We start from the raw sequence: 72,089 nt of genomic DNA, 5'->3' as shown, positions 1-72,089 counted from the left end.
CATTGTAGCTACAAGAGGGAGCCTTCACATGCATCCCATCAGTCCTAGAGTTGTGCTATCCAGGATTTTTATCAACTGTTTTCTTAGCAGAGATCATAAGACTCCCCTGGGGTATGCTGGGCAGGTTTCCCTTGCTTGAGATTTGACTGGTCCTGTTATGTTTAAAAGCTACTTTTATTTCTGTGTCTGCACTGCAGTTCACTGTTGCTAAATTACCAAGGTAACAGGATTCTTTAATATTCACAATTTGTTTCCACCAGTTGTTACAGAGTCTGTTATTCATTCCTGTTGACAGTCTCTGGCCTTCTCACTACGACTCTTATTTCCAGCTTCTCTCCTATACCAACTAATTTTGCTATTTTTTAAATAGATACCAGGAGGAAAAAACAAACAACAAAAAAACCTGAGCAGTATTAGATTAGCCACCTAGCCCAAAGTCTCTAAAGTTTTACACTGTTAATCTGAGAAACCCAGAGCTGTACCCCCAGGGTGTTTTCACATATACTAGTCCCTGTCCAGCTCCAAAAAGAGGCAGGGACATCCACGTTGCTTGGTGGCTGAAGGACCAGACACCAGTAAACACGTTGCAGTAACACACTGTCATCCTCCAGCCTCCTAAGAACAGGTCTCACAAGTGACTACCACCAAACCAAATCTCTCCCTGCCCCACAGGGAACAAGGGTGTGCTCTAACAGCAGCAGGACAGGACTACGCATGCAGGACCAAGCTGGCACCAGACCTCCACGCAGCTGCAGCGTCAGAGCTGGCTTGCTGCTGCTGGGATCAGGCTGGGACTCCTGATGCTTCATTGAACTTCACAAGAAAAGCTTGCAAGGGTCTCTCCAGATGGGAGAGAGGAAAGGAAACACCCCCCAAGCCTCTAGACTTGATGCAGGGAAAATCCATGCCCTTTAGTAAGTCATCTTCGAAATAACTGTTTCCCTGTTAGGCACACAGGACAAGAGGGCTTTGCCTGCCACCCTCTGGCTCTGGGCATCCCTGCCTTACTGTTGAGCCTGAGCAGAGGGAAAGGGAGCTTTCCTCCGGAGAGGGAACTGCAGGCACGGGAGGGCAACAGCCCTGCAGACTGGGAGGATCAGCCCAGCTTCGGCTGGAGTGATCACTGCAGCTGCAAGAGAAGGGCCGGGCGATTCCCGACCAGCCTTGCTCTCAGAGCAGAGCTTTCCATGGAAAAGTGTGCTTCCTTCTCTGAAACCAGGCACCCGCCTCTGATCCTTTGATCAAAGACCTTGCACTCTTTATTTGAGGCCACCAGTAAAATAACATTAAATACTGAGAAAAGAAAAGTGTGTATTTAGAGCTTTTCATTAAAAACAAATGTTAAAAATAAATCATCCTGGACCCCTTTCCTTCCTTGCCAACAGCATTTCTAATGCTAATGTGCCCCCATTTCCTGACTGGCTTCTTTAAGGGGGGAAAAAACAAGGAATGCACACATTCAAGTAATAAGCTGCCTTTGTCAGTTCATTGAAAATGTGCGTTTCTGTTAGTCAGCCAGGCCTTTTCCTTCACGCCACTGGAATGCCTGATTTTACCCAAACTGCTACTTTCTACACACACAAATAAGTGATAATTCTCCTTCCTTTTGAGAACTGTGCCTACCCACTGCCTTACAAGAGGCTTGGCTGCAACAACATAACGTACGCCAGGTCATTACTGAAAACGTTGCAGATAATTTCTCCGTCGTTTCCATGTTCCTATGGCAGCATGCTACAACCTTTCTCCTCCTGCATAAGACCGCAAAACAAGATTAGTGTAATCTTTTTCTTCCTGTGTCACACAAACACTGTAATCTCCTTGCTATGTCAGAAGCAAATTTCTATCTGTAAATGTCAAGTCCAACTTAACAAAAGTCACAGCAGCTTTCACTGAGTTGGTAAATAATTATGCAAGCTACATATAGAGAGAGTCATTTATTTAAGCACAAACACACTGATGGAAGACTGAGGTTCTAGGCTGTAATTCAGTCTGGCTTCTTGCATGTATTAACCACTCAGAAGCATACTCCCCTTTTAGTGAAGTTTAGGGATTAATTATAGCCTGGTATACTGCAGCCTGACACGCACAGGTCTGTGAATGACTTGAGGGGCATCTCTGCATTTGAACACTTTCAGAGCCCCTTGAGAAGAAATAAAGACCTGAACTGACACAAGTAAACAGCCAAGCGAGTGAGGCTGTCCAGCACCTCAGCAGCACCACAGCTCACAGCCAGATGGAAACCAGGCTGGCTGCAGGCACAGAGACAAGACACGGGGCTAGGACAGAGCTCCTGTAAGCCAACAGCATGGCCCTTACCTGCACGACAGCCCTGACTGTGGTCTTGCAGAAGGCTGAACCTTCAGCCTTCAACATTTTCTCCCTCTGTTATTTGTGTTGTATTATTAATAATATCTGCTTGTACAAATAGCTATCACAGCCACAGAGATGCTGGGAATTAGGGTGAGGAGAACACAAGCTCTGCAGTTTTGTGCGTTGCTTGACCCAACCCATGATGGGAGATATCTGTAATTCTACTCTTAAACACACTTGTGGGACAACTGCATCTGCAAACTCCTCATGGTGTACCAAGGATTATCAGGTGGTGTAATTCTGCAGAGATCCTTCATCTTTATCTAGACTTCCACTTCATCAAAACTAATCTTGAAGAAATATTAAAAATACATGTCTTAATGGTTTATCCTCTTTCTGGATAAATCCAGTAAATAACCATCTGGCATGTGGAATCTGATTTCTATTAGCAAAATAGGCATGGAAGTGGGGAACCACATTTTTCCTGAAGGCCCCACAGAGAAAAAAATCGTAGACATTGAACGCGTTTCCAGCAAAACAAAATCTTAAATGCCATCTAGTGTTTGTAAGATGCAGAATAAGCTGGTGGCAGGTCATGATCCAAGGTAGTCAGAAGGTGTTCTGCTGTTAGCATCAGCAAGGCAAAGACTGTTGGAATCACACATCTGATAGGACCACACCAAAAGACATACATGTTTTCTGAAAACTGAACATGTTAGTGAGCAGTCAGCAAAAGCACCCTGCAGGCACTACACGTTCAGGTTTGGATTCTACCTCAAAGGCAGCTTTACGTCACATAAACTTCTCCCTCAGGAATGACCATACTCCATATAAAGACCAGATCTGAACGTGCACCAGCTTTCTCCTTTCCCATCAAAATCACAGGGTGTTTCTGCTGGGTCCCCTATGTCACAACGTGCACAGTCAAGCCAGTTAAGTGCAGCAATTAGATTACTCCTTGCTCACCAGGAAAAGACTTCTTAAAACCTGATCCAGTGGTACTACTTGGAGAAAAAAGGTACTGGAACTCTGTTTTAGGGGATGTTCCTACCACAATTTCTGTAGGTGTTCTGTAAGTTGAGGTCTCAGTTTCTCTCGAGCAACCCTTGCAGTGTATGCACTTCACAGGGAAAATACGTGGGAGCACAAGCAGCAGATGAGGGTGGTTACAGCTCTGCTGGAGGCTCTCAGATGACAAGCTCAATGCGAGGATCTGCAATCAGTGAACTAAAACACAGCGTGGTGAAGAACAGCAAGCTGATCTTCTGTCCCCAAGTTATTTGTTGTTAAGGAAGATTGTCTATTTTTTGCTGGTTTGTTTTCAGGAACCTACTCTTTAATTTATTAATACCTTCAGCAGCTTATCTTCAAATACTTAAAACTGAAAAGATATCCTTTATGCAATTCATCATCCTTACTCTGAGCCCAAGGGCAAACTTATTTAGAAAGACTGCTGTTTACTGGGTTTGAGACAACTGATAAAGAAAACAAGAGGAACACTCATTATTCAAATATGCTTTTCAGACAGCAAGCCTTTCCTGTGCTCTCTTTGTGTACAGCCATTTGCTCCTGTGCAGGAACGCGTGCTACAGGAGGTGCAGGACGAGGAAAGATTAGACCTGGCCTGCTGCTCTTGGAAAAGGGAATAGAATTACATTTTATTGAAGAGATTCTTCTTACATAATAATCAGAATATAAGCCTTCTGTATTAAACAACATCTTAGCTAGCTAATTCCAATGACTTCAGTAACGCGAAACAGCAAGAAGTTTGGCAATGTGGGGAGTGCAAGTTTTGTTTGAAGTAACTTCTGACAGAGCAAAGTGACCAGCAGTTGTGCTATGCAAGGAAGGACGTATTGCTCTTTCCCCCTAAAGGTGCTCAGTTTTACTTTGAGAACCACATTGTTATTTGACACGTATCATGTGTTACAAGGAAAAGGCAAACCTTAACTGAAAACAAAAATAAACCTACTGGCAAACTGCATTTCTGTACAAGTTCCCAGGGAAAGAGAGGGCTGCAGAAAAACTGAAACAACAGGTTAGCCAGCATCCCAACAGCATCCAGTTCTTTCATCTGTTTGTTAACATAAAGGGAAAAGGGCTGTTCTGTGGTGGATCGGGATGTGACAGGTTGGGAAGAATGACAAAGCACAAAGCTCTTAAAATCCCTCTGCTTGTTCTCCTCGTCTTCATCTGAAGCAGAAAGGAAAAGCACGTTAACAAGTGCTGCACCGTACGGCTGTCTCATCTTGTAGGCACCGAGGCTATTAGAAATGGCACTTGCTTCTGTCACCTCACCTTCTGTTCCTTCCTCTAGGGCTATGACTGTGGCAGCTACAGACTTGCTCCAAGTGTGATTCTAATTTCACCTATTCACACCATTTTTTCAGCTGGAGATTACACCCTCTTTGGATTACGCCCAGCACCTCACAAGGGGATGCAGCCTTCTTCCCTCCCGAGCAAATCCTACTTAGCCACAAGCAGAGCTTAGATCCCCTGACAGACAGGGAAGATACCCTAACAATTCAAAGCCTGAGATAGTTGCTCCAAACTACAGAAATAGCAAAGAACAAGCTAATTAACTGAAAAAATCTGTTTGCTACAAACAGAACTGCTCCCCAAACTTTGAGAGGGAGATTTTCCCTGTAGCAATGAAGAGTCAGCAAAAGGATGTGACATCCTGACTCTCCTTTGGATGACTCCTGGCTCTCAAGTCAGTGATATCTTTGAAGTACTTGAGAAACCAGCTGTGAGAGAGACGGATGTGAAGATCTGGTCTGTGGGAGGTCTGCACAATTTCTTATCCACTGCAATGCAACGAGCTTACAGAAGCAACACACTGTACAGTGTGTGAGTCACACCACTCTATTAGCTGTAAAATTAACAGCAATTATTTATTCACTTTAAATACGTTCACGTAATGCAGAGCACTCAGTGCAAAAAGGCACATGTCAGAAGAGCACAGCTGAAGCTGTGCAGAAAGCAGCAGGTGAGCAACTGAAGTTTTCTTTCTCAGACCTCTTGCTTCATGTCACACAGGACAAAATCTTAAACATTTTGAAGATAAACTGCAGGTGGGGAGGATTTGCTTCATTCAGTTTTGACTACTCCAAACATTCTTCCCACAAAATCAGAAAGTCTTATTTTGATTTTCATATGCATTGACACAGACCAGAGAAGTATAGACAAAACATTCAAATCACAGCCAAGGAAACCAAAACACCAGTCTGGAAACACTGATTTTTGTTGTTTTTACTACTTCTAAAGTGAGACGCTGATGAATCAACATGATTTCACACAGCATTTCACTGCAGACAGAGATGCACTGGCTGAGCCTAGACTCCATGCAAACATCTTTGATGAAAAAATCAAGTCAAAGAATTCCTGCCTGAGTGCATTAATTTTATTCTTTATTTTTTTTGATGTTCCACGTAAAATCTCTCTCACCAGGAAGCTATATTCTGCACAGAAGAGCTAGAAGATTAAGTATTTAAGTGACTGAAACACATAAGAAGAACAACCTCTCTGTTCAATATTATAATTAATATTGCTACTGGCTTCAGCAGAGCTTGGAATAGTTTACACATAACGAACAACTCTTAGCTAAGCTTTGATAAAAATTTTAGGGACAATTTCTTTAAAAACCTCTGGTCTTACTCAAAACTAGAGTTCACACCACGCTCCCAGCTGTGGGACTATTCCTCTGTCTAGCAAGATTATTTTAAGCAAATGGCAATAACCCAGCTATGCAAACAGTAACTGAAAACTACCTGCTATGTTGTACAGGTTGCAGCACATTATCATCTATCTTCTCTTTGCTGAAAATGGTAATGATTTTATAGCGCTCATTTAAGGTACCTGAATTAGGGAGATACGTTACACATTAACGTAATCAAAGGCAGTTTAGGTAATGAAGCTGACACAGAGTGGAACATTTCCCAAAGAAACATTTCATTTGCATGTAATAGAGCTATTTTAAGTTAATTCTGACATTACATTATGATAGCAACACTTGTTGACATTTACAGCATTTCACTGACAAGCCTCGCATTGCGATGAATTCAACATTTCAAATAATCAATAAATACAATTACATTCCACAAAGGAAGAAAAAAACACAAAATGCAGAACACACAGCTGTTCTCCTTCCTATATGCAAGATGAATTGGCTGCCTGAGCAAATATGCCATAGGACAACCTACAGGAGCTTGAGAAGTTAATAAGAGGGGGCATTTTGAAAGATAGCTTTGCATAGCTGCTCCTACACTCAAACCGTGCAGTCAGACAAACACCCTTGCCCATCACTTGACAGAAACGCTTCCTTGGTTCCTCATGGCTTATCTCTGAAGTGCTACTGTAAGCCACGTGTATTCTGTACTGTAGATACAGAGGCCAAAAAGCCAAGCACTGTGACTCCCTTGCCCCAGGGAGCATGATGGCATTGGGAGGGGGGGGGGGGCAGGGGCAGGAGAAGCTAACATGAAAGCTGGCAACAACAGAATATTTCCAAACAGCCCTTCCCTTTGGAGTTTCATGCAAAATAGGAAAGCAATGTATGCATATGTAAACAAAACAGAGATGCACACTATGGTCTCTTCCGCCTCTTAATTTTCTAGGGACACGCATCCCTGAGCTTTCTGCCCTACAGCCAGCCTGAAAAAACTAACTGGTTCAATGAAGCCTTGGGCTGAAACATAACTCCTGAAGCATTTCCATTTATACCAGACAATGGGAAACCTCACCAAGGCACATGCACATAGATCTCTCACTCTCTCAGAAGTTCCCCTTCCTAGTGCTCATTGATTTACTTTTTTGTATTAAGCTCTCATCACTGTTACAACATCCACTTGAGTGGTTTCAAGAATGAAACAAACTCCTTGTTCCACTGAGCACGTGGGAAAATAACACACTGCACATACTGTAAAAGACATTCTCCATCTCATCCAAGTCCTTCGTTGGTACACCGTTAACATACCAGTTCATTTAACAAAGATAGAAATCTTAACTTAGATGGAAAAAATGAAATCAATGTGTTGGCAGATATGCATAGGGATGTACATAGATGAAATAATGACAAGGAAGAACAGCCAGGTAGGACGTCTGCTGGTGGGTAAGAGGGTCCTGTGAATTATCCGGCTTTACTATGCTTAACTCAAATCAGTACATAATACTTACACTTCTATTTCATCGCATTTATTTGCTTGTGAGGGAAAGCAGAATTCTTGTTAAGCTGAATGCTTGGTTATCCAAAGTTTCTATGCTGAAAACAGATCCGTTTTGTGAGAAAATGCCTAAGTTTCCCAAACAGCCAGAAGCCCCCATTGTTTACAGATCCCTTGATAAGCTGCCAACCATCAGTAATTTTCTAATGATTGGTAATTCCTTCCAGGAGATGCTTAGCCATTTAATTGACATAACAAAAGCAAGCAAGCTATCAGTTACCATGCTTATCAAATGTCAGTTGTACTTTGTTGTAATTGATATCTAATCAACATGCAATCACATCTTGTTTGATACCAATTAAATGCCTAAACTGTTCTTTCAACATTATTAAACTAATAAGATGGTAATTGTGCACTCAATGTTTCAGTAATATTTGAGATAAGATGCTGCAGACCACATCTAGCTCCCTTATACTTCCAGAAGCTCAATATGCTGTTAGGCATCAATATTTAATTACTAATAACTGCCTCGATAGATCCAAACAAGCCACTTATGAAGTTATTATGAATAAACAGGATGAGTTTGAAACCTTGTACTTTACACATTAAAAAAAGAACTTGCATGGAACATACACAGTGACTGGCCTTGACAGTTTCCTTCCCAAACAAGAGAAAAAATAGTAGCTCACATGCCTGGAAGAAGTAGCAAAAAAAAAAAGACAAAAGCTGTACAACCCTGGAGCACCTGCTTTTACTGGGAAAGAAAAAAAAAAAGTAGTTTAGCCATGAAAAGAGGAAAAAAAATGGAAGATTCACCGTGACTCCCAGCAGCCCTTGTTCCCAGCTCCAGCACAGTATGAGGAAGACAACCTACAGGAGTGCTGTCCCCCACCCACGCCAAATGAGATGCCCAACCTGGAGAGCTACTGACTGCTCCTTCACAGCTGCCTCCTCCCCCTTCATTTTTCAGTGTACCTTTTCGCATCTACCCCAAAATGAAATAAAATCTGAAGCAACTGAATTTGTGATTTTTTGTTGAAATTAAATATTAATAATTGCTTCCTCACATACAGCTCTACAACCTTGATTTGATACAAAGAAGACTCATTAGAACTTGGGACAAACTCGGCAGCAGCCCACCGCTGCTTCCAACTCCGCGTGCTCAGCTCCCAGCTTTGTCTGTCACCTGGCTGATATTCAGCAGGGATTAGTATTGGAACAGCAGCAAGGCTAATTACGGATCACAGAAAAGATCTTTTCAGCAGTGTAATAGTACATCATGAAAGAAGCCAAGTATTGATCTAATTTAATGGCAAGCCCCATCTCCTAGTATAAGAATAGGGCTGTGAATATCTGCACTGAATATGCCTCAGGTGGAATTGTTGCTCCTTCCCCTACATTTAACACTACAATGTGGCCTTCCTGTACATCCCTCTCCCGCACGCAGGACAGCCTGCTCTGTGGTGTACACTGTGTCTTGCTGTCCAAACAGCAACCCAGAGTAACCTCTCCTGCTTCATAATTGAAAAATGCAGAATCAAAACAAAACTCAGAATTTAGACTGAATGGAAAAAGAGCACAAAAATTCACCATTTTTCTGGGGTGGGGGAGTGGCATAAATGCATGCTGAGGGTGCATTTATTTACACCTTCTTACAGTTTTTGCAATCCTGTCTCAGGGGCTTGCTATGCACAAGAAAACATTTCTATCACAACAAGCTGCTTTCTAAAGGTTGCATTCCCTCTCTGCTTTGTTAAAAAACAACAACAGCAACTGTTCGTATCCTTTTCCATTCAGCCATTAAAAGCACCTGAGTAGCTGCAGGATGAATTGCCATTTCAGGAGTGCTACAGCTTGGATCATTAACCTAATCCAGCAGGTGATCAGAGGACCCTTTACTCAAAATACAAGGGAAAAAGCAGTTGATTTATCCTCTCCCCAGCTGGCCACCGATCACCTAGAACGAAATCATGAAATTACTACTGCCATGAAGTCAGCAGTCACTATTTCTTCTCCAGGCTAGAGTTGTAATTGAGAAGGGAACTTTCAGAGTCTCTGGGAGAACGTGAAGGAAGGCAGCAAGCACCCCAGGCCTCATCCAGCTTGATAAGTGTGGTGACCTGAAAGCGTTGAGCTGCAAGCAGTTCCCTCACCTGTGTCTGGTGACCTGAAGCCATCTAAAGCCCCAGATGGTGTTTTTTAGGAGAGGCAATGAAGAGATGATCCAGGAAAAGCAAGATGGATAAATCACAGCTGTCTTTTTTGGCTCCCAGCCATAAGGACTTGATTTTGTCCATCCCTTAAATGGGGCTCAAACATCCCTAATAGTTTGACAAGTTTTTGCCTGGAAAGCCAGGCAAAAGCATTTCAGACTGAATACATTTTGGCATATGGTTGCTACAAATGTGATTTGGTGAAGGTGTTCGCTTGCAACAAATGTGTGCTGATGTGTATTTGACACAATCTGGTGGAAAGCCAGTTCTCACCTTAGATTCCAAGAATATTCCTATTTGCAAGCTGCCTTCCAGAAGTTGGCAATTCAAACCACCACGCTGTGATAGCCCTTAATGACTGAACATTGCTGTAAGAGTTACTTACTAATCCTAAAAATCTAGACTCAGACTGAACATGTGATTATAACAGCCTGAGTGGAGGGCAAGAAGGCCAGCAGGAGCTAAGTCTAGGTTCTACAGACACCAACGCACTTCTTTTGGCAAAAGGAGACCCTGGATCAATTCCCTACCCTGGCTGAGGGCTTGTAAACCCACATCTCTCGGTAGGCTCACGTTAAGCTGCAGGGTATAGGCTGGGAAGGCTGTAGAGATGGAGACACACTGCATGCATACCTGGGTCAGCAAGTTTTGGGGAAAGAGGGCAGGTCTACTTCCTGTGGATGCAATGAACATGGTATTTTGTAATCTACATGAGAGAAGGCCCAGGATATACAATATATATATATTCAGAGCACCCAGCTGGGAAAGGAGAGACCAAGAAGTGACCAATTTTCACTACAATCAGCAAAAAGCAGGCACCAAACCCCTGGAAAGGGACTGTGTTTCACTAATGCCCACTGCCCCCTCCCAAGAATCCTACTGGTGATCTGCAAGCTCTCAGTTCTCAGCAAGCTGATGCATGCGCGGCTTGGCATTGGCCCGCAGAAGCACATTTTGGGGCACCCAGCTCTCACAGAAAGCCCTTCCCAGGAAGTGGCCTCTCCTCTGAAGGCCAAGTGCTCGAAAACTAAACCTGTAAGTCTCTAGCTTTTAGATACCTAAGCCCTTTGCTGGCTCTGGTCCTACAAATCGTATTTCAGATCACTGAGCGTCCCCTTAGGAAATGTGGCTTTCACTCACTACTTACCTGAACTGTATTCAAACCAGTGACTTAAGGTGAAAGGCTCATGCATTTTACTGTCAGTCTGAGAGTCATCCAGACCCCAAGGCACAACGTCTCTCAAATGAAAAGGCTGAAGGATTTTGCTGGAGGCAAAGTACTTTAAAACTCTGTCTATGTATATTTCCCTATTAGCCAAGTTAATTCCTGACTCTCCTACTCGAGCTGGCTATGAGATTTATCTGAAACAATAAAAAGGATTCAAAATTAATTTTTCATGTTAGATTGAAATAAAAGATAAGTATTGGAGCTTGTGTAACAAGTATAACACTTGGAACAAGTGTTTTTTTTGCTTTGGTAGGCTTTGCAAGGTTAATAGGAAAGGTCTAGGTTATGAAAACAGAGATTCATTTTTAAAATGCAAGCATTTTGTCATAGGTTCAAGTCTTACCAGTCACTGTGTCTGTAATGAGGATAGCTGAGCCCATTACTCCCTTTGTTTACTAAAAGTACCAGTGAACTGCTTCATGTGGCCCTGAAGGTGGCTTAAGGATGGTTATACAATGCATGGATCCAGCATTACATCTTTGATAAACACAAAAGATCCTTTTTTGTTTTTTTAGGGGTGGGGTGGGGCTTTCCTTCACTTATTTTTTTTTTTTCCCAAGTTGTATTGACAACTGTTGAGCCTCATCAGCTGGCAGGAAGGATCTCAACTCTAAGGCTGAGCACATTTCTTCTTATCCAGTCCCTGGTCCATCAAAGCACTTGAGCACATTTTTAACCAACAAGAAATCCCAAGAGAGATTTACCATGATGCAAGTACTTAGCCTGTTTACCAACTGAGGACCTAGGTCTCCAGTTGTACTGCTATTTCAAGACTCCCCCAGCCTTTTTAAGGCTTTGCCTTTCAGTCTCTGTCCCTTCCTTGGTACATACACGTTCTTTAGTTAGATAGTTTTGGAGGTGGTTGTGCAGAATTGCATTTTCCCCTCACCACGCTCATTCACAACAGAAAGTCACCATCTGGTGGCACAAAGACAATCCTACGAGGTACAGCACACATTAAGTAGCAAAGTCTCTGCAGCTCTCCCTGCTCTTCAGACTCGGGACTGCACAGATTGCTGGGACTCAGCACAGCTGTCCTCTGCAGCCCAAAAGCAGGTTTGTGTCCACATTCAGCTGAGCAGTACGCATGGATTTTGTCCAGCTCATTATTTCATCCAAAGAGTCTTCTCACAATGCTATGTATTGCCAGAACAAAATGGTTGTGGAAGTAGCTGAAAGTTCTGGTCTTTTTTAAAAGCTTTTTTTTTTTTCCCCTCCTGTGACATGTCTGCAGCAGCAGGCACCTTTGTCAGACAAAGCACACCCTACCAGAAGAGAGCCAGGTTGCTCTTCAAAAGCATTCGGCTGCTTTGGCAGTAGCAATTCCCGCTTTCACAGAAGGATGAGCAGCCACAGAACAGGACAGCCTTTCCACGGGAACAGACAAGGCAGCTGCCTGCTCTGTCCTTGTTGCCGCCACACTCCCGCCAGCATTGCATTATGCTCACGTAAGACGAGTGACATCCTACAGCTGCCATTCTCTGGGATCCTCACAAAAACAGAAAGCACCTCCACAGAGCTCTTCCAGCAGACAGAATTGGAAATTGTCAAACGGCACCAGACTGCTACAGCTTGCAGGCATTGTTCTGGGAACAGTAACTTACATTGTTTCTGCATTCCCCTCTGTACGCAGGGTTTGGTAGAGGTCATGCGTACCAGTAATTCTGGTTACGGAGCCTGTTACTTGGGCACCTAAAGTCACCTGCTGCAAGACAATGCTATGAGTACTGTAGCTTTTGGCTTAGCCAATTCAAGGAAAAAAAGGAAAAAAAAAAAAAAGGAAAGAAAAAGAAACAAGTGTTTTCAGCCACCCCAGAGCAAGACCAAGGTGCAGCATGGCATGATGGCAGGGCAGCCTTGTCCCAGGGAGGTGCTGCAGGCCCCTGAGGCAGCTTTGATGCTCTGGAGTTTGGAAAAAGTTTGGAGCCTGGCTCCCTGCAGGACCAAGTTCAATAAATCATACCATGCATTAGAGTACATCTGTCAGTCACTGCTTTCTAGTAGTTCTGAATCCAGCAGCCAATTTCAGTTAAACCTGACATCAGAGAAATCTGAAAGGTTAAATACCCCCACATGTCACGTAGCTCAGCCAAAGAAGGCAGCTCCTACTAGTTGCCTCCTGAAAGGCTGTGACAGGAGCTCAGCCCATGATAGGCACATCCCAGAATCCATGCAGGAGGCCCATTACTGATACTCTGAACAACAGAAGCTTTAGTTATTACTAGAAAGTTCAAACCACAAGACATATCCCACATGGAAATCTGACTTAATTAGTTTTGCTGACTGTAGAGCTACTTTATCAGCTGTGTCTGCAGCACACTGATTAACCCTTTCAGATTTATCTCCTATACCTCAAAATTCATTCCAGATAAAAATACTTCCTCAAAATTCAATATTTTTCTGCATTTTTTGCCCTGACTCAAAGAACGTGGTGTTGGTGAGATTTCTCATTTTTATCAGGGTATGGTTTATGGTCAAGCTTTATTTGGGGCAGTCATTAACAGTCTGGGGATCTTACCCCATCTCACAACACTTTTGTTCACATTTGGTGGAACAGACAAATGGGTAACTCACTACCCAACACATTTATAACCTACTTCTGGTGGAAAAACTCCTGATTTTTATCAGTCTCAAGGGAGCCTAGCTGTAGCTGACTCAACTCTTCACATGGTTGACTAGAAAGCTTGCTGAATGGTGGCATAAGGAGTTCATCGCCCCTCATGGCTCTGGGAGTACATATCTGAATCAGACTGGGCTTAGTTTTGTTTGCCTGTTTTTATTTCCATGCAGTAACAGCTAACAAAAGTTGTGTTTGAACCATCAGTCATCTGCATTATTGTATTGTGCTTGTAAACATGCAATTTACAGCAGTGAAAATAGCTTCCTTTATTGCTCTGTACATGAGTAATAGAACAGCCATAAAGTGAGTCTACATACTATGTCAGCGTACTGGAAATAATAGCATTTCCACATTTCCAACAGAAACCATTATTAGTTATTTCCTTCTCAGAAATGCAGCATGATATACTGACTCCTCTTTTTATGATTAAATCTATTTTTAAAATATTACAGCTATTACAACCTCTTTAAGGCAACAGATTAAATACCAAAGTGAATTCCATAGCTGCCTGACAAAGATTTGTCCAGTCTTTATACTACTATTTCAAAAGGAAGACTCTACATTAGAATAAAAATAAAAGGAGTAGCTAAAAGGAAGAAGCCCATCTACAGGTATGAGAAACAACATTAAAACCAAACCAGGAAGTTTTGATTACATCCAAGGTTCAAACACTTATATTCCATCTGCAGCATATACTCCCTTTCCTTCTCAAGGAGTTCCTCTCTTTTTTTTTTTTTTTAATCTTTTATTTTTAGCTGAATAAACCAGTTAGCTGTTTGAACACTTCCTTCCATCACTCCCCTCACACCAAGTACCCAGGACTGCTGTACACTTGTGTGATCTTTCAACACATTCAAGTTCTCAAAAGAGAAAGCGAGTTCTCTGAAAGAACTTTGGCATGATAACTATCCAACAAAACAGATGCAACACTGTCCTTGACTCTTCTGTCCCTCATTAGTTTTTAGAACATTAGACTGAGCACATGTTCCTGTTACACACTCATACCTTTCAAGCTGTGCTAGAGAAACAACAGTTTTGGTCCAACCTTTTACCAGCCTGTGTCAGCTAGATTGTATGGACTAAGTTTTACCACTGTAGAAATCACTTTTCTTTGAGACACAAAACAAAATTACTGAAGCAAAGAAGCATCCCTTACTTAATCACTGGCACGAAATCCATACCAGTGCGTTTTGATGAATGGTAACAGAGAAACATGACCTAAACAGCATAAGGCTAATTTAAAAAAAAAAAACACTTTTTCCAAAATGAAATTTTACCTTTTCACCTTCGATTCCCAGAGCTCACAGTACTGCTGATCATCATCTCACAGCTTGATGAGAGGTCAACCATGTCATTTGTTAGAGTTGCAAGTTGAAGTCTGTGTCCTGTTTCTCCAACAACTCTCTTAATCCTTCACCAGAACATCGCCACTTAAACTTAATTTACAAATCTACAGTCAAGAGGGAGAAGAACATCAAAAGGATCCTGTGACTAACCTTGATTTCTTAAACAGCTCTGAGGTACTCTTGATAGGCATGTAATTGTGTTTGCCTTCTGATGCATGACAGACATCAAAAATCAAAAATTGTGATATGAGTGTGACACAGGTCTCAGCAGTACTGAGAATAACTGCTTATGATCCTAAATGGCTTGAATTACAGAAGGGTAGTTTCTGAGGCTGTAAAGCCTAAAGGAGTATTAATGTTGACACTTGATGCAATTTTAAGAATTCAAATGCCTTCTTTGCACCTGAACTGAAGTCACCCTTCCTTTTTTTTTTTTTTTTTTTTCCTTCCAGGGCTTTACATTCCCCTCGTGTGACAGAATTTCCTCCTATTTAGCACTGTTTCTGTGCCTTGTAGCAGTTAATCACAACCAACTTCCACAGCAATGGATGCAAGGCAGCCTTTTTTCTACATTTACTGAGGTAGGTAACAAGAAGCTGCCTGACCTGGTTCAGGCTCAAAAGCTGCACTCAGCTTTGGGCCCAGCCCTGCTCCCTAGGCTCAGGGAGAATGTTTATTTCATTTAGTTTCACACCAGCCGGCCCAGGCCTGCTGATTGCACACCGGACACAGAAAACAAAAGACAAGCTTCAAATAAATGCCTTCCCCCGCACCCTCACCCAGCTCTGCTTGCCTTGCTCTCCACACACGCCTTGCTCCATCCCTGCCAGGCCCCTCAGCGAGGTGCTGACTGGATCCCGCTGCACGAGCTGGGGGCAGCTGCATCGCCCCCCTCATGGGCGCAGCCACCATCACCAGCAGCACGCAGAGGCACAAAATGGCGACCACTGGGCCCAGTTGTGCCACTTCAGAGAGCAGCCAGCAGCACGGAGACTGCACCAGCAGAGCACCTGGAGCATCCTCAGGCACAAAACTGTCAGCACATCAGGTGCTGCTCACCTTCCCCACACAGGAAACGGTAACACACAACTGAAAAAAAAAATTCTTTTAACTGGTTTTAGGCCTGCAGATTGCCGAGGTCCCTGTGGTTGTCCATTTCCTTTCCCTGACAGGAAACCCAAAGAGAAACAAGAAAAAACAACTCCATTGTTCATTTTTATCAGGGTCCCAAAACAGTAATGCTCTTTGGAAAGTCTACTGTTGAGAAGCATGCCTACCTGAAAGCTAATTATAGAAAACATATATACAGGCAGTGATAGAAATCTCCAACCACCACATAATTTAGCTCTGGAGCTCTATATGTATGTGGTCTGATTAAAATAACCTTCAATTCCCTTTGCTTAGGATCTTGACTAAAAGAAGACTAGAGAGCTGTATTTGATTTCATTTCAGGGCTTCAGTACATTTCTGTTTTCTTTGGTCCTCTCAGCTCTTCCTTGGCAATGTAAATAGTCTGTACATAACTAAGTAAATGACCAAAATCGGCATTCCTTCAGATACTCATTAATAGTCCACCATAAACCTGCACAACTTAAGCTGAATATGAAAAACCCAAACTAGTATCAAACTTTCCACATAGGTAAACGGATACATGCTGCCATGCATCACAAGTCTATTTAAGTGCAGATTTGGTGTATTTGCTATTCTTAAGTATCCTTATATTTTTTAAGTGGACTCTCTGGGAAGCAAACAGTCTTGGCTGTACCCAGTCCTGTTCTTTCATCCTCATTAAGAAGGATAGCACAGACCTTAATTTTTATTTTGAGTTGTATAGCAAAAACAAAGTAAATGCCTACAATCTAAATTTCCACAGAAAAAATAGCATATACTTCAAAAAAGAAGCACAGAACATATGATAAACGCTATGCATTGTTTTTTAAGCAAAAGGAATGTTTGACTCATTTTAAAATTAGATCTTCATGAAAACTGTACACTAAGTAGTACAACTAGGGTTCAATTTCTTGAACTTTTACTTAGCAACACTGTAGCTTAAAGTGCTTAAATTTGACCAAGTACATTTTTCCCCTTTCACAGACACACAAATCCAAGGTCACTGAAACTAGAGTTGTGCTCAGTTATGTGAGAATCTGCCAAGATAACAACAGATCACTACAGCATGATAATCCAGAAAACACCATAAGCCATTAGGAATCAGTTCAGCACAAATACCCAAACACCACAGAACTGAAAATAGTCCTAAGATTTTTGCATAGCTTCCAACATACTATCTGTACAAGTATTTCACCCTTTCACTGCACTTCATTGCATTTTTCTTCTAAACATTTCCCAGCATTATTACTAACAAGGCCACAGAGCATTGGCTGCTGGGACATACTATATCTCATTATTGTTCTTATTAGGGAATTTATTATGAGTGAAATACTATCAGTGAGACTACGTTTATCTCTGTTACTTAGACCACATCTCAGAGTATTAAGGTCATGTCCATCTATAGAATATATGGGCATGCAGCAACACTTAAGCTCTGAACAAGCCATCTTGTGCCCTTACAGATGTGCTCCACGAGCTCTGAATGGGCCAGACTAACCCACAAAGAACCCCCTGGTTTCCAGTCAGCTCTGTTTGTAATACAGGCCCTGAGATAAAATTATTCTGGAAACTATTTTCCTGACTTTTGCCAAATAGATGCTTAGCATCATCTCTATACTAATACAGAATTCAATTGGAAAAACACGTCTGATCAACAAAGCATTTGCACAATGTTTTGGAGAAGTTTCACAACAAAGTAGAAAAGTATACGCCAGAACTGAAGCCATGATCCATTTCTCCAAGCAACTATCACCTACGCTCTCCACAGAAAGGATTCCAGATTCCACAGATTCTTGCTGCTGATCAGTTAATTGCCAGCTGTAAATAAATGACCTCTAAACACAAAATCCAGACTTTAGCTTTTACTATTAGCATGCTTACTATTCTAACAGTCCCCATTTGAAACAAGGTTTTAAAAAAGTGTTTTATAATTTTTAAGCATCCAATCATATATATATACACACACATATCTTTAACTGGTCCTGAACCATTAGATTCAAGTTCCTATATGAAATTCAGCAAACTTTTCTTCTTGCGGGATCTTATCTGACCAACAGTACCCAATCCATTTCATTCACCACCACCAGAATGAACAACTGCAAAACTGGTAACCAAAAAGCCATATTTACCCTTTTGAACAAGACAGACAGTTCTATGTCATTCTATTTCAACTATCAGAGAGAAGATAAGAAGTGAACCCTCCAATACAAATTAAATACTTTAAAACTTATGAAAGCAATTCTGAGGTAAGAGAAATGCTTCAAAGATAGGAAGTGTTCTTCCTTACATTTTAGTTAAGTATCAACACACTGCTAATTACAGAGGAATAAAAAGGTATCACGGATTTAATAGCACAATACACTTCTCAAAGAAAACAAAGCTTCATTGCTTTACTAGGTGCTGAAGATTAAATCCTTTCTTGTGATACTTGTTTAAAAAGCCTTCTTCTGAACACTCACAAAGAATCATATAACAAAAACACACGCCAAGTCCCACTCCTGCATTTCCTAACTCCTTACAGGAAATAAGGGATGTTATCAGCCCTGTTTCTTTGTTCTGGGGGATTCCACTTCCCATTACATGCTTTCAGAGTAACAAAATCTGTAGGGAGTCAGCACAGGGCCTGGGTTGCCTGCACATATCTCTTGAGCTGCATAATTAAATGATTTCACTGATAGTACCAGCAGACCCTTCGATATTTTATGTGAACTAAGTACAGGGGGACAAAGAACCTTTCTACCTCTAATGTGAGTTACATCTCTAAAGCATTTCACAGGTTGCATACGTCAGGATCTATGATACCAGAGAACATCTGCTAAATTCTAAGTTGGTATCTGGTGATACTTGGCGTTACAGGCAAGCAAGATAGGCAATTGGTTAGATTATTAGGTATAGAAACATTAATTTAGGTAACTGCAGAACCCACTGTGCAGGTGTGATGGTTTTGCTCGGGTGGGCAACCGCGCTCCACCACAACCGCTCTCTCACTCCCCCTCCTCAAAGAGGAACAGGGAGAAAATACGATGAAAGGGGCTCAAGGGTTGAGATAAGGACAAGGAGATCGCGCAGTAATTATTGTGATGGGCAAAACAGACTCAGCATAGGGAGACAGTAAGATTTATTGCCTATTACTAACGAGCTAGAGAAGTGAGAAACAAAGGAAAGAAACCAAAAGCACCTTCCCCCCCCATCCACCCTCTTCCACCTCCTCCCCCCGAGCGGCACAGGAGAACGGGGGAATGGGGGTTATGGTCAGTCTGTAGAAATTCTTCTCTGCCGCTCCTTCTGGGAGTGATGGTTGATAGTCGGCTGAATATGAGCCAGCAGTGTGCTCAGGTGGCCAAGAAGGCCAACAGCATCCTGGCCTGTATAAGAAACAGTGTGGCCAGCAGGGCCAGGGAGGTGATCGTCCCCCTGTACTCGGCTCTGGTGAGGCCGCACCTCGAGTACTGTGTTCAGTTTTGGGCCCCTCGCTACAAGGAGGACATGGAGGTGCTCGAGCAAGTCCAGAGAAGGGCTACGAAGCTGGTGAGGGGCCTGGAGAACAAGTCTTATGAGGAGCGGCTGAGGGAGCTGGGACTGTTTAGCCTGGAGAAAAGGAGGCTCAGGGGTGACCTTATTGCACTCTACGGGTACCTCAAGGGAGGCTGTAGCAAGGTGGGGGTTGGTCTGTTCTCCCACGTGCCTGGTGACAGGACGAGGGGGAATGGGCTTAAGTTGCGCCAGGGGAGTTTTAGGTTGGATGTTAGGAAGAACTTCTTTACCGAAAGGGTTGTTAGGCACTGGAACGGGCTGCCCAGGGAAGTGGTGGAGTCACCATCCCTGGAGGTCTTTAAAAGACGTTTAGATGTAGAGCTTAGGGATATGGTTTAGTGGGGACTGTTAGTGTTAGGTCAGAGGTTGGACTTGATGATCTTGAGGTCTCTTCCAACCTAGAAATTCTGTGAAGTTCTGTGAAATTCTCGGTCACTCTCATCCCCTGTGCTGTGGGGTCCCACCCACGGGATGCAGTCCTTGCTGAACTGATCCAGCGTGGGCTTCCCACAGGCAGCAGCTCTTCAAGAGCTGCTCCAGATATGGGTCCATACCACGGGGTCCATCCCTCAGGAGCACACTGCTCCAACCTGGGTCCCCCACGGGCAGCAGCTCCTGCCAGGTCACCTGCTCCTGCGTGGTCTCCTCTCCACGGGCTGCAGGTCCGGCCCGGAATCTGCTCCGGCAGGGGTCTTCCACAGGCCGCAGTCTCCGTCAGTGCAGGGCCACCTGCTCCACCGTGGTCTCCTCCACGGGCTGCAGCGTGGAACCCTGCTCCACCGTGGTACTCCATGGGCTGCAGGGGGACAGCCTGCTTCACCATGGTCCTCACCACAGGCCGCAGGGGACTTCTGCTCCGGCGCCTGGAGCACCTCTCCCCCTCCTTCTTCACTGACCTTGGCGCCTGCGAGGCTGTTCCTCACTCCTCTCACTCTCCCAGCTGCTGTGTGGCACAGCGTGTTTTTTTTTTCCTGTCTTAAATATGCTCTCACAGAGGCGCAAACAACATCACTTATTGGCTCAGCTCTGGTCGGCAGTGGGGCCCTTACCAAACATGGGGCAGCTTCTAGATCCTTCTCACAGAAGCCACCCCTATGGCCCCCTGCTACCAAAACCTTGCCACATAAACCCACTACAGCAGGCAAAAGGGGTGAGCCTGTGATTGAAGCTGTGTAGCGCCACCTTGAAGTTCTCTCTGGTATTGTTTAAAGCTGCTGCTGGCAAAGAACTAACAGAACTTTAAAGACAAGCGTTTCCATTTCTCATTCCCAAGATATTTGCAGAAGCAAAGCAACAAGAATTTTTGATATGTATCAGTAGTCCTGTACAGTAATTAACAAGAAACTCCATTTGTTGTCTGCTGGACAGGAAACATTGACTTGAAAACACCATGAATATTCTAATGTATGTATTACCAATTCTGTTCAGTAATTCTCTCTATACTCATTTTAGCTGCTTAGGAGATGCTTTGATATTTCCAGTAAAATGATAAGGAAGCATCTCTTCATTCTGTCACAGAATCAGGACTCTAACATTTTGTTACCACTACTGGCAAACTTCATTATCCAGCCTTAAAGCAACAATTAGAGTCTTGACTTATTTTAAACTTTTGGACTTAATTGACAGCATTTAAAATATTTTCTTGTATTTTGTGTGTACACGTGTGATTACTCAAGGTTATTGCTCCAATTACATTAGCTAAGCTCATTCCAGAAAGATAGACCTGACTTCAACTTCTGTTAGATTGGTAGCAACCCAAAAACACAGGTGTTGAAAGGCATGGGAAAGAAGATGGGCTGTTCTTTCAGTGAGAAAGGAAGACAAATAGCATTTAAAAAGGTATTCCCACTGCCAAGAACACATGCTGTGGCCCAGGCTCTTTCAGAATGCTTTCACCTTCCCAAACATTTCCCCCTACACAGCCATCCATGGTCTTTTAAATATTTAACTTAGTAGAAATAACACAAAAACACAGATAACATTCTCCTCCCTGGAGACTCTGCTGTGGGATAAGTAGTAACAGATTTCATCTGCTCTTTCACTTATCTTTTCCCCTCCTCTTGCCTTCCTTAATTCACATCCACATCACTTAGAAACACCTGAAGCTTGACCAGGAGGGTGCACCAAGCTGATAATTCACCATCCCTTTGCCTTCATGCAACAAACAAGCCCACAACCTACACTGGCAGCAATTCGCTTCAGTCTTTAGAGGGCAGGAAAGCAGCTGTGCCTCCCTCATGCCTCTGTCCCTGAAGGCCCCATGACTGCCCATGCAGCTCTGGGAGCCCTCAGGTTGCTGTCACAGGCACTTAGGCCTCAAGACACGGACAGACTGCCCACCTCACAGGGCTCTGTCCTCAAACACAGTGCACTCATTTCAAACCAGGCACCTGCCTCTCCTCAAGTTAGTTCTCCTGATGGGGAGTTACTGGGCAGGTACCCCACCCTCTGTAATAAAGGCAGAGCACTTTTCCTGGAGAAAGCAAGAAACTTGCATTTTTTTTTATTTTTATTTTTTCCTCCCCAATCCCTACCTTCAACCTTCAAGCTCTGAGTTTCCTAATTTAACACCATTAAATTCACCCACAACCCACCTGAGGAAGACTCTCACACAGTAAGTAGTTGCCTAAGAGTCTTGAAGCAGTGCAATATACATATCACCACTCTGACAGGCACCAAAAGGACCCACATCTAAATCTCCACCTCCAACTGAGCATCATTTATTAGGTTCTTGTTTCTCCTTTTCCCACTGCTAAAGTTCCTTGTTAAACCTGCATGGACGCACACACAAAGCGCCCCACATTTCCGAAGCTGTTGTCTTTTCTCTACCTGGCCCCAGCACAACTGTTTCACTACTAAGACAGCAATTAAGAAAAAAAGCCTGACATACAAAAAAAGTCCTACGAGCAGGGAGATACAGTAACTTCAGAGGCCTGTTATTTAATTTCTGCTACACTGCCTGCTCACAGGTTCCTATTGTGACACAAACCAGGGGAACGTTTAATCGACCTGTGCCTGGACAGACGTAGGCTTTCATTTATGTTCAAGGTTATTTTCACGAAGGCATTATGCTTTGTCCTATTGCAACAAAGCTGTCAGAGTACTTCAGGTACTTCATCTGCAAATTATGAGTTACAATTGAATTGCCAATGCAGGAACTGATAGACCACCTCTAGTTAAGAACATCACCCTCTCTTTCTTACACTAGGAGAATATTACAAATGAGCCACTACAGAAGGTGCTTAGCAAGCCAAGCACTACACTATACACAATTTGGGAGTTTGTTTGCCTCCCTGAGGATAATAAATTAGTGACAACCTGTAGTGCTCCAGTTTAATCTGAAGATTTGTATTTCTATTAGAGCAAATGTCTATTTCCTCATACCTTGCTTCCTAACCTCTTCTATTATTACCCACAATATATCTCACAAACCTCCACATACAAAAGCTACTCTAACATGATATAAGCAGTCAGCACATTAGCATCTAGGTCTACAGCCATCCTTGTCTACATCAGAAGCAGCTGTTAGGAAGGTGCTTGAGAAACAACAGCCACAGTTTGCACAGACACCATCACGTGAAGTTCAAACAAGGCTGTATTTTCCCTCTAGTCAAGCAGCCTCTGCTCCCCACATAGAACTGCCCAATATGTTGTTTGAACATAAGCACGAGTTTAAAGTGTTTTGAGAAACCAAAATGAAGACTGCTTACCATATCACACCTATTGCCATGCATAAAGTAACTTCCCTCACCCCAGTAGCCCTGGAAACAGCAGCGGTTTCTGCTCACTGCTCTGTAGCGGTATTGCTGCTGTTTGGGATAACTCCAGCAAGGAGCCAGTGTGTAAAAAGAGAGAGAGACTACACCTTAGCATAGAGAAGGGTGCACACCTTCACTGTAACAAGGCAAAACAGAGCATCGCAGACCTCAAAATCACCCAAGCTCCCTTCTTACAGGCTCCAACAAGCCACCGCAGCAGCCGTTCGCATTAGCATTTTGCCTCTTCTACTGCTTAAACAAATCTTGTCCTCTCCAGGAGAGAGGACAGACAGACCCTAGACACTCAGACCCTCCTAATAATATGTTATTGTCAATAAATATTTCCAGTCACATATTTTGCTCTGACAGCATGTACATATATTTACATATATAAAATTTAATAAATAAAAGAATAAAAATCTCCAAACAACTTCATAAGCCAATACTCACTTCTCCACAGCCCCTCCCAGCAGCAGTTCTGTAGTTCTCAGGGAGGAGCTTCACTGACCTTTTATCTCCTCCCCAGTCATCACCTAATGATTACTTCAACTTTGACAAAAGCAGCTGTTTCCATTCACCCTTGCATTTCACCTGAAAGAGCTAGCCCAGTGGATTCATAAACAAATAAAATGGGAGATTAAGTGCATCTGTCGCATTAATAGTACACTCTCCTCGATGTTACTTTAATATTTGTGCTTGTAGCCAGTCAGACAGCCTGACAGAAGACATCTTTCTTAAAAATGTAGTAATAAACCCAATATATTGTCCTAGGTCCTATTGCAGACGTACTCAGGAGCAGAGTAAGAAAATCACTTGTGTAAACTCAGCCTTGTTTGGAGCCAGCTGTAAGGAATTTCTGTAGATAAGAAAAAATCAGGATCTGTAGAGAGAGAATTTCTTCCCTTTCCACTGTTTTACAGATAACTTTATCTGTGTGCTCAGTCAGTCTGGGAAATAATGCATTTAGTGCCACAGTTAATCCTGTATTCCAGTTAATTCACAGAATCATGGAATACCTGGGGTTGGAAAGGACCTTAAGGCTTATTCAGTTCCAGCCATGGGCAGGGACACTTCCCAGGACACCAGGGTGCCCAAAGCCCCATCCAGCCTGGCCTTGAACACCTCCAGGGATGGGGCATCCACAGCTTCTCTGGGCAGCCTGTGCCAGTGCCTCACCCCCCTATGAGTAAATACTTTTTTCCTTATACCTATTCTAAATCTACCCTTTTTTAGTTTAAATCCATTACCCCTTGTCCTACTACCATATTACCTGACAAAGAGTACCTCCCCAGCTTTCCTGTAGGCCCCCTTTTGATATTGGAAGGACACAAAACCTTAAGAAATTCCTTAAACCATTGTTAATCCAAGTCCGTTCCTTCATCTGTATTTGTGGTCTGTTAAATGCCCTAAGCATAATATCTTAACGATGTTCTGGAAGATGTGTCTGTCTTCACAGAGAGCTGGCTGGCTCATGTGAGCTCCTGCAAAGGTTGGAGATGGGGCTAGCAGCTCCAGAGGAGATGACAAAGAGGAGGTGGAAGAGTACAATTATGGCTTCTGGTGACAGCAGATGAACTCCACTAGTGAAAGAGCTCATGTCAAAAGTTGTGCTGTTATCTTTGTTAGCAGGGAAAGACTCAAAGCATATTTCCAGTCCAGAAACAGCCACATGCTGCCATTCCCCTCAGGTAGGCAAACCTGCAGAGGAAGCGAATGCATGCTTCCCAGTGCTACCAGTTACCTACCTCAGCAGAGGAAAATGTGTGTGAAATCCTCACTGTATCTCGTTGGGCTGTTCAAAACAACCATTACTGCTAAGAGGAAAGATCAGACACGGCTATAGCGTCAATGCCTGCATAACCTTTGTCTGGCAGATGCAAGCAGCATGGGTTGGGGCTGGTTTAGCAAGTACACTTGTACGATTTTGCTTTTCCTTGCAAAAGTTGTTTTAGCTGAAAACAGGTGGAGATATTATCAGTGCCTGTGTATCCCTGAGAGACAGGGCTGCCGAGTGTGGCAGATTTCCTTCTCAAGAAATTCAGCAAGCAAAGGCCTCCAGTATTCACCTGTCTAAATGGGCAAAAGGCAGAAATGCAATTTCATTTCACATAATTTATGTTGTTCTTTTTTGGATAGATCTACAAGATTTCAGGTTTCAAAATTAGGTAGTTTAAAGAACACTTCCCTGAAATTTGTAAATTTCCTGTCCTTTCAGAATAGTTAAAAGAAACTCCCTCCATTTCTATTTCCCCTTCTCTTTCTCTTGAGAAACTGTTTTGGGGCACTTCTTTCTTTACACAATGTGAATCTGGGCATGTTTGGCAGAACACAAAGCATTTCTCAAAGCTCAGCAGGGAAAATCTGGTAGGTACCATGCTGATCTCTGGCCCCACAGCACTCTGATGCTACCAGTTCTCAGCCCCATATATAAACAGCTCTATCTAAGGACCTTCCCAGTGGATCCAGTTTTGAAGTGCAGTGATCAGCACATATATATATATGTATATATATATGTATATGTATATATATATAGTCGAAAACTGCATCTCTAGTTAAAAAGTTTCAGTTGCAATTTTATTCTGTTCAGCATTGAGCTTGATCTAGTAGCCATGGTTTGTTGCATTCTTGTTCTAAACAATCTTTCTGTTAACCAGAAGGCGAGTTCAGAACATCCCTTTTCTCTTCAGCATGTTGTTCAGCATTTTACTGTCCTGCATATCCTTGGGAATAGATAGTAATTACACTGTATTATTTTGAATGGAACCTAAGAAATACAACAACATCCCCATGATATAGCTCTTCTGGCAACTGGTAGGTCAGCTAAAAGTTGTCACTGTCACTCATGATAATTATCCATGAGAACACGAAAAGAAAACAAATTTTGCTGTAGCAAACCACTCAGTGGCTCCAAATTCTAAATTCTACTGCAGTTACATTATTTTGACATGTGTCAAGTGACACATCAGCACAAAAAAGGCACATTTAAAGTAGAAAAGTACCTTTTTCATTCTTCCTACCTGATTTCTGTATCCCTGGAGAAGATTAGTTTTTTTCTTTGATCTCTGGCTGTACATTTTAGCAGTCACATTAAAACAATCAGTGGAAACTAGTGGAATCTTTTCACTTTCCCAACTGCAATTGCTCAAAGCCTTGAGTCAGAAGACATACTGGACCAAAAGGACAAAACTATTAATTATAAGATATTATGCCACTAATCAGTACCTATAGTACTACAATACCTATTCCTGCAAAGATTTCTGCAAAGAAATTAGCAAATAGGTAACTGTAATATGCGGGTGTGTGATAAATTGTCCAATAAAAAAATTGGAGGGAAGGAAAGGTAAATCAATGAGTAATAGTGAATATCTGCTTATTATATGGCTTTTTTTCTTTTTTTTTTCTTCTTTCCTTGAATTGATTTCTGGAGGACAGCATTATCATCTCAGGTTTCACCTGCATTAACTGGGTCCTAGAGAGATACCTGTGACTTATCCCTGATCATCTTAGGGACAAATGAAAACATGTAGAAGTCTGTTTCTGGAGAATAGTATCTTCATCACCACACATAGAATTCGTAAAGCTGCTTTCAATTACAACCAGCTAAAACTCAGGTTCAGTTGAATGGGCACTTCTAGTCCTGAATTTATTATGGCATGTCTGCTTCCTACTGCTGTTACATCCTTAGTATACACATCTAACAGTGACAAATGGTAACTGAGCTCTTGACTAAGCCTGAAAAACAACTGAATTGTAATGGCAAGCTCTCAGATTGCTCCAGAAGGATGCTAGGATAGGATACATGAATCAAGGGGAGAGCACCTTTTAGCATTTTTTGCAGTCATTCACAAATCAAAATCTGTGAAGCAGATTTCAACAGTACATATATTTAGAGTCACTGTCTAGGTGATATGTAATATCCACATTGTTTATCAAGGAAGCACATAAGAAAAGGAATGGATCTCAACAATAGTAAAATCTAAACAACTGGAAAACTGGTCTGACATTCAAAACCATCTTGCTGGGCATAGGATACCAAAGCTGGTAAGGTCTTTCTCACGCAATGAAAATCAGTAACTAGTTAAACCATCCATTTAAAAAATCAAGTACGTGTCCAAATGACATATAAGAAATAAGGAGTACTTTTACTGATTTCTATACAAATAAATTCCTTTAATGGTACATTAACCAACCTGAATCCTAAAAATTATTTAAAATGAAAAGATGCAAATAGTCAATTTTCAAGGAAAAGTTGTTAAAACACAAAAAGTACAAAATATTACAGCTTCTTTCCAGTACATAAGGAATTTAATGGCAGTTTTGTCTAACTTTTCAAGCCCTTCCAAAACAGTCTTATTCATATCTTAGGTTTTGATTTAGCTTAAAAACAACTATTTCTTTGTAAGAAGCCCATATCAATTCTGCCTGGAATAAAACACAAAGAACAGGAATGCTAATCCTTTAGGACTGAGATTGCTAAGGAATTTAGGTCTCTAGAGCCAATTAAAATTCAGTATGAGTTAGGTGCGTGAGGTTTCTCTCATATATCTTAGTCCAGCTTTTGTGGCTTTGTAGTACCACCTAACCTCAGTATTGACTTCAGACAGTTAAGGGAAATGCACAGAGGTTGATTGACAACATTATCTGTATACTAACATACACTGGCTCAGCAGGGTTTGTTAAAGCTCAACATGTCACAGACAATGCTCACCACATGTTCTGCTCTATTAGAGTACTTGACAGGTTATATATAGTTCTTTTACTCGCATCAGGAAAGGCATTTAGAGGTGAATGCATTGGAAGAAAATATGAGAGTGCATAGAGGACTGAGACAGGAAAACCAAATCCTCAATGAACTTGGGCACAGCATACAGATCTGAATGACTTCTTCAAGGACCTCTGGACTTCCTCTGCTTTCCCATACCCATCAGGGATCTCTTTGGTACCTGATGAGATCTTGGAAGTAGCAACATCAATGAGATGAAAAGAGAGAAGTCACCAGAATTGTTCCACTGGATTCCAAAACCCAACAGCAACCCACAGGTGCCTGAGGGACAGGAGTGTAGAATAAGATGGGACTGGTTATAAGCTGTCAGATCACAGCTACACAAATATCCCCACAGCAGAAGAAAACCATTGCACACATTCACCAGCTCACACCCTCTGCCGCCTTCAACCCACTCATGCAGCAGATTTTTGGAGATTACTAGCAGCCAAAAAATTCAGCGTCAGTTTCCCATGTTGACAACAAAACAGATAAGAACACCAAATCCACTGACCTTATCTGAGCTTGGTGCAAGGTGTCTTCTAAGCAATCTCTTGATTTTCATCTCCGCATTTTCAGCTGTAGAAAATCAGCCTAAAATGAAGCATACAAAACACCAGTGGAAATAGTCAGGAGAAAGACCATAAAGGGCAAAGATATATTTTAATCTCTTTTTAACTTCAAAGGGCTTTCCGTATCTGCACATAATCAGTGAATTCCTAGCTCTCTTGAGATATTTGTCATTCAATCAACAAACAGACATCTGGAGCTTCATTTTAAAATTCATATAAATTGTCCTTGTGCTGAGGTCCTGTGTGTTTTTTTCTCTCATTTCTCTTTTGTATCAGTTGTTCTATTTACTTTTCCTTGCTACCTACAGGAAACCAGAAAAACAGAATCCAAATGTATTGATTTTCACCTGGAAGAAGATGGGCTGTTAAAACTTCTAAAGCTGATGGAGAAAGCATTTGTGTGAAAACTCTGCCCCCAGAAGGCTGCTTCTATGAAGGAATCAACAAATAATCAAATTCTGACAACTCTTGAAACTTATTCTTCTTTGACTTTATCTGAATAATTTATTTTCTGTTTGAGCTTCTGCCTGAAACAAAATATTCACAACACCGATGAGGCTAGGATGCTACAATGAATAAATGCAAACTATAGTTTGATGATTCAGTCTTCAGAATATTAAATCTCAGGATAATTTTTCCCTTGCAAGATATATTTATACTTACAGAATAGCAAACTAACCACATAGAGATGAGATCCACATAAGTAGTACTTAGGCAAAGACTAAACCTGAGTCATGCAGGCAAGAAAAACTTGCTTGAATGAAGAAACCGAAGGGAGGGAATTTGCTTTGCTCTGACATAAAAATCCCTGGGTGAGTCTTTAACTGTTTTGTAAGCTCCGCGCTTGGAGGAGGACTGATGCAATTAACCAGTCACTGATGTAGCTTAGAATGGGCAAAAGAGAGAGAATGATAAGTACCATGTCTTTCTAAGATTCTCTTGAAATGAAAACAAACAAAAGCAGAACCCTTTCAAAGCCTGAAGTAGTAGGCCCTGCCCAACAGTTCTGGAGGATGGTTGCTGATCTCCAAGTACAACAGAAAAGACTGTGCTCCAGGATGCTTCTGCTTGTCTTGTGTACCACTAACTGCCCGTCCTTCAGACAAGACATTTCTTTCCTTACCTGGAAAGAAAGGCAAATCAGGTAACTGCACGAAGGCTGGGATGGATGGCGCACAAGAGCAACAGTTGCAGAGTTCTGTCAGTCCCAAGTGCTGTGCTACTAAAGGTCTCTTTCAGCCTCAACTGAAATGTTTTACAATTTTAGAGCTTGTCAAAGCCCCATCTGCCTTCAGGCTGAATTTTAGCAGTTCCATGTGTCTTTGGAGTTCAGGGATAAGGCCAATTCTCTGGCAGAACTGGAGTCCAGTGGTTATTTTTCCTGCAAGGGAATGAAAGAGAAAGAAAAAGAGAGAAAGAAAACACTGGTGCTCTACCAGCTCCTTCCCGCAGGGCTTGATCAGGCCTGGGAAACAGCCTCTCTCATCCATTTGCTGCTAGATTCTGCCTCTGGTACAAGGTAGTCGGAACCTACATGGAAGGGAGTGCACAGAAACACAAGGCTGCAGAAAGCAAAACAGGTTAAACCCTTTATCTCTTCAGTCGGATTCTCAGAACAGGCAACTTGATTAAGCCTCCCAGTTTGGGGCAGGAACAATACCTGGCAAATCAGCTCCAGTCCAGAGTAGATCCTCCCTGTAAGATCTGTGTGTCTAATCACGCTAAGATGTCAAGTAACAAGAATTCCTTCAATGAGACGCAAACTTCTTATTAAGATGTAAATATATTGAGATTTGAGGAAAACAATCCAGTAGGAAAACACTAGCTACAGAAGACTGATTTTTATGGGATATATGTACCATATGAATTAAAGACAATCCATCAAGACTCTCTTACAATGCAAAAAGCAGGCAGCAGAGATACTAAACATACTGACTGGGGATGATCCTGCCATTTGAAGCATTCTCATTTCTCTGAACAGGGATGCTGAGGCACTGGAAACATGTCAGCCCACCAAAAACAGGCACACATGCTCTGGGAGCTTAGCCAGAAATAGGTGTGGAGGATTTGACACTGCAAGTCCTTTCTCCTTGGGAACAGGCAGCCCCCGAGACAGGATGAGCATTTGTTGAGGCACAGCTCACTCACAGGTGACAAACAGAGAGCCTCCCCTGCCTGTCTGGCAGAAGATTAAATGAGAAATGGCCGTAGGCTCTCTGTGGAGGGAATAGGCAGCAGAGCTGTTCTCTTACCAGTTGTAAGAAACTTGCTCCTACACTATCCAGAATTAGTGGAAAGGGAGAAGATGAGAGGTCTACAGCCCTCCAAAGCACCCCACTTTACATAGGTTGCATCAGAACTGACCTAGATGTCCATCAGTTTCTTGGATGACAACATAGCTGTGACCCTTCCCCCTGCTGGTTTCTGAACTGATGCTTCTGAACTCACCTACTAAAAATATCTGAAGTACACAATGCCTGCACTATGTAATGCAGTTTGATACACCCGAGGCCTTAAAGCACTGGAAGAAACAACGATGAAGACAAAATTTCCAAGTGCAAAAAATTTATCATGGAAGTCAATGATCTTTTTAAGAAATGACATTGAGAAAAAAGTACCCTTCCAGAAAGAAGATACAAGAGAAAGAGGAAACAGCATTGAGATCCCCATGATTAATTGCTGTCAATATTTGCATTTTTTCCATAACGGCATCTCCTAGTCATGGACAAGGACCTCTTGTGCTAACTACTAATATATTAATTCTGAAGCATATCTGTGTGGTGTTTGACAGCCATTGTCATTAAAACACAAGGCACTCTGTAGCCTTGCCAACAGACCAAGGTTCTCCTTGTTAACTGTAATTGGCATGCCAGTGATAACTCTTTGCTCTCCAGGATGTCAGCGGTGTGTCTCATTACTAAACCAAGATCTGCGGTCTGGCATTTAAAAGGCAGTAAGAACAATGAGGTGGTGTAAGAAATCTCTCTGATATTTCTAACAGAAAAACATTGCTGGTTCCTGAGGAGAAGCCCACCTCACATTTTTTCACCTTTTCCAGGTATCACTGCCAATGACCTCGCTGCCTTTCTTACACTTGCTGTAAGTAAGAAATAATTCCCCTGAAGACAGTGGAATTACATAGCTATAAAACTTGCACGAGGAGAGATTGTATCGTGTGTAACAAGAAGGCAGATAGTGCCTTGCACTTACGACAAAATCTAAGATTAAATCTATTTTCAGACTGTCAAAAGCAGGAAAGAGGAAAGTTTGTTTCATCTTCTTATTGAATGACAACTTATTATTTTTGTCTGCAGTCAGACACTCCAGGTAACCAACTAGTACCATGTCTGTCTATGTTGTGTTTATGAACTGCATGTTCACATAAATGGACTATACTTTGCCTCTGTGTGGCTGTACTCAGAAGCTTTGCTGTGATAAACACTCACAAGCTGACAAGAGAAACCAGGGTGCTCTACAGGGTTAGTGGATTGAGATCCCTCCTGAGCCTATATATTTGCATTCATCTATCTTTCACTGTTCTTGTACACGTTTACACATGAATGTGTGTAAGGAGGGGTGATGGACAAGTTATAATATTCTACAACACCAGTTTCCCCCTTTAACTCCAGAGAAAGAAAATAATTTAGATATGTATGCTATGGATTGTTTAAAAATGCAAAGAGTAATCTGGTGAAGCCAGATTTTGGCAGAGTGAGCAGCCAGACGCACAGATTTTGCCAGGTGGTAACTGCAATCATGCATCAGCTCAAAGCTGTTTTGGCCACTTCAAAATTCACCAAAAGTTGCCTTAGCAGTCTTTTGGTAAAGACTGACTGTCTACCAAGAAAGCTGGAAAAAAAATAAATAAATAAAAAAAAATCTGTTTCTAAAGCTGACCTGTAGCCTATGCCAGGCTTTATTTTAACCTGCTTTCAGAACCACCCACAACCCCACCAGCTCAGACACTCCAAAGGAGCTACACTGTATTCCAAAAGGTAGAGCAGCCATGGCTCCAGCTGAATTACCAGCATATTTTCGGCTTTCTTGCTGTCTTCACAGGGAGAAAAATTGGAAGATGTTTAGTTTCATCTGTTCTTTGTGCACATGCTAATTTCTATCATGCAATACAACATTAGAGCACTTAAGAAAACAGCTATAGAGATATCTCAAAAAAGTGTTCAGTGGGAAAACAAAGTAAAACGGAGATGTTTTTTTTTTAAACCCTGGGACCCAAACACCCTTGCATTGATCCTTCCTTATAACCAATGGCAACAAATAACATCAGGAACCAGATAACAAAACTGGCATACAAAACGACTGCTCTCTGCTGGTTTACAGCATCTCCAAAGATCATGAAGGCCCTGATATAAAACATGGCCCAGGCTGTGCCCACTCTGAGAATCTGTTATCAGAAAGAACAAAAAAGCAGCAGGTAACACAAAGGGAATTTTTCTTGAGTGGAAAGTCTTTCAACGTGTTCCACAAAGCATCAAAAGTAATGGCAAAAGCAATAGAAATGTTTTCCTGGTTTTTATCCTTAATCTTTCTTGATGCTTTATAGCAACATCCTATCAATGTTTGAACATGAGAGCAGCTTAGTCACATATCAACTGCTCATTATGCTGTGTGTATAATTTTAGCTGCAGGTAAAGAGCAGACTACTTAGAGCTTCAGATCAACAGTAGCAGGAGAGTCTGCTAAAACACCTCTTCAGGAGAATTCTCTAATAAGAAAACAACCGTAGTTTGTTCGCACTTGAGCATTTTCCCCATTTCCTGAATATATACCATGTTAGAGATATTAGTGCTGCCAAGACTCTGAAAAGTAATAGTAACTGGGTTTGACTCTAAGGGCATTTACACCCACCACTGAGACAGAAGCACTGCAGACTTCAAAAAACACAGCAGACGTGCATAGCACTATTAAACTAATTATCAAGATCATTGTTGACTTTCTCTTCCTATACAGTTTGTCTTTCTAATTACAACTACAAATCTACAACCTAGATGACCTGCTTCCCATGTATATTCACCAAATACTGAAAGAGTCCCCGTGCAATTCCAGATGCAATCAGCTGGTGGTTAACAAAAGTCCTCTTCGGAGAATTGCCCTTGACTCCAAACACATATTAATTAAATCCAAAGGTACTTTGGGGAGACATTTCATTTTCCTGAGGCAACATAACCTAGTGTGTGGGGATCATTACTGCTCCCAGTGTCACTTGCTGTGCTTAACACAACTCTGGGCAGCCACTTAAAGAGTACAGGACATGGCTCTTTCATGCTCTGCATGTTGCATATCCATTTGCACTCAGGAAAAATGTGCAGGCTTTACTTATTTTTGCAACATATTACACCTGCCATGACTTGCTGAAAACACGGGGCAAAATGGAGTTTGGCCTCTTCTTTGGAATTTGTTACCCTTTCAAACCAAAGGGACTAGGAGATGTTCACTGACCTTGAGCTCCTTTCTGCCACTTCCACGACAGTGGATGACATTTTCGACATCATCTGAGATCTCCTGGAAAAAAAAAAAAAAAAAAAAAAAAAAAAAAAAAAAAAAAAAAAAGTGCCCATTTTAAATTAAAGTCTGCTCAGCCTGAATGGTGATTTGGGAGAGGGGAGGGTGTTTACCTCTAATTTTTTTGCTTGTTTGTTTGTTTTGCCATTCTTAACTGCACATATTTGCATAAAAGAAGTTATGTTGTATCATCTTCTCCCAGAGCTTATTCCCCATCTGAATCCTGTTGATGACAGCTTAATCATTTCCACAGCAACCGAGTTCGTGACATCAAATAGGGTATAAGCAGCAGGAACTGATAATTTCTCTGGGAACAGGGATTCTCTTCCATGTACATAAATACTCTGAAAAACAAAGGAGAAACAGAAATACAGAAAATATCTGCCACAAAAATGTGATTGGTCTAACAGGGAACAGCAGTCATTTTTTCTTTCACTGTCTGTCTTTTACTTCTTAACAGCATAAAATTATCTTCTATCATATAATTTAAAAGAGTATTAGATGACAGACCTAGCATGGGGGACAACCAGCATCCGTGGTCAGAGCTTGTAAGGCAGATGTACATGCATTTCCTCTGCCTGGCACAGCCCTTGTTCTAGGTGGGTACAAAGGAACCATTCCTGGCCTGTCTGGCATTAGCAACTTATTCTGTGTTTGGTCTAAATCAGCAAAATGGGTAGATTCATCACCCTAAGGCCTTGCTTTCATTAACTTCAGGTGCTTTTCCTTCCACATTACCACGTGTGATAAACCAAAACCCAGGCTTGTGTCCTTACTAGGTAGACACTTACATAACCTTTCTGAATGAGCACCTTAAACTCTGACCTTGCAGTTCCTCCACGAGATGAGTAACATGCTGCAACACAGCAGATAGCAAACTGACTTGGAACACGTACTGTTCAAGTCTCCAGAACACATACTGACAATCCAAGCATCAGTGCTTGGTTCCTGTGCTAAGTAGAAGTGACTCAGTGCCTTTGCTTTCAGGAAACAGAGATTTTTCTGCACCTCTGCCTGTGTTGCAGTGCCATGCAGCATGGAGACTGCTTTCCTACTGCTTGTTTTGCATTGTGCAGCTCTCTGCAGAAAACTTTTGTTGAGGATTTGAGGAGAATGCTCTAAAGAGCCTTATTCCTGCCTATGCTTCCTATCATCCTTTGTTCTTGTTTCGCTCCAGACATACTCTTCGTCTCCTACCACTGCCAAGAAGGAAGCGCTGTCTGTGCATGTTTACCTGCAGCTAACACCAGCCTACGCAGTGATATAGAGGCCAATCTTCCCCTAAGCACCTCAGTTCATGAATCTGATTATGCAGAAATCTTGGTGCAAAGGCCAAATGTCTGCGGTCACCATCAACTATGCAAACCAAAATGGCCATGTGTGGAGGACGATTGGAAGTTTCCAAGCTGCACATGTAGATTGAAATAGCTGTGGTTTTTGCAGCACTTTGGGATGGGTTGCAGATGATTGCTTAGTTCAGGGATGACCAATTGCACGCATCGGAGAATCACTCCAGTTTGTGCCCCATGCCAAGCTTAGGCCGTGGCTTAGGAGCCTTTAGTGTGCCACAGTAGGCTCAGTGACAGGCGTGTGGTCATGCCAGACTGAATAGATAACATCAGAGCTGCAGGTGATAAATTTGCTGAGAAAAACTAATACCTGAAACAGGAATAAACTCAGTAAACCTGCCGACAGAATAGATTATTGATCACCCTGCCTTGAGTTTGAAAATTAATGACACAGAGGGACAGAAAGCACTCCCACTCCCTCTCCCAGTGACTAGATCTAATGAAGGCAGGCACTGCTAAACTTAAGATCTGTGGCCCTCAAGTGCGTGCTCATGGTAACGCGCATGTGAAACACAGAGGTAGGCCTGCTTGTACGCTGTGGGAGGTTGATGCTGAAAGGGAGTGCAGCAAGCTGTGTCGGGCCGGGACCGGTGTGGAGTAGGGAATGTAGCACCAAAATAGCTTTGAAATATGCAGACTCCTGGAACAGCCCCAAAGCAGTATCACACCAGTTGAAGTAAAGCCTTTCACTAACCTGCCACTAAAGGCAGGGTGACAGCCCACAAGATTTCCAGCAGGGCTTTTGCCTTTGATCCAGTCTCCTTCATTATTGCACAAAGTCAGCTCGTGTAGTGCAAACTGGGACACAGCTGAAATCCATCTCAGTTTTTCAGTCAGGCTGGTGATGGATGTAGGTCTTCTGGGAGATTTTGCCTGAAAAGCCAGTGATAAGATTAGTACAGAACTATTTGTGCCCATGTAGGTCAAATGCTACAATAGCATCTCCTGCCACTGGCTGGTAGTGGGAAGGGAGCTGAAGATTACACAGAAAGCTTTAGGCAAAGGTGAAGGGCATGAATGTCTCACCGACAAGAATAAGCAACACCACTAAAACTGTGGGTTCACTCTGGAATTTATGTCTCCGGAACAGCAGCTGATCTTTTCCCCAAAGCTTTGGAGAGGACCAAATAATACTTTTTTTTTTTTTTTTTTACAAGTTTTACTATGACACTCACATTTGTAAATCCTCTACAGCTGGAATCAGGTGTTAACGTGTGAGACTTGAACTACAGTACAAACTGCAGGGGGGCAGTTCCTGTGGAAAAACAAAACAAAAGAACAACAACAAAAAAATGGCTACATACAGTGTCAGAAAGCAAAGGGCCAGAACTTTTCTTTTCTAATTATTACTTTACATAAATTTCACAATGATTTTGGGTCTAACCCATGAATTTTTGAATGCTTTAAGTTGGAGATATTCCCCAGTGACTTTTTGAGTGCTCAAAGGAATGTAAATTTGCCAGTTTTTACTGTTGGCTACCTGAAAATTCAGATCAATTATCAAGACCATTATAGATGCTCACCCAGAAATCTGTTCTCTCATCTTTCTCACAGGATGTACAAGAGCAACCACTCTTTCTATATATATATAAAAAAACAGTTTACCCATATAGTTCCTCTGTTGCAAGACGCTAAACCTCTATTGTACATACAGATAGGTATTTTTAAAAAAGAAAATTTGAGATATCTGAAGCAGGAACAGAACTATATGCAAAGCCGGGTACAAATCTCTAATTTAAATGGACAAATCAAATCTCTTGGTGACACTCTTTCTACAATTCTTTTTTTTTTTTTTTTTTTTCACTGATTTTTTTTTTCTTATGCTCTAAGCAGCAAATGCCTTTTCCTGGCAGAGGGCATCTTTCTGAATGGCCGGTAAATAGTATAAACTCAGCCAGGAGGGTTTTAGCAACAACAAAACATCCAAATTGCCCTTCCAGCGAGCCTCTAAAGGACTGCACCTTTGTTTGCACACACGCTTCAGGCAAACTCTGTGAACATCTTATGCAAAACCAATTACTCTGTAACCAAAAGAAAGGTGTGATGTGCAGCACAATTTCCCAATTATTGTTACCCTTGTCATCACATTTCCTTCCAATTTACTTTTCCTGTTGCCTTTAAATTTCCAAGAATCAACCTAATTAGCCATATTGAACAAAGACCCTCTGCCCTGTGTAAACAGACATGGCTATAAAACATCCTTATTTCTTAATCAGTGTTGCTTCTGTGCCACACAACAGATTTAGTTTACAAAGATACACTCCTGTGCTGAAAAACAAAATCTTTAGGTTTCAGTGGTGGAGTAAGCCATTTGCCGTAGCTCTCTGCTGATCAGCATGGTGTTCCCTTAGTTGGAAACAGCAGATTGCCAAAAGGCCTTTATTCTATATATCCACAAACTTAATCAGAAGAAAGATATGATAATCTGCACTGATGCACTGGAAGACCTGTAATATTCACAGTAAGCCTTGGGTGTAACAAATCTGCAGGCCATTGTATCAAATGTATCTCAAAATTAGTAAACTGCCAATGTTTATAGCCATTTAAGACGATCTTCATACCACTTTGCCAGTCATAGAAGTCTCTTCAAATTTCCTGAAAGAATTGACATTGTTTCTGTGTGCAAAACCATACATGAGAAACGCGTGACAAGCAAATCCCGTGGCCTTACGTATGCACTGCGCTGAGCGCAGGATGCGCGCTTTGCACACTGGCTGGCACTTTCAGCAGCAGCATCTTATCTTATGCCGACCTGCAGCACCTCAGTAGCAGAGCATGAGGGACACCTACACAGTCACGGTCTGTGCCAGAAGAAGGGTAATGCTGACGGTGGCACAGCTTCACCCAGCTTTGCCAATACAGAAGAACTGGCCTTTGTGAAAGGAGGAAAGAGTCCAGTATGCTTCATTTCAAAAACAGAAGGGATGCAGACTGCCAATGATGAACATCTCGGTAGCAAAATCAGCTGGACACTGTCTAGTGATCAAACTAAAGCCCTGGAATGAGGAAGATGGGCTTATTCTCATCCCTTCTAGAGACTGAGAGGAAAAAAGAGGGGGGAAAATAGCATAAGTACTCACTGCTTCCACTCCCCAAAAGTACCACAGAAATGCTTATTGACCTGAAGGGAGGTCAGGTTGTGAGGTGCATGTAACTAGAGTGTGTCAGCAGCTGAAAATCTTCATGTGGAAAGAGGGAGAGTCAAAGAGGATCTGTAAATGCCACTGAAGACAAGAGCACTCCAAAGAAATTTTCTTCACCCTTAGTTTACCAGAGAGACACTTCCCATCTAGGATCAAAGACACACGCCTTCTTCCCTATTACCATTGCTCTGGATAAATCATTTAGGCATTGAAGTATTGCCTGGATGAATGGCTAGAGAACACAAGAGTCATACTTCTCAGGGAAACAACGTATTTACATAAGATAACTTAAATTCATGTAATTAAATTGTTTCATCAGCTTTTATTGAGAGCCCTGTGCCAGAGCTACAGGTCTGTAAAGGAGCATAGCTCTGTAGTGCTGTCAGTTTGTAACAGCTGATCTGGCACAACTCTTTCCAAAACAACACGTAATTCTCCCTCTCTTGAAGACATTTACTTCAAGTGAAAAAAAACAGCCCATCCATGTAGCTGCAAACAAGGAGCTGAAACGTTTTCATTATTAAATGGCACAAGCTGAAAGAATTTCTGCATTTTGCTGTCTCTAGAGTGTCCCTGAGGTCCCCCATCACAGAGCGCCTGCACAGAAAGACAATCTTGGAAACATATTTCACATCTGCCAACCCTGCATGGCAGAGGAAGATGTACTAAAGCACCTGTACATCAGCTCCTGGCTCTGTCGGGGTAAGGTGCAAGGCCACACAGGTTTGTGCATGAAGAGAAGAGTGTGAATGGGATAGCCACTGCCCAGCCTGTGTGGCTAAGCCAGAGACAAGGGCGCATGCAACAGCTGCGCCTGCTGGGAGCTGGGGCAAGCCCCTAAGATGCTGCTTGAGACCATTTCCTTCCACTTTTCTATTTCAAGGAAACAGAGTCTGATCAAAGCGCTTTCATTTGGTTGGGAAGGAGCTGTCTTGTCTCCATGCTATGAGAAGTCAGGGGGGTACTTGGAAGCATCTTGTGAGTCCAGGATGACTCACAGGTGCAAAGCTGGAGTGGAAAGGGCTGTGTGGGGGTGACAGTGTGGGGGCTAAACCAGCACAGAGTTAATGCAGACTAAGAATTACCCAGGGCACTCCTGTCCTGACAGCAGACAGACATTAGTAGCCCAACAATGCTCCCAAAGTAAGAGTGGTGTGGATGTGCCCCTAAAATAGCCTCAGCTTTCCTGTGACTGTCTCCCTCTATTGGTCTCACAGAGGTGAGGAACTGTCAATTAGGAAGGTGTGAGGTGAGTTCCAACCCTGTCCTGCAATAATTTGAACTAGTATGAAATACTGACTGTACACAATGGATGCCTTTGTGTCTCAGCAGATTGTCTTTAGCATTAATTATAAAATTAAGCTGAAACTTTAAAGAAATTTAAATACAAAAAATTACCTAAGACCTGTCCACCTTATGTCTTTTGTAAGCACAACCACAGAAGAATTGTATGACAATTTAATGAAGGAAAGAAAAGAGTGGACCAGGATGGGCATCAGCAAAACTCAAGAAAGGGGGGAAAAGCAGTCACACTCTCTGCCTTTTCTGAATTTTGTTAACACTCATGGTTTATGCAAAACTAGGAAAGACAGGATGCAATATGGCTCATCCTTTTTTAAATGCTAAGAAGGAAATTCTGCTGTGGGAAAAGCACCTGTGATCCTATTGCTCCTAGCAAGTGGTGCTTATACATCCTCAGGGCTTCTTCATCCTGTCTCAGAGATCAGGCAAAGAGCGCATCGGAGTCCTGGGACTGCTGAGTCTGGAGTGGTGACACTGGGACTGTTATGGGATTACTTCTGACGTGATGAAAGACGAGTATGAAGTAAAAAGTTAAAAATAGCTTTTGCAATAGCTAAAGCAGAACCATTTTAAATACATGAAGTTCCTGACCCCGCCAAGTAACATCTGCCGCACTCTACCTGGCTACGTCCATGCTTACATTTGCTTTAAATAGCACCGAGTGCAGCACTCAGATTGCTGACATCTGTGCAGGGATACCTCAGCCTATTTGTTTGACGATCCGTCCCTTGGAATCAACTCTCAGCTATTACAAAAAGCAAATACACAACAGAGTTGTGTAAAGAAAAGTTGGCAAAAGTAGCTTAAATATACTTCATTTAATATCACGTTTTTAGCACTCTTGTCAGGCAATTGAATTATGGGTAGCATGTGACTTTTTGCATGAACCATCCGTGATTCAATTGCCAGCAGTGGTGAAATCTCCATCTCTCCTGTGGTGGTATTTATTGGTTGATCCTTGACATCTCTAGCCCCATACACCTCATCAAGCCTAGAGGCGTGGTGGAGAGAACACATCTTGAAGGATCAGATCTGTTGAACTCTCCTTGTCTGGATTCTCCTCCTCAAGCTGCCAGCCTGCCCTCAGCCTGGCACTGCCGCAGCAGGAGGCTGCAGGACAATCACACAGCGTTGCAGGGTGACAGCACCCTCTTGCTAAGGCTGAGGCATGTGAGCCCATCCACCTTGACTCAGGGATGTTGTTTTATTGTGACAGATTTTTCCCAAGCTGTAACCTGTAAACTGAGCTCCTGTCAACATGGCTCAACAGTTACTATTTTCCATTTGTTTTCCTTCATCAAAAAACATGTGCTGCTTGCTGGCACTTTGCAGCAGACCAGTGACATTCATTACAGGCACATCTCAGCGGTGCGCAGAGGCAGCAAAACTTCCATGTATACATGGAATAAAAATCACATTTGAGCCTTGCTGTCTTTCGTGGCACATAATGGGCCTGTGCCTCTCAAGACCCAGTGGTGAAGTGCAGTTGCCTGGCAGCTTTCACTCTGAGAGGAGTCCGATGTTCAGATGGGGGTTATTTGGAGCACTACATTTAATGACCGCTGGCAGAGCATCATCCCCAAATCTTTTATTGATTGGCTTATAAAAATAGATGGGTCAGTCTCTGAGTTCATGAATATCTACTTAAAGAAATTCCAGTAGCTTACATAAGTTGAATGTTAGGCTTGGCTTCCATCCTTGAATAAACCTCATCTCTCTTCATCTGGGATTACCATCCCACCCTTCTGCACAGCCCAGACACACACACAACTACGATCCGGGCTGTGGTTACAGACTTGCTAAGTGAGCAAGTGTACTTTTTCAACCTTATTTCGGGAACACTCAGTTGGCAAAGACAAACAGTGGTAGTGTCAGGAGATCGGCTTTGCCATAGGTGTCAGCATCGCTCAAGGAAGGAACACTCTTCTGAAGCATCAGTACTCAAGCAAACTGCAGCCACTTTGAAGTGGAGCTACATTGAACAACAAATTCTCCAACCTAGCCCAAAAAGGCATACAGGGGAAAAAAATCCATCTCCATCTCCAGTCTCTTTTCTCTCCCCATACCTTTGATTTCCACAAAGGCTGTCAACAGGAATAACACTCCAATCATTTTCATCTCGTTCTTCAAGCCCAAGCTTTATCTGGCTTATCAGAATTAGACAAATCATTCTGGCCCCACCAGTTTACTCCAGCATTTCCCTGACAAAAATATCATTACAGAAAGACTGTACTCATTTCTTTCTTTCTTTCCTCATGATATATGGCTTTTGGAGAAGATGGCATGCTGTTATTGTTACCTTGCAATGTGTGAAGTGATGTACAGAACAAGGCCAGAACAGAGCAAATGCAAAGGCACCTCTGCAAAATGAAGACAGTTCCTTTGCTTATCATTGATAGTGTTGCTTTATCACCATAAAAGCCTGCACTGCTAACACATAGATGTGATCTAATTCCTGAGCAAGCCTGTCTCAGATTTCCTGGCTGTTTTGATTACCAGTGACCAGAGGAAAGAAAAGGGCAGGATGGGTGAGCTGTCTGCCAGTAGCAGTCATGTAACAGGAATACAGATTCTTCTTTTTCCCTAAAAGGAAAAAAGGATTTGCTGTGCTGTTTTTTCATCTCCTTTCCCTTTTCATTGAGAGTGACAGTTATTTTGATTTTGTGTGACATGTCAACAGTTTGGATAAATTAATGTATACTTAGAAAGCTGTATTTATGGTAGGAACATCTCCTTGTGAAAAGCATAGGTTAGAGATGCAGGGACTGAACTGGTACAATCTATTCAATTTTCTTTTATTTATGTCTTTAGCAGTGATGTTTATTTAGCTATTTTATCTGCGTGCGTGCTTGTTTTTTCAGGCATCTGATTGCAAGCACTTGATTTCAAACACTAGATCATTCAGTCTCTGCCCAAATCTGGACAGCCCCTGTTATACTGGTTAGAGGCTAGTTTGTGCTTCCATATCCACTGAGGTTAACAACAAACCAAACTCTGCTGATTCACAGACAACTCAAATACTGAAGCTCTCGTTTGTGGGTAGACCAAAAATTACAAGAGAAAATACAGTAACTTTCCATTAGTCACTGAATTTCATCCAATTTCCATTGCCTCCAGGAAGTGGCACTTGGTCCATAAGCATTTCAAAACCTTACCTAGTATGAGCTCCCATTCTACAGCTGTCCCCAGTACCACCAGTGATATTTTCTCGTGCTTCTGCATGACGAGACCATGCCCAGATCTCCTTACCCAAATAATGACCAACTGTGAAGGAGGGGCATGTGTCTTTCACCCAATTAAACACCATGACACGTTCCCTCCTCCTGCCAGAAGTATGGCTAAAATGCAGAAGTCTGTGTTGTCCATCTCTGTATATTTTTCTTGGACACAAACATCTCTTGTCATTTCATTCACCTAAGAAAATCACTGCTTCAAATAAAACATCTTTTGTTGGTTTTTTTTTGAGTGAATTTCACACAAGTCTGACAGAGCAGCAGACAGGCTCCTTTTTTGTATTTCCAGCAAACAGACAAATGGCAGTGGCATCCCATCACCTACTGCCCTTCAGCCTTTGCTGGCCAGGACCACCTCAAGGAACATTACATTTCAAGGCTTATCGCTTCAGTTATTTGCTTCCTTGGCGAGACTAAGACTAAATGAATGCCACAAATCCCGTGCTTTAGAGACTTCTCTGTCAGAAACATGAAAAGAACTCACTTCCCAAGAATGACACAAGACAATAATCACTCTTGGAAGCAAATTTAGGAGGGAAAAATGTTATGGACCACCGGCGGTCTCCTGAGCCATTCCTGCAAAGATTTCTTTGTAGAAGGAACAATGGCTGAAACATCAATAGAAATAGGCAAGGATTGCAGTTGTCAGAACAAGAAGATGCAGATAAGGACCAGGGCTTTCTCCTATTAGAGTGAGAGCAGGCAGACTGGTGGAGTTTTGAATATATTTGGAAAGGACAGAACTATTGATCTTTATTGAAGTGGAGAGGAAGGCTGAGGGGAAACAAAAAGGGTGGCTAAAAATAAAACAGTAATTCTGTTTTCCAGTCAGTAAGAAATAATAGAAAATGTCTGTTCCTATCCTACTCAGCAAATCAAAGAATGAGTGATTTATAATCAGATTAACAGCCATGGCTTCTAATCTGCCCAATTTGTCACTTGCTGTAAGTCTACACCTGAGCTGTCAGCAGCAGAGATGAAAATGATTGATCTGTGACTTCACTGGCATAATAAATGCTAGTGTATACAGATGAGGGTTTTTCTTATCACTGACTACCTCAAATTGTGCCAGTTACCAATGACTATGAACATTACTTCTTGCTCATTCTTGGTTCCCTGCTTGGAAACCCTGGCTGCATGGGGGAGGTTATGAGAAAACGTGCAGGCTGTGTGTCTCAGGGAGATGGAGAGAGGTACACCAGCACAGACACAGCCTTACCATTTGACACTGCTTTTTGTTTTGGCTTTCAAAAGCTAAAAAATTCTAATTCCCTTCTGTGGTGCCTCTGCCACAAACTAGTACATGGTCAGCCCTAAAAAGAAAAAAAAAAAAAAAAAAAAGTTTCCTCCTCTGAAACTTCAACACCCTCCCTTCCTTTTCACTCTTTTATTCTCCTCTTCAGACCTTTCCCTTTTCTGAACCTCCCCCGCTTCTGCCTAGGTCTGGAGCCTTTTTACAAAACAGAATTAGATTGGACTCCTTTAAAAGCCTTCAGCAGAGTATATTCTGTCAGAAAAGCATGCATTTCATCAATATTTACTGCAATTCTTATTTCTACAAAAACTTCTAAATAAACAGGACACAAACTGCAATAAAAGCAGAGTCAAAAGAGGCATATTTCCTGCCGCCATTTAAGAGATGAAAGCAGAAAATAGTTCAAAATTACCCCCCAGCTCTCTTGTAAGAAGTGTTTTAACCCCCCCCCCCCGCCCCCAAAATACAACAGCAATAACAATAGATGCCATTGTTTCAAAACTTCTATTTCTCTCATTCTTTTTTTATTCTTTTCCTTTGTGTTTTGGCAGCTGTGAATAATTCTGTACCCTAGAATTGTTCTGCAGGCTATTAATGTCTGTGACCTTTTACATCAACAACAGCTCTTCTTTTCAGTCATTTCTTGAAGCACTACCTAGTATGAATTTAACATGACTGAGGCAGCCTCCTACACACACACACTTTTCTGAGACATGCAGAAGCATGCTTCCTCCCATCCATTAAAAAAAAAAAAAAATCACTATCAAAAAGATATATGCATGCTTTGTAAATAACCGTGTTTCATGGTGATGGAGAAAAACCACCTACATTGTGACCTTCTGAAGTTCTCTTGGGGAAATTAAAGGACTGATTTTACAGCGGGATGATCTCATTAAGTCTAAGCCATTATGGGGGTCCCTTTTGAGTTTGTTTTTGCTGCATTTACATTCTAAGAGTGTATAAAGAGCTCATGTGTGATCAAACATACCAAGAGCACTCTCCTATTCTATGATCAAATGCATGCACATTATCAAGAGCATCTCTAGTTCTTTTTAGATTCAGTTAATCAAGGATGCTAATGGACTGGAGTCTAGTTAGCAGCAGTGCAATGCTCCTACCCCAGTTTCCTGTGATGGAAATGAACAGGATCCTGTTGCAAAACAGATGGATAAAGTGGGCAGCAGGCATGCCATTTGCGCTGGATGAAGGGTCTTCAAAAACAGAGGCCTGTAAAGAGTTCTTGCCCCTCTAAGTCCATGCATAAATTCCAGGTATGCTTCTCTTCACTTAAGAACAAAAGATTGGCCAAATGAGTCTGCAGGTTATTTTTAACAGGTTAGATCAATTGCTTTAACAGGTCAAGAACTATCCAGCTTAGGTCTTGTCTATGATTTACACTTTTTAAGTGTCAAAGTTAAGATTCTAAAGGCTGACACCTCAGTTAAAATTAGTAGTGAGATGTGGGTTAAAACAAGACATAGAGATGTACTGGACTCCAGCAATGCCTCAGACTGGACATGAATATTGTAGTAAGATCCTTTGTAAGCTTCCTTTGTTAAAAAAACATAGACCTGGGGACCCCAAAGTTTTCCTTTTGTATGTGACTTATCTCTGCTCCTTGCCAGCTGCCAGACATTAATTTCTTTGTGTCACCTGACAAATTCTGGGAGGCCTCTACTTCTCTTACTTCAGGCTTGTCATTTTTTCTAGTCATGCTGAGCCTTTTTGGACAATGCAGGGCCTTCTAGATGATTTTCTCTGAAATTGCATCTGTCAAGAAAGAATGAGTTTCTGACAAAACAAAACATTTGCAACATCTCTTTTTCTCATGGTATACATTGAATGCTTGTAAAAATCTTTTAAAATAAATTCTTTTTAGCTGAAGTTCTTCACATTCTCTAATGAAAATCTGACAATTTTTAAGAAAAAAAAAAGGATACAAAAAGTGATTTGGCTTGGTTTGTATGTACATTTTACTTCAGAAAATCCCTCATCGCAATATCACCACCATGACACACACCTTTCTCAGAAACACCTAACTGCCTGTCTGATTAGGGACCCACAGCAATAGGGAAAGCAGATTTGGTGTCTTCCTGGAAATACAATAAATTTCTCCTTGTTATAATAATAGAACCATAAAATTATTCAGGTTGGAAAAGACCTGTAAGAAGATCATCTAGATAATGTCTTTTAAGCTGGAAAGAAGTGAACATTGTAAATGCAGAGGAACACTTGAGGATTCCTGAGAACTACTGAGTTCCCATGAGTGAGTGATCCAGCCAGAAACCCATCTTCCAAAATGGAAGATGACAGAGTTCTCATGCTGTCCATACTGTACAATGATGATGCTTCATTTAGGAATTATTACAGCATGAATTGTGAACAATATAGCCTGGAACTTTCACTTTTAAATAACACAGCTCCTTCCAATCACATAGTGCAGTCTACACTTCACTTCTGGGTCACTGATTTGAGACTAGCCCAGGAAAGGAGCTACCACTAATAGCTGCTTGGCAGTTACATTTCAGCTCCTGGGGAACTGATACTGGAAGTACTCAAATCACCACCATAAAGAGTTGCTCTTATGTTACGTTATACCTGACAGGAAAAGGCCTGAGTATGGCCTGGTACCTCAAGAATATGGATCTATCCACATGACTTGGTGTAGACTTGTCTAGCAGAGCAATGTGGGGATATAAGCACATCTGATGTCTGTCTTATGCTTAGTTCAGAGACAGAAGAACAACTCTCCATTGATATATCCATGAGAACAAACATTGAAAAAAAAAAAAAAGAACCTTTAAAAATATAGATTTGTTTTGCTGTATCCAATATGTTCTTGTCTAAAAAGCCCATCTGGTCTAAAAATATACAGCACCTGTGTGGATTTTTTTATGTATTGAAGCTTGAAGTGCTAAATATTCCTTGCTGTAAAAATAAATCAAGGATATTCAGAGGATAAATATATACGTATATAAAACATTTGCAATTTGATGCACCTCTGACTTTACTGGATGTGCATTCTCTGGATTCTCCACTGAAAGGTTTTTCACACGAGGATGGGCATGCTGGACAGAGGATAGATATGAAAATGATCAACTAATGGACAAAGGATGTTATCTGCACACTTCACCTATCTCAGTGATAGCTTTCTTTACAGCTGTGTAAACTGAGCTCTTTCAGCTCTTTTTTGATGGACAAAAACATTTTCCTCCATCTTCCCTAAAGATAACTGAGTCACAGAGCAAAGAAGGAATTGAAATACTGCATAAGAAGTGTATAATATCAGACATACAGCAACAAATCCCAGTTAGTGATGATGCTAAATACACGTTTTTTCTATCCCAACCAAGCACTATGTCTCTTGCTCTTTTCAGTGCTGTACTTTCAAATGTCAGAGAACTGTGTAGCATGACATTTGTATCTAAGATCTTGTTTCTAATATTTAAAATAAACAAAAATGGGAGAGAATGAAAGGCTGCTCTTGAGGTCACTGGCATAATGTTCTAAGGTTGCAGAGATTAACTCAGTTCACACCTACTTACTACCCTAAAGTAGGTCATTACAGCAGGACAATAGTGAAAAATGTGCCCATTTCCCAGCTGACTAAGATCAGAATCACAGAAGATTTTGTTTTGAAGATGTTGTTTATGATGCAATCTGACCATATTCATACTAACTCTCATCTTTTTTCACACAATTCATGTTTTACGGAATGATATTGGAGACAGAGTCATAAACAAGTATTCAAATATCTAAGATACTTATTCAGCTATAGCCATGCAATTATTTGGTAGGCATGTGACAAAGCACACCAGTAAGCAGACAATGAAACTGTCTGCCACCATCTGTCTCTTCTCTTGAGCCAGGAAGGATTCTAATTATCTTTAAATCTAGGGCCAGCAAAAACATTTCAAATGTGTAGATAATTTCAAGACATGGAAGAGAAGAGGTAATCCAGTGATTTCTTCAGGCTCTGCTCCCTTTTATGGCTGAGCCATCATTCAGGAAGGTATTGGAGCCATCAAATACGATGCAGGAAAAGGATTTCAGTTCACTTACAACCTTCCTTTATAACGCAAGAGGTACAGAAGCACCCCAAACTACCACTTTGTTACTCTTAAAACAGCAAAAGCTGATGGAACAGATCTCTCTTCCTTCCTTGCATAAAGAAGCTTGTCAAAACATATATTCAAACCCCCTTCTTTCCATATAGACTTTTGTATATTTGGGTTTTCGAGCCACAGGGAACTCCTGAGACTGGAACTTCCGAGGCAGTTCTCCCTGTACTTTGCTGTATGGAAATCTTTTAGTAGAACAGACCCATCTGAAAGTCTCAGCTCTGAAGTCAGAGTAAACTGAAATAATCTTGCTCACTTTGAAACCTGAAAAATAACGGTAAACCCTAAGCTCAAATGGCTGTGGAAAGATTACTGTAAAACACATTTGCCACTGGAAACTGTTTTCAAAACACAGGATGAAATGCTACTGTGATGTATATGACTTGTGTTTTAATGTCTCAAAGCAAAAATGAATGCCACTTTGCATTTTAATGACTATTACACAATTATAATGATTGCATTAAAAAATAGACATAAAGATATCTCCTAGAGTACATCAAGATACCACGCATGGCTGAGAATCAGCTCAGGCTCCTACTTCAGACTCTGCCCCTGGAGAGATTAGAAATTTGCCACATGTTAAGATGATCATCCAGACTTCCCCTACAGTCAGCAAACACACCTGGGGACTCTGAGAAGGGATGAGAAGATATTTCTCACATGGACTTGGACACCTCCTGCTGTTGTTACAAAGGAGAATGAACTGCTTACTGTTTGCTTCTATTTCTGGTAGAAAGACTCTTAAATTAACTCACCAGGTAATCCTGCAGAGGATAAAGTAACCCAAGTGTAGATGACAGATAAAGGGCAGAAGAGTGAAGGTGAAAGTCATCCTCAGTATCCCACTCAACTGAGCTATTCCAATGCTGCAGCAGGAATTAAACAAATCAACTTAATCATTCTGCTTATTATCGTTGCAATTAATCACTGGATTTGTCAGGCAGTACCACTTTGCTACTTAGTACTTTTGTGACTCTTCCCTTGCTCATTTACTCACCTGTTAAAGATTAAACATAGCTTGGGAAGCCACCTGTTCCTAAAGCTCTGTGCTATCTAAATCTTCATCATTTCAAGTTTTGAAACACAAAGTACATGCTAAAATCCAATCAGAAAGACAAACGAGTCATGAGAAAAATCTAGTGGCAAAAAAACAGGTTTGACAGCTTAAACCATTTCCAATTTACAGTTATATTGTATAATCTAATGCAGCTCACCTTGCCAAATGGTACCATTAGCATTTAAACTTCAGACAAACACCATATGCAGTGAAAGGATATTGATTATTAGCCACTACTGGAAGGAAAATTAAAGCTGGGAAAGGGGTGAGAGATCTGGATGAGGTGTGCTTGCAATTGTCTTATGCCAGACTAAGGGAATGAGAAGATCAACTCTGTACAGTTGGAACTGTTCCCTCTCTGGTAATATACTTACAGAACAAAACAATCCCAGATCCCTCTGTAAAGACCCCTGCAAATCCTTTACAGATAAGCAAATAAACTGCATTGTTCTATATCTCTGAAGGGGCATTCCAGACTCAACAGGACAAGCTGGAGAAGTCTTTTTTGGTGCAAGCCTCAGATCAAAAAAGGGAAACATTGATTTACTATGCCAGGAAGTCAAAAGACTTCATTTCAATAGATACTCGAGAAGAAAAACCAAGGGGGTGTGATACAGGAGAGAGTTTAAGTGAAGAGTTTAAAGGAACTAGGAAAAGTTATAAAGATTATATTTAAAAAGATAAAAACCTGTAAAGTGAGTGTTGAAGATGTGTTTAGTCCACGAAAAATTTAGTACTCAGTCATCTAGGCAAAAATGGTAAAGAAGAAGAAAAGAACTGAATAGACACAGAGAAAGGACTGAAAGATAAATGGGATAAGGACAGAAAGGAAATGAATCCTACAAAATAATTCCAGAGCAACAACCAAGGATTGCACTGCTGAGGTTAGACTGGCAAAACCAACGGATTCAGCACAGTCCGAGGGCTTGTTCTGGTGCTGTAACTACAATCTGCCCTTCTGAACATTTATGTGACTACAGTTGTGGCTAGATCCTTACAATTTATGCAGATGCAACATGCATGAAGCAAAAGGACAGTTATGGGAGCTTTTAAGCTTTCAGGACAGCTGTCAGAGCAACTTTGCACAAGGGCTGGTACCAGTGCTGAATAACCCTGACCAAGTCTAGATACAAGTTCTTTAGATTCGTAGCAGAAAAATAAGGGTAGGTATTTTAATGTTTTCAGTTCTGTCAATGATCTTACAGATCCTGTTCACCCACTTTCAAAAGGCTGTCTTGCTGGCAGAAACTTGTAAATATGCACGCATCAAGTTCAAAATGTAGCTCTCATTTTTAAAGCATACGGGAGCATAATGAGAAATGCAAGAAAGATCCTTTAATTTTTGCTTTCAAGATGTTATATTTCAGAATCAAAGTTAACAGAGGTAGATTATATAATGCTGTCCTTCCAAAAGGGAAAGAATAGAAAGTTATCAAAATATCCAATAGGAAGAAAACATTTTCCAAAAAAAAAAGAAAAAAAAAGGCAAATAGACAGAATTACTTGTTTCCTTTGCATAGTAGTATTGTACAAATATCCTGCAGGACAGTAAGCAAGCATCTGGGAACACTTTAAACCTTGATTCTCCAAACAACTGGGCTAATTGCTTAAAGGCAATGTCCCTAGCAGCCAGTTGAGACTGAATATCTGGAAAATGAATGCTTGTTTCATAGGTGGATCCTGAAGCCGCAGTTCCAGGATGCTGGAAACATGGCAAAGGACGTTTTCATGCTCTGCCTCTGTAGCACTCATTCCAGCCCTTTGGGATATTGTGTTTTTAGCAGACTGCAGAGGATTTGACTGAATGCCTTTGGTTTGTGAATGAGGACTTCTATATTAACGTTGGGCCATTAGAAGAGATGCAGATCTGGTCATGTACATTTTCTGGAGCAAACCAAAGACACTTCAATCAGAACGACATGGACACTTTTTGACCAGAACTTAAACGTAACCTGGCATTTAGGATACATACAATAACACCACATGATGTTTATTCTCTTTCTGAGACTCATTCAAACAGTAAGCTCATTTTTATCAACATCTCAGTCATAATGCGATCTGGCATGACAGAGCCAGCACAGAAAAGCTTCATTTCCACTGCGCAACTGAGCTGCCTTTGAAGAGTTCTGTGTAGGCTCAGAATTTGAGCTAGATGCATCAAAATATCCGATGCATTGGTCAAGTGTGTTTACATGGGTGTTTATGGCCATATGAGTGCATGCATCATTAGAAAAGTTAAGGAAATTGCACGTTAATGTGCTTTAAAAACAGGAAGGGTGTACAAGGGAAGTTCCTGTTCAAACCATGGTTGTTAGATAAACAATCAAAACCCAACTGACATTGGGTTCCTAACAGCAGCTGCAGGCAAAACTCCTAAATAACTCAAGAATTTTTCCAGCTTTTGCTACTATACTCATCTCTGTGCCAAGACCCTCAAAGTTTAAGATGACCTTGCCGTAACAGCTATGCAGAATACCTGACTCATCCATCACGTACCTTGGGTATTTGGGTCCATATCTCATCTGTCCTGGTCACTCTGCTTCACTTCTTCCTCAGCATGACAAATGAGGAAGCTGAAACTTATGATGAAACATGCAAGACAGAAAACAAGCAGGGTTTTGGAGATGGGTTATTTTTGTGTTTCTCCTATGCTTTCTTCTAATTTAAAAAAAAAAAAAAATACATGTATGAAGATGAGTGTGAAGATTTTTATGTATTTTTTAAAATGCTGTTTTAAAACCCCCCACTCCTATATTTTGGCTCTGTCACAAAACACTTGCAGAGAACTGCAAACAATTGCAAACGGCCAGTTAGGATTCTTATGGTTCCTTTCACCTCTCCCTGTGGATTATTTCTGAATATAGCAGAATCTGAGAACAGCTAAATAACATAGAGTCAGTACAGAGTCATATGTATGTGCAGGGATGGGAGAGAAATGTACAGAAATGCCAATGTGGATCATTCTTTATACATCTTCGGTACCAGGAAATCAGTACAGCTTATTTTCCACATGGTTATTTGACAGTGCTTCCAACACTGGAGAGAGCTTCAATAGCTCTGATCCTCTGCTGCAGCTTTATTCACCGGTCACAAGCATTCTGCAGCTGCTTACTATAAGCCATCCAAACCGATGTTCTTAATGTCTATCTGGCTTTCTGTTTCGCTTCTGTCCCATCTAGCCTTCAAAACTGTACCCTTATAGTTGCAGAAATCAGGGGTATTTATGAGAGGTAAGTTTTCTCCTGCATGTTTGCATCACTTGTAGTATGTAACAGTCAAGGCACTTGATGGCCTACTAGAATGTGGTGTAAGCAAGGGAAGAGAAGGGAAGGTTGCAAGTCATTTGGTCTTATGTAAGCACTTGAATTCCTTCACTCCACAAGGAGAAAACTAGAATTCTGTAGAAGCTGGAATCTCAAAAATATGACCTGGAGCTTCAATAGAATAGATCTCTTACATTCCAGAAAGAATCCCAGCTTGCTTTTACCTGACAGCTTTTGTGGTTCTGACAGGAATAGGTAAGCATGCCATACATCTTAGGGAGCTTTCAATGTGTGCTCATCTTCAAGTAAATATCTAACTACTGGGAAAGCCAGGGTGAAATGATAAAGCTACCTAGTACGTATAGCTTTTATGGTATGATAAAGGGAATCCCAAGGAACAATGGAGTAAATGAAATGGAAAAATGGTAATAACAAATAGAAAAATAGCTGACAGTACACATCAACTCACATATTCAAGGTATTCTAAAGGTTAGAAGAGCTCCGTGTTCCTTTAATAGCTTCATGGCAAGCAAGAGGAGCAGAACACAGCAGAGTTTCTACTCAGCACTGTTTCAGCCTCATGGTGGGACACTTAATTACAACCAAACTATCTAAGTACATTTCAAATATGATGTTGGGTTTGAAAACATTCCTGCTTAGTTTCTGGCTTTCTCTTTTTTTTTTTTTTTTCAACAAGTATTATCACATCTCCGTTCAGCATTAGGAAAACATGCCTGTATGAACATTGCAAGAGCTAAAGGTGGAAGAAAAATAAATACTTTTAGGTTCTTTAACTGGAGAGGTACACTTGCTTGAACCCTTTAACAGGTGAGCAGTCCCAGGGCATTTGTTTAAGTTACAGGGAAGGTAAAACCTTTCAACACAAATTGCATGTACTTTACAATCTCATTCTACAGAGCAGTCCACCAAAGAGTAAAGAGCATATCAACATTTCAGCTCACTTTGATTCAGAGTTCCAAGTCATCAGGTCAGTTACTAAGTCAAGTCTCAGCACAAGGTAACAGCTTCAAATAATCTCATCATGTGTGGTCACTATCAGCTATGCAATAGTATCTTTCACAGGAAAGTTGCACAATCTTTCCTCCTAGCGTGTCTCTCCTTGCGATGAATTTCACTATTGCTGCTCGTGGCCTTGTTTGAAATTTTCTAAGTCATTAGCTAAAGGAATTTTATACACACTGAGTGAGTTTTAGATACCTACAACAACAGTGTTCATGTTGTGAAAAATTCCTCCCTCCATTCCCAGTACTGAAGGTGAACGAATTTACATCTTTCAAATGAGTCTGCTGGACTTAATATTGCATTTTAGATCCAATTTTCCCAGCAGAGAGTTTGACCTTTAATCTTGGGTGTTGAATTACTACAAATTCAATCCAAATATAAGCTCCTGTGTGCTGACTTGAGTTTACCTTTGTTTTGCAGAAAACCTCTTTCTACATTCACTTTATGCAAGTTATTATTAGATTAGTGGCATTTTCTGGGTTTTAGAAGAAAATCCATAGAAAGTTTACCTGCCCTTGTAACTTCTGAATGAGATGAAGAACAGCCTGCTTGTCAGCTTTGTATCATCTGTTCTCCAGCATGACATAATCTCATGCTGCTACAGGAAAACATTGCATTGTTTCCAAGCCTACTCATTTCTCAGATCCAAACAGAAGATGTGTCTCTCTCAAGCACCCAACAAAGGTGTGTAGGCAATAAGGAGTACTTTATATTGTGAGACAAGCTCCTTTCAGTACACTAAGATTTACACGCAGGTTGCTGATGTGTCAGACAAGAGCTTTGGCTTTTTGATCTGTTCAACTGCTCTCTCAGGGATGGGTGGATATGCTCTCCTGAGTACATCCAGAGATGCCTGAGCTACATGGCACTGCATTCTCTCCCTTTCCACCTAACCTTGTTGCTGCCTCATGACCAGTGACATAACCACACATCAGCTTTTTCCCTAACCCAGTGTCAGTCTGTATAGGCTTGACCAAACATCAAAACTGTCTACCTATTTATCTATCTACTGGTACATGTTTTTTACCCTAACCTCTTAAAATGAACAGCATCGTTTTGGGCAGCAGCAACAGGCAGTAGGCCAGTAGCTCTGAGGGTGAGGTATCCTTTGCCATCTCAGATTAGGGAGACCTAGCTCAGCCGCCACTTGAGCGACACATCTCACTGCAGCCTGATTTATCCCTCTTTCCCTTCTGACAGGATTTCACTACTTGGAGAAGAAAAAACAATACTTGTTTCAAAGGAACAGGTCACATTGTATATTAGTCAAAAACCTTTGTAATCAGTCTGATTGACGAGGTTGGGCTGATTTAGACCTGTTTATGCCCTAATCCAGTCTGCTTAACACTTCTGAATTCCCTCCTTTGCTAAAACAGAGGTTATTTGGACCCAAGATAAAATGACCCATAATGCTATGGCAATGTGGTATCTCCCAAGAGTAAATTCAAAGAAAGATGCAGCTGAGTTTCTAATCATAGATCTAAACCTAAAATTTATATAAAGTCATGGGACTTCATTTATTTATTTATTTATTTATTTATTCTGTGGTACAAATCATACACATTCTTCCTTAAGACACCACAAGTCTTTTGCTGGGCTTGCATGCAGTAACACAGGGCAACATCAGCCTCAGAAATGCACCCAGGGATTACAAAGCCTGCAAAGAGCAGCAGGGCGATGTGTTGTTTAGACAACTGGGGTGCCCTGGGCCATGTTTAATTTCCCTGTTGTAGATGAAATACCTCCCCCCTGGAGTCTTTCTCTGCCAAGTGCTGAGTGCTGTCCCAGTGCAGCGTGCAAATTTCAGGACTTGGGAGGGGGGAAGGCAGTGAGGGAGGGCAATGGTGGAAGGCGGTACAGTTTGGCAGAATGGCGTCCCAGCCACCTGGACACCTTCTGATAAGGTATCTAAATCACAGCAATTTCTGAGACCAGCAGAGCCCAGATGAATGACAGGTGTGAAATTTATAGGAACTCCTTGCTATTCTGCAGCAACAAGCCCTTTGGAGAAGGAAGCTGTGAAGGGGGAAAGGAGGGGAGCAATGAAGGAAAGAATAAAAGCCATAATGAAGAGCTGTCCTCTCCCCAGTCATAGGAACAACAGGGAACTGGAAGAAAGAAAGAAGAGTGTTCTCTCACCTTGATGTATTCTTCAATTTAATCTCATGTTACTTTTCTCTGGAAACCTTTCTCCCCACTTTCCTTAAACTTGAGCTCGGGAGGTGGTCTTGCCACTGGCAGATTTCCAGGCAAATCAAGTCAAGCCACAGCTTAGATCAGCCCTGGCAGCGTCTGCAGCACCAGTATTCTAATGTCAAATAACCAGGCAATTCTGGACTGCATTTTTCTTTTTGCAGCAACAACCTTCTTTCCCCTTCTCTAAAGAATTCCCCAAGAGAAAGGGGAGAACATCTTTCCACTGCTTCACATGAATTCCTACACAAAATAAAAAGAGGCACAAAAGAACAGTGAATTTAATTTATGCTGGTTTGGTAGCATCAACAAGGCTGACAATCCCTAGTTGTAGCAATTATACTTTAGAGTTTTCAGAGTGGAATAGCCTAAATGCCTGCTTTTCTCAACAGCTTGATATAGTTTTCCTTTGGAGACATTACCAAAAAAATCTAGCCAACACAAGTCTAAATGTACCATGTTCACCAGCTGACCAATGGTAGCCTGACATGTGACAAGGGACCCCAATAGCCTGGCAGAGAGCCACTAAAATAAAATATATATATATCCTCACACACATATGACGGTCAATCACATGTTTCTGATTTCAAGACTGGAGCTGTTTTATATAAAATCTTTCCAGATATACTGCAAAGCAACATGTATTAATGGCTTTTTTATTGGCAATTACAAGTGAAAAAGTGTGAAAGGGGAAGAAAAATGGCTTACAGTGAAGAACACATCCCTTTGTGTCTTGACGCTCTTCTCAAGGATCTGTTAGCTTGTGCTCAGGACTTCTCAGACCTTGTAATTCAATAATGTCTCAGAGGAACTCTCATGGTCAGGATACCTGGTGAAGCATGACTCATCAGTCCTAAGTTAAAGGAAAAGGAAAGAAAAATGATTTGAGTTGGAGTTCTTAGCTCAAACATAAAAAGAGTTAAAACAGCAAATAGCAGAGAAATGAACTAGTGAGAAAGGGAGAGGGAACTGTGTAGCTTTTTGTGGCCATCAGCTATAGCACCATTTGTGTTTGCTCAGAGCGTCCAGGGCAATGGACTACATTTCACTTCAAGCTGCAGACACAATTCATTAATCCTGACAAAGAATAGACATAGTTCTGTTGCCTCTCTGGTAAGACAGGTTTGATCATGTAAGCGATGCTGATACAGAACTCTCTCAAAGAGCAGTGAAATTCCCTCTGCCAGATCATGCTGTTGTTCCTTGCTAAAAAAGACAGACGGTGAGTAGATGTGGACTATGAAGCTCTTTTTACCCTTACTTTCCAAGGCCTCTATTTGCAGAGGAAATCTGGACTCTTTTCCTCCATGTGACATTAAGTTTCCACCATTTCAGTATCACAGTTCATACCTTATATAAGAAAAAGGAGTGGAGATAGAACAAAACCTCTCCCTCCAATATTATGCAAGGTTATTCAACAAGATCAGAGGAGCAGCAAGAAACATCTTGAAAATATTTATGTCATTAAATGAACCCCCAGGCTTCATTATGCAGTCTACCTCTGAGTCAGTGCCAATTCCCTTTGACAACTTTCTATCCATCTATCTGAAAAAAATACACACATTATCCTTCAAAAAATTATATGAAGTATAATAATTTTGTCCAGTAAACCTGCACAACAAACCTGCACAACAAACCTGCCTCTCTGGAACAACACCACTGTTTTCCAAGCCTAAAACACAGCTTAAGGATCTTTATCATTCTATCTTGTAGTGTTTGCAGCTGTGAGAAGTGTAACCTAGATAATAAGGATGTGATAATGCTACAGAAACCTGCTGGTAGAAGAGCAACTCCTCTGACAGCTAATTTATTCCACGTAGCTCAGTCATTATTCCTTATTTCTCTGCTGCAAGATTTATTAACCTTTGTATCACAGTTTGCTAATTCAAATAAACTGTTCAATAAAAGTCACAAAATTCACTTTGCACAAGAAAGAAATTCCAAACAGTTTCTGGGATGCAATTTATTTCCAAATGTAGTTCACAATTTCATCTTTAACTTCTGTAACTCAGTTCTCATGAGCAGTATTTCTCCATTTCCTGGAGTGCCATATTCTCCTCCATCTATGCGCAGATGAGTAACTACACCTGATGTGTGTAAATTCTCGGAGTAACGTTTCTCCATAAGGGGATGCTCCGACTTTGTTAGTGCCTCTATATAGCATAAGGGAAGGTTCTCCCCTCCTCTGTTACTAGGTAGAACGGCACGTAGAAAACTGAGAGATACTTTCGTCAGCAAGAAACACATCTTGTGGAGCTCTCTACTATACAGTGAGGCTTTCTTCTGGCCAAACTGTAGCAAATCAGTTCAGAATGTTTTAATATATGATGGCAATTAAATCTGGGTGGAAAATCCATTTTTCATCTTTTTTTTTCATCTTGTATAAACAGTGAAGTTTTGAAAAGTTGTCCAATCCTGAAATAGGCTGAAACATCAGTATCTCAAAAATAGTTTGAGCTAAATATACAATGGTAAGATATCAGGTCTCTGGGCCAAAATGTTATGAACTCCTTATGTTTGTATTTTTTCCTATTTTTGACAACCTTTGACTTTGCTTTTTTAACTATAATTGGCTGGCTTCTCAAAATGAAGAAAAACTTCATATCTGAAAAAATAATGTTTTATTTAGAAAATACAAAAAGTATGATATCTATATAGTTGTATTAGAAAAGTAAAAAAATAAAAACTGCCCAAAATATAAGGTCTCTTCAAAAAGTTGCAAGTTCAAAAAACAAACAAACAAAAAAAAGAAAAACAAAAACAAAACAGCCACAAGTAAAATTTAGTATTTCCCAATTAAAAGTTCTCCTAAAAAGTTCCAGGCCAGCACTACATCTAAGAAAGATTTTTCTCTTTCCATCAGTTTCTCGTTGACAAGGGCTGTCACACTGTTACTGACCCACCTTAGAAATACAGCATGAGCAAACCAAGGTACTAGATGTGCTACACTCTGATCTAATCTCTAGTGTATTTCTGCACAAAGAAGCTATCCAGAAGAAAGATGCCTCCCCAGGATCCTTCCTCAAGCAACGCGATTTCCCCCATTAGTGGAGTGGTTTGCAGGGGCTGTAAGTCACTCCAGCTCTTATTCCCTGCCTCCCAGCTCCTTGAGGACTGTTCTCAATCCTACCTGATACACCCCTGTCCTGCTACTGACTCTAGCAGCAACTTTTTGGAAAAAGATAAAGACAACTCAGGCTTCCATAGTGAGAAATTATGAGTGCTGAGGAGCTCAAACATCTACCCACCAGAGTCATAACACCCTGACTTCAGTAGAGAGACACAAGCACCCAGGCTCCTTTGCATGACCAGAAAGGACAAATTAAGCCTGGATCAATGAGGAACAATTTGTGAGTCTCTGTTTATGGACAGAAAGCTCTGAGCATGTTTCTTTCTTTCTTTTTTTTTGAAAAAATAAAAGTCATGTAATAATTGTCCTTGGGAGAAAGGTAAATGAGGGGGAATAACAGATGTAAAGAACCATAGTGGCACTGCAATGAAATATATCTACAGGAATCAAGGCTGTTAGTCAGCCTTTATAGCATCCTTATGTCTGTCCTTCATGATTTTTTGGTGGTAAATGCCACTCCTTTTTCATTATGACAGTGCCTCCCAGCTGGTGATTGATTTGGTACTGGAAGCTACTTACACAAGAAATACTCTTCCTTGTGAAGGAGCCTTTACAGCATGTTTACTAAGTAGTACCTGGTAAGAATTTCTTTCCAGATACAAAATGCAGTTCCTGTAGGGATTAAGAATATTCAGAAAGTTTCCATTTCTCTTTCCAGCACCTATATAAAAATAAGAACAAGGAACTAGCATGCAGGTGATACATCATCACCTTCACAGCAATCACAGACAAAAGGACTGGTGTCATTCAATGAGTAACAGTACGGTTTCTTGCAGCTCCAGATCCCTTGGAGGCATCTCAAGAAAACAACTCAAGAAAATACAGTCTGAGACTGATCTTTTGACTGTAAATACTTGACTAATCAAAGTGAAAGCAGACAGCTACAAGCGAGATAGAAGTGTTAAAGTGTTCCTAACCTGTTGGAGAATACTTGTGGAACTGGGGATAGTGCTTGAAGCAGAAATATGTACACTGTGTGACAGACCTCCAAGTAAGTCATAGCAGTCCAGACTGAATTCCACAAGTCTTTCTTCCTCGTGGCCTAAAATGCTCTGCTGCTAAGAGATCTTCAAGTCACTCCTGCTTTATGTATGCTTCAGAAAGAACCACAGATCTGTCAGGTTTTGACACCGAACACTGAACAGATTAGACCATCCTCCACACAAGTCAGAGCCCTGCCAGTTAGTGCAAGCTTGTGCCAAATGCTCACCCACCTTCTGAGGACATCCAAATTCACGTGCAGGAAGTTTAATCCTGTTGACAACAAAGGCTGGGACTGGAAGATGATTGGAAATTTAACTTCCCAGATCATGATCCTTTTAAGGACCACAAAACCCAGGACAGAAAATCACATTTAGAAATTTGTTCCCTGGTGGCCTGAATCAGAAATACTTCTCCAAATCAAGAGGGCCCCAAAACCTGAAGTCTGCAAGGTGAGCTCCTACTCATGCCACTTGCTGACATTATTCAGGTAACTTGCATACAAGATGAATACATTGAAGTACCTTTGTTGCACTGATGGAAAGACTGATGTCATCAGAAGAGCTGGAAATTTCACATACATGTTTTCTGTGATTCTGCAGGCAGCAAGCATTTTTCTAACCCCAAAGACCATCCTCAGCAGGCTTCGTTACACAGCTTCAGGCTAATTTCCCATGGTGGTGTCTTGACTCTATGCTTCATTCACTGCCTATGCTAAAATAGGCTTCTGCTGGAGGTCATAAAAAGTCACGCAGTCCGGATTACTAGATCTTGGTGGGGTCCTGCAAGAGGCACAAAAGCATCTGCTCTTTTCAACCAGGGCCACCGGCACTGGCAGCTAAGCAAGCAAAAACAGAAAGAAGAAAAAAAAAAGAAGCTTCAAAGACACAGTCAGAAAAAAGAAAGAATGAATTTATTTCAGGAATCTATTCTCCCATCATATTGCATGAAGCACCATAAGTCTCTTGGGATCCTGGAATACTAGAAGTTAGGCGCCCTTAATTTTCACTTAGAAGCATCAGTAGGTCCTGAGAACATACTTCTCATTGGTTTCTCTCATACAGTCTCAGGGGCAAAGACCCTGCCACTCTTTCACAGAAATTCATTATATGTGCCTCCCTTCTTCATAGTAGTTCACTTTTGCAGAAGGGGAACTGTAGAGTTACTCTGACTAATCCCCAGGGGGACACAATAGTGGATGAAAATAACATCCAGGCTTCATAGAAGTTCTTAGTACAATTACTTTTTGCTCAAGGTAATGGAAGAATCAATAAAATGTGGGGAACTGTTGGGAAAACCTATTTTTTTTGCCCTGTATCAGTCCTTTTGGATTTTCAGTCCACTATAAAGGTAGGAATATATGAGCGAGGTCACGTGAAGCCTACACAGAAACAACAAAAGCAGTTGCAATTTGACACCAAGCCTGAATAAAACAAAATTTCTGAATCAGACTAGCAGGGAGCCACCTATTCCAAACAACAAACACAGAAGTCCAACTTGCAATTAGCTTCTAACATCAACCAGGATTTAATTTCTATGAGAATACTTTCTTGAGAATAAAATATAGCTTTCATGGGTAGGAAAGAAACATTAGTTGTGCTAATGCTTTGCTCAAAATAAATAAATAAAACTTTCCCTAAGATAAAAATGTTCAACTTTGCCCAGAAAGTCCTTCAGCAAGAGCAAAGTTTCTCCATGTATCAATTCCACAAGGCTTCAGTTGTACAGTTGATTCAGTTGATTTAGAACTTAGGACTTGCAAACAAGAAATGGGTCCAGTGTTAAACGCAGACTGCTTCAGATATTCTTGCTTTTGGCTCTTCTATTATTGCAGGGACTCAGACAAACCTCTGAAAAGCACATCTGGCCTTACAGTTTAAAAACAGGAAGAATTTTTAAGCACAAGTTCCTAGCCTTTTCCTTGAAAAAAAAAAAAATAGACAAGAGAGCAGACCTCCCTTTTTGTAGAACTGTGAAAGATGAATAAATCGTACAGTTAGTAAAGTCAGAATACATTTGATGGCATGTGCTATGTATGGTGTCAGGAGATGAATATTAATGAATTTGAACTTTGTAAGTATTACATCTATTAACCAAACTTAAATCCTTCTATTTCTAATTACCAACATTAGCTTGGGCCTTCCTAGAAATAGATCATCCCATATTTAACCTGGGAAGCCTTCAAGGTGCAATGGCAATCTCTTTCCAATCACTGCAGAGGTTAAAAAATGAGCCACAGTCTTAGGCAGTTGTTCTCTCCCTTAAGAACTTCTTTACCACAATTCTGAGGGAAAAAAAAAAAAAGAAAAAACAAAAAGAAAAAGCACCTGCTTCTTCCTGCTGCTGCTAGATGTTTCTTTTTCTTATTTGTTCCCTCCCAAAGGTGAATAACATGAACTGTGAACCCTGAGAGCAAGCAGGAAAGGTGGTTACTCTATTGAGAGTGTTTCATCTGTTTCTTAACAAAGGCAGGTATATATTTTTCTGAGTTTGGCTGAGACACAATGTCAGCTACCACACTCTTCATTGGCCCAGCACCTCCATCCATTATTTTGCTAGCAGCATCAGCTCCCAAGGAAAAGACTTGCTATTACATATTTTGAGAGGTTGTAATTTTCCTTGAACTTGATGATCATGAGGCTTCAGTGTTTCGGAAAATATACATATTTTGCCATATCTTGCCTAACAAAATTTCTTTGAATATTAACTGAGATTTCATACCAAACTGAAGTGTTCTACTATATTATTTTTGTAAGACAATTTTTGTTTGTCTCCTTGACATCTGACCAAAATTACTTCTGAAATTATGGCTTTGTATTTGTAGCACTCCTAACAGCTAATTTGTAAAATGTAATATACAAACCACAATGGCATGTTCACTGTTATTGTTAAAAACTTGGAATAAAAGAAATATTCTGAACTGAGAAAGCAAAATCAAAATTCTGTGGTGCATCTCAGTACCTCTGTAACCACATTTGGGCATAGTAATGAAGGTTGATACATTCTTTGATACTTGATGCCTCTCCCCAGATGACAGAAAGCAGTAAATCCATGACATTTTGCTAATTAACTTGAACACTGCATTTAATAATCTGAGTAAGCAGAACATAAGCATGCGTTATTGATATTCTCCAAGAGTTCGATGCATGAAAATGACTGAAAGTACTTCTGAAAATACTTTAAAGGCAAAGGCTAGTTTGTTATAGCCTAGATGCTAGATCCTATATTACACAATGCATTTTGCATCAACTCTAAGGTCCAGAAAACTCTGATCCATGTAGGAGTCTGAGCGCAGTGACAAGCAGCACCTTTGTGACCACCTTCAAGAAATGACACTGTATTTGGACAAGCTGTAAGAGATGATGAGAATGAAGGAATAGCTTTTATCAGTAGATAGGGTTTCATAAGAATTTTAATTTGCATGTTTTCAGTTAGCTTGTTTATTTTATCATGCATACTCACTTGAAACTGTGGTTTTGCCACATTTAAATAGCATTTGCTAATTAGTAAATTACAACCTGTCAAATCATACACAATCCATACACAATGTAAGCACTCCTAGCTTCATTTTTCCAACAGCTTTAACTCAGGACATCTGAGAAAACATAGGACATAACCCTCCTTCCGTGGAATATTTGGGATAAGGAGTAGCTCGATTGGTTGTTTCAAAAACTGCGTGATCCACTTTGTGTTCAAGTCAAAATCGCTGTTAGGGGAAAAATATTTTCCTATCACAACAATCCAAGTAGAAATTTATGACAGATAACATGATAAATCCATCAACATTCAGACTTGCATAGAGAAAGCCAGAGACACAGACTGATCAGCCTTGGCCTGGCTCATGCCGCCTCGGCTCTAAGTCACTGTACCTACTGAAATAAAGAGATGAATCTGTGGCCAGGAAATTTCAGCAGTTGCTTTGTCCTTAAATATGAATACTACCTGTCCTTATAAACACAATCAAAAAAATTCCATCTTCAGATAGCATTGTGTTTAGTAAATGTTAGGCACAATCTCTCCAGATTCCATCAGTCCCAACAAACAGATACCGACTGACCGTAATGGCCTCTTGGACATCTAACTCAGATGCAGAGTTTTGTGCTGTGGATGCCAAAAGTCTGGGGAGATAAACCCCACCAAACAGGTGTGTATTCTCCAGCCAGAGCACCCCTCACTGCCTGTGTGTGAGCATGCATGCCAGCTCCACTTACTGCTCACTAATGACCTCCCCTGGTGAGCAAACTCACCTTGCTCAGCTCCTGCCTCAGTACAAAGGCTGAGCGCAACTTCAGAAGATCCCTGCAGGGCCCACAATTACGAACGTGGCCAGGGCAAGCTACCTGGTCTTGAGGCACAGTCAGGCACTGTTGCTATCAGTGTCGACAACTGTTGTGAGTTTCTCTTCATATGTAGAGATATTTTCAGATACTGACTAGAAAAAACACTGGGAATGGGAACAGTCATTTTATGGAAGACCTCACCTATGCCTTATTCTGGAATAATAATTTAAACAAGTATTAAATATTTCTCCAATATGGAAAAGCAGTATTTATTTTCATCAACAAATAAGTCTTGTTTCCAGACATATCAGTATTGAATAATGGGAGAAGTGTTTTAAATTTCAGTATTATTTCTTTATTTTTTCCAACGATTTCTTCAATGGTACCTTTTTAAGGCCTTGGTATTTTTCTAAGAGTTGTGTGGCAGTTTAGGATACCACATTTGGTTGTAAGAAAAACACACCCTCTTACAGTCTCAGGCAAAACAAATCTAAGCCAATCACTTCATTTTTAATGCCTCAAGTTACTTACACATGGATACGTTCCCTCAAGTGAATCCAGTGAGCTTTTAATTCCAAAATACACAAGATACAGGACTCAGATTTAGCCTCAAGCCCTTTCCCTCAATGGTTGTCAAAATAAAGTATAAGAAATGTCTCCTAAAAATGTCTCTGAGATAAAGTTAAGACATTTCATACTGTAGAGAGTAGCTAAACTCAGAAGATTCCCTTGTTTCAGGAAAAGAGAAGCCAGTTTCCCTTCCTTTTAGAAACTCTGGCAGTCTAAAAGGAGTCTGGGTCATATTCAATTGTGCATATTATTTTAGCAGATTGTCTTCACAGCAGGAAGGATCTTCTTGTTTTTAAAATAAATTCTTAACAGCTTCAACTGTGGCCACCTACAGACCAGATTTCATGCAAAATCAAGAGACCATGTTTGAAAGGAGAAAAAAAAGAAATGAGAAAAAAGGAAGCTGTGAAGGGAGATAACGAAGTCTGTAACTAACTGTAAGACGTATGGATCAAAACAAGCTACAACTTTACAAGAGAAACAAATATAAAAAACAAAAGAGCTGATAAAAGCAAAGTGAGTTACTTGTACGATCCTTTTAAATACACAGAAAATACATTTTCCAACAGGTCTACCTGATGCTGGGCTACTAGTACAGGCAGTCTTCCTAAATGTAGCTTTGATGTCAAAAGAATTGGGGATGTTCCCAGACACAAGGTGGGGATGCAGATCTTCTCTTCTCTTACCAAAGGAGAAAGAAGCACTGGCATTTTTGAAAATGTAGAATATAAGGCAGCTGAGCCAAAAACTGACAAACACTGAGTGAAATTGCAGGCAATGATTCTGCATGCTATGCCTTTCTGCTTAAACTCAGTACTACCAAAGTCAGAGGTGGTTGTTCATGTATCTCACCATGGTGTTCCCCTGCTGCACTCGTCACTTCAGCATTTTATCTCTATCCTTAAAAAGGAACATCCAAATCAATTCAAAAAATCAGGTCAGACAATGTAATCTAAAACCCAGATTAAAATATTTTGGAGAAACCAATTAGTTTTAAGCCAGATGTGGGAGGGTCGGCATCAATAGCTGGGAGAAGTTGAGACACAGGCTAGAAAGCAACAGAAAAAGGTGAGACCTCTCCTGTCGGCAGCTGAATGGATTTAGACTGAGGAAAAACCCCTTCATCCTACACATAGCTAGAAGCTTCCAGGAGTGTTCACAACACAAACTCAAGCATTTTCCAGGTAAATGTAGTGCAGGAGGCAGCCCCAAAACTGTTCTGCTCACCAGCCCATTAAGTGAGCCTCAAAGAAAGCACACAATGGCACGACAGGAGTACTTTGCACAGGAGCTGTCACTGCCATCCAATTTACATGTGATCAAGGACCTTCAAACAAGAGAAGATAGCTTTCGGTGAAAGGAATAAGGAGATTAAAGATAGTTTGATAAACAGAAAAAAAGAAAGCTATCGCATAAAAAATTGCTTGACTGGGGAAGACAGGTATGGGGATTCTTTTCTAGTTTGATTTGCTTTTCATCTAAACAAGCTAGGCCCCAACTATATCTGAACATTATTAGGAAAATCTGTTCTTTAATGTCTTCTACGACGCGTCAACTTAGGAAGCGCGTAGTCATACGAAAAGACCTGCAAATAACTTTGCATTTTAGGTGACCACCTGACCCCTCACTCTGCATCAATAAACAAACAAAAATCTAGCACTGACTTTACTGTCTTGCTTATTTGGGGGGGGGAGCGGGGAGGGAAGTGTTGAAAGACAAAGAGAAGCATAGCTCACAGCTCAACATATGAGCCAGTAGAGTACTTAAAGGCAGTATAAAAGCTAGATGAGCCCTGTATAGCACATTTGACCAAAGGCTGAAAGTAGTACTGTGATGGGGGGGAAGGGAGAAAAGAGGAGAAACAGTGATCATAAAACATCTATCATTCTAAATCCTACACTGCCTAAGAGAAGAAAGGTAAAGTTGGCCACATTTTAGGGAATGGGTTTGCTCAGCAAGGTGGAAGAAATTTTGGATGCCCTAACTGAAAAAATCTTTTTTGTTGTTGTTTTTTTTTTGTTTGTTTGTTGGTTTTTTGTTTGTTTTGTTTTGTTGTTGTTTTTGGTTTTGTTTTGTTTGTTTTGTTTGGTTGGTTTTTGTTTGTTTTTCTATACCATTGGAGTTCAAAATGCCACACTTCTTCATCTTTCCTTTTCTTAAAACTCTGCATAGTTCCCTGTGCTTTGCAGTTATATCTCTGCTTTGTGCCTTTCCTGCAGTAGTAGCAAGCACGGTTTTAAAAAAGGAGAAAAAAAATAAATACTGCAGCCAGCTCCACAACACTGCAAAATGGGAAGGCACCGATATTTCTATCCACATGAGATAAACACACTGAGTTTTGACAAAGATCATAGTCCATTTCACTCACATTTGAAGAAATCAATACAGGAATTACCAGCTGATCAATACATACGAAAAAAACCTGGGTTTGATTCGCTATTTAGTGGTGCTGTGTAAAAGAGGACAAGTCGGTAAGCTGCACCTCCGTCTCCAACAACCACTGACATTTGTGTGCCAGGAATTCAGACATGACAGTGTCCCACCCTGCCTCCGACCTCTGACAGCAGCCTCCCTGCCCCAAACAGAAGGCAGCAGCAACCACTTTTTTCAGGCCCTTTCCACTTAGAATCTGACTTCTTTTGAGGTGCCTCCCTGTTCCCTAGGCAATGCAACTTCACTGGGGAAGCCCTGAGTCAGCTAAATAGGATGTGGACACTACATACATGCAGGATATCCCAGGTAAACCCGACATACCCTAGGAAAAAATCACCACTACCTGGCAAGTCCCTTTCACGAAGGAACCTGCTCTGACCAGCAATGTCATCCCAGGTCCAAGGGGAGTGAGTTTCCTCAAATGACAGATGTCTGCATGTAATTATTCCCACATAGTTGCCTCCAGGCTGCTCCCCTGACTGCCATAGTCTCCGAATTGAACCACAGAAGCCAGCTAATAAGCTGGGAGCTGCCTGAAGGCAGCCAGCTGAGCAGGGAGGCATCTCTCTGAGCTAGCAGGAAATTCTGAGGACAAACCTGAAATCTCATCCTTTCCAGAAATTTAAGCTAGAGGAATGTATTTGCCTTTGAGGAATCTAGTCCATTTCTTCTCCCCCATAACCATTTCCTTTAACTACTTTCTTCAAAAGCCAAGTGAAAGCCTCTCTTTCCTTTCAATCAAAAAGCATCAACACCCTCATCTTGGTGGACTTTAGTATGTGAGTGTTTAAAGCACTCACAAAAAAAAATAGAGGAAGTGTGTTAATTTGCTGTCCTGGCTTTATTAGGCACACAACTGTGCACTCAGTCTTTCAAGTGACTACTGGAACAAAGAGGTCGCCTTTACCCTCAGAAGCAGGGCTGAGAAACTCTCACTGGCCAGCATCACCCCCCAGCAGGACTGGGATGTATGCGCGGGATCTTTAGCCTTTGACACAGACCCTCTCGGTAGGGGCAGTTTGGTCTTGTGAGCCCTTCACGCAAAAGAAGACACTCAGCTGAAGGGAATGACTCAGTTGACCAAACAGTCCCATACACTGAAGCATAAAAGCTCATCTACCATCTGCATTTCTTAAAATGGTGAGTGAATGTGGAAACAGAGAAACAGTAATAACTTCTGAAACCATGTTAGGGATCTGTTCAACCAGATTTGAAAATCACCGTCTGGAAATGACCTGGTTGCTCCACCTGGAGCTCACACACACACACCATTTCTGGGAATATATATATATATATATATATATATATATATATATATATATATGTTTTAAGATGGCACTTTGTAAACCTTGCATAGAGCCAGCTGCACGCTATCATATCAAATTCTCTTCTACACTGATTCTCCCAGAAAGGTTTCATCAACTTACAAGCAGCTAGGTTGTAGTTTTATTTCCCCTTAGGATTCTGCTATGTGTCAAGTAAGAAATTGAGACTAAACAAGAAAACGTGGAGTAAAGTTTAAGTACCTCTACTGTGAAAACTATTATATGAGAAACACGCATTGCAGACTACGAGTGTCAATTAGGTACTGGTTCCACTGGGAAATGACATTTTCACATTGCTTCTGCCTTCTGGTTCACTGTTGATAAACCTGGGCTTAGAAAAGTTATCTTCTAGGTACATGCATTCCTGATGTCTTTCCTATGTAGGCCTGTCAGCACAGGCATTTCACAGCTAAACTTGTTTGTCCATATCATTTTTAATTAATCAAAAAATTAAAATACTGTAATAAAAATATCCATTTCCTTCCTTACTGACTGCAAATCTGGGGTATTCCACTGTCAGAAAAGAGTAGCAATTCCAGAAATCTCTGGCTTCTGGCACCAAAAAAGTATTTCAGTGAGATCTGAACTGCAATTGACAGATGGGTGCAAAGCAGCCCTAAAGTCTCCCTTACAGATGGCAAATTACATTGCCTTTGCAAAAAGAAAAGGAGTTGGAATGACTGGGAGGCAGAACATCCAGCTTTACAAAGTCTGGTGAATTCCAAAAACTGAACATAATGTCATATGCTTCCACAAGTGCTTTCTAGGAGCTTGACTCTTCCTTAATAACACAGCCTCTCCTATGTTAGGCATGTAATTGCTGTGAAAGTGCAATGGTCCTACTGTCTAGCAAAGACAAGATCAAAAGAGAATTATCGTCCCTAACAACACTCTGCTGCAACACTGGCTTTCAGGGATGGGAGATGCTCTGTTCCAAACCCCACAGAAGACTGTTAAAAGGTTTTGAGTTCAGTGCAAAGGTCTTTGCAACAATAACAAATCAGTCCATACAGAGACCTAGTTTATGAAAAATGGCTGATTGACTCTTGAGTGCCTGAAAAGGTGCAGCTGAAATTGAAATTTGGTCTTCTAATTCTATCTCCATATGCTATTGTAATCCCATCAGTCTCTTTTCACCATTCGCTCCTGGACTCCTCCAGCCTGAGATTTCTTTTTTTGCTTAACCCCACACTCACATCTGAAATCAGAAAATAAACCTCTTCTTGCAACCTATGGTGTCATGTCATTGTGCTTCCTGAGGACGAAAACACCCTCCTGCACCAGCACCCTGATCATTGGAATGCATTGCCATCAACACTACAATGGATGTTTCTGTTGCTTCTGCATTCCAAATGGACTGTGAATTTGACAAGCTCCTGTAATAATGGCAAATGTTTCCAACAAATTTCAGAGCTAATATATTCTGATCCCTACAGAGCAAATTTTGAAAAAGAAAAGTATATCAATGTACAGCTCAGGATTGGATAAAGGCAGAGCTCGCTGCAGAGAAGAATGTAACAGGGAAGATACAAAGGCAGAGGAAACTGATTTTCAAAATGTTCAAACATAAGTTGTGCCTAAAGCAAAGCTAACATTTCATGTTCCCAAATGCCATGAAATCACAAAGAAACTTGGGACCATGTAGTAGAATTAGAGCCCTCAAAGACTTTGGCAGAAGGCCTATTCAGTTACTGACAAATTAAAAGTTTAGAGTTTCCCTGCAACATCTCCCTGCCTCCCCACTGTCACAGAAAACAGGAAAGCCTGACTGAAGTCCCATATATATCAGTAGGTGTTGGTAAGTACCAAAACAATTGTTGACTCGGAACAGGCAAGCAGGCTTGGACAGAACCAGAGAAAAACCACAGAAACCCTCCACATAGGAATAAAATATGCAGACGCAGAGCTGTGTGGGAATGACAGACAGTTCCAGTAAAGCAGGCTCACCTGTGAGTTATTCTTGCTCTCCAGGGACCACGTAGTAAGGGATTCTTGGCTAAGTATCACTGAGGTAGAAATACAAACATGGTTATGCAACAGGATTTCTCCTGATAAGTGCTGCCATTGTGCAGAATACAATTAAAATAAACTTTGCAAGGAAATGGAAGTTCAATATGCTGTGCAGCAAAAGACAGCATCTTTTTATGCAGTCAGCAGCCTACGCTGTTTTGTTTAGTTACAGCCTCCGGATAACTATGTTTCCGCACTTGTGGACAGCCAAACTTAAGGGACTGACGCTGACTGCCTAGTGAAATATTTCCCTGACCAAAGTTTTGATTTGGAGTTTGCTCCTTTCATTAATCAGTTCATTCGATCTTCAGATCTAGCACTCTGTGCATGCTTTTGGAAACAGGAGCTTCTGACATTCCTGGGTCTGGCCTGGCCTAACACCTCTCGGTCTGACAGTGAAAGCCAGTTCTGCTTTTTATTTTACTAGGCTTGAAATTATGTCAAAGGAGTCAGCAGTCAAAAGTGTCACTTATAATATGGGATTCAAAAATAAGTGAGTACTTCCATGTAACATAGTTTATAGAGCTAAATGGTCATACACAACTTACCCGTGTGCTCTTACCTTGGGACCAGATGTTGACATTGCTAGGCTTACATGTCTGCTGAACTTGACAGCAGGGCATGACAACTAAGATACAAGACTAGTCTATAAGTTCCTCTCTCACATTTCCGCCAATTGCAACACATCTACAAGGGTTTACTCAGTCAAAAAAAGGAAGAGATATTATGCTACCTAGAAAGTGGTATAAAAATATAATACAGAAGTTTAAATTGCAAGCTATGAATGTATACCAGGCTTTCACCAGAAGGGACACACTCCCAAGGACATCCTTCTCCAGGAGAACATTACTTTCCCTGGAACTACCAGGCATGAGGAATGCTTCAAAAAGTATTTAGGCCCATGCATAGTTTTAAGTGTGTGCAGAAGTCCCTATCACCATTACAGCTGCTCAGATCCTTCAGGTACGCACTTTTTAGTCCTTTGATGGACTTGAATGTCATTAAGGTAGAGTGTGATTTTTTGAGATTGCCTCAGCACCCACCAGTTGCATTTTTGTTTCAGTCCTACACTTGACATCTGAATAAGCAGATGGAAATAAAAGAGTACTTCTCATAAAAAATTGTGTCTTATTACTATGCTTAACAGGACAAAAAATACTAGAAAAATTCAAAGGTACTCACCATATGCTGCATACAATCTACAAATGTTGACCTTGAATCAGCACAAGCAGTTCAAAACCACTAGTTAAAAATGAATCAAGCTGAAAAGTCTTAGAAAACTCAGC

The 72,089-nt window shown here is 41.2% G+C and overlaps 2 long non-coding RNA genes across 3 annotated transcripts; both read right to left on the bottom strand.

The window, feature by feature from the left end:
- Nucleotides 1-26,322: 26,322 nt before the first annotated feature.
- LOC118169458 lies at nucleotides 26,323-29,992 on the bottom strand. Its single transcript, XR_004752118.1, has 3 exons — nucleotides 29,739-29,992; nucleotides 28,558-28,637; nucleotides 26,323-26,448 (listed from the first exon to the last, which is right to left on the bottom strand). It is a non-coding gene; the product is annotated as an uncharacterized LOC118169458 (long non-coding RNA).
- Nucleotides 29,993-34,254: 4,262 nt separating this feature from the next.
- On the bottom strand, nucleotides 34,255-62,593 carry LOC118169457. Of its 2 annotated transcripts, none has more exons than XR_004752116.1 (5): nucleotides 62,513-62,593; nucleotides 56,783-56,927; nucleotides 36,660-36,739; nucleotides 36,179-36,357; nucleotides 34,255-34,479 (listed from the first exon to the last, which is right to left on the bottom strand). It is a non-coding gene; the product is annotated as an uncharacterized LOC118169457 (long non-coding RNA). The 2 variants fall into 2 exon arrangements; XR_004752117.1 differs by lacking the exon at nucleotides 62,513-62,593 and adding an exon at nucleotides 60,710-60,965.
- Between the last annotated feature and the right edge of the window lie 9,496 nt (nucleotides 62,594-72,089).

The sequence above is a fragment of the Oxyura jamaicensis genome, chromosome 6, assembly GCF_011077185.1.
Source record: "Oxyura jamaicensis isolate SHBP4307 breed ruddy duck chromosome 6, BPBGC_Ojam_1.0, whole genome shotgun sequence".
Classification (NCBI taxonomy): domain Eukaryota; kingdom Metazoa; phylum Chordata; class Aves; order Anseriformes; family Anatidae; genus Oxyura; species Oxyura jamaicensis.
This window is presented reverse-complemented; position numbering and strand designations above follow the sequence as displayed.